Below are 72,089 nucleotides of genomic sequence, written 5' to 3'. Positions count from 1 at the left end.
AATCTACTATCAATAATACCAAACGTTGCGTGTGGGACTGTGGTTGCTTTTCTTAGTTTGCGTTAGTAAACAATATACTCCTGACATGTCCAGAACATTTATGTTGAGGTGTTATAGTCAACAAATACCCTCGTAAACATATCGAAATCATATCAAAGCGTTTATGACGATAAAGCTGAATATTGAATTTATAATTGTTACTCGTCCTCCGTGTGCTCGTAATCGGAAGGTGTCAGCTATATCTCGGTACATCATCGGATTTAAATAACAAATAGCGGGAAAAAACGTCAAAAAGAGCAAAAACTTGAATGAAACAGATGCAACTACAGAAGAACAAGTTAATGCAAATGCTACAGCAACGAAAGACCTACACGACATCTTTCATGACAAGATTAAGGCCCGATTAGAGAAATTAAAATTGTTCATAGATGATTTACAAAAGCTTTATTGACTTTCGTGCCAAGGGACATTGATAATTTCTGGGTTTTTATAATTATTTTACTTTTCACAGAACATTTTTAAAAATGAAACGTTGCATAAAACTAAGAGAAAAAAACAGCGGAGAGCTTAAGTCTAACTAATTTCCCACTCGTTTTATGCAACGAGTTATTTGCACAAAAAATAGCATCTTCCTATAGTTATGAGGTAGTCTTGGAGGCAAACACAGTTTTTGAGAGGAACGGTTTTGCTCGAAATTATTGACAAAAGAATAAAATGTTGTTTGGATGTGTCATGAAGTGAATATTATACACCACAATTTATTCAATAACAATGATCACGTGATATTTGGTTCATATGCATCGGTTTAAACTTTGCGACTAACAACACAGCATGCAGTTAGCCGACGGACTTTGTTTGATATACTTTAAATAAAGATACAAATATATATTAATATACAAATATAAACACGTTCTCAGCTTTCATGTCACATGAATCGAATGATTTATATGTTTTTATGACACGTTCTTTCATCATCAACACAACAACAGGCCAAAGTGCTTTGGCTTATAAATTAGTTATTGTCAACTTGTTTTTAATTATTAATTTCAAAACAGAAATCTTCACATTGATGTGTAGTTTAAGTAAACAAGATAAATAACTGAATTCGATTAATTTTTATTCTTCATTTTTGAAGTACATAGCTGGAAATATCAAATATCTGAGATATCCGAAAAAGGAAAGCTGCACTCAATAACGTTTCGTAAAAAATGCAAATTTCACAACGGATTATAAAAATATCTTAATGGGGAAGCAGGAAAAGTTTCATGGGAAAGTTTCAACTGTTCGACTTCTTGAATTGATTTTACCAATGCGAACATAACTATTAACTATTAGTTGTACATATAACTGTAATCATCACACAAACAATCATATTGTTGTTAAAATTTCGGCTAATTCAATGACCTCATACATGAATGAATATTCATAGATAAAAAAATTAGACACAAAACTTAAGAACATTTGTTTAATATGAGTACACGATGAATTAAAACTGGAATATAACGATACATGATGGTATTCATGTCTAAAATACTTATGCCTGTAGTTAATCAAATTGTTTTATATTGCTGTAGTTATTCATGTTAAATGGATAATATCAAAAGTAGACTCAAAAAGATAACGAAGCCTTACACAAAGAGACATATGTTTAAATAGATACATTAATGAACTTATCAGTGATAGCAGTCTCAACATGCAAATGTGGATCAACGTTTTTTTCCCATAGGAGGTCGTCGTCCTAGTGGCATTTCTTCTGTTTCACGTTTTTTTCTCACGCCACCATTTAAACTTCTTCCTGCAACCCCTCTTTGAAATAATAGACGTAAGGCATTTTCAGAAACTATCTGGAAGGAGATATCACGCTCATTCACTGCTTGTCCATGTTTGGGCATAAAGACACAAGTAATCAAAAGCAATACAACAATCAACAGGTTCTTCATCGTGTAAGAAGAGTCTCTATATTTATGTGAAGACAAAGACAGTTTTATTGAAAAAATTTGATGGTATAATATGAACGTGTAGAGAGATCTTATTTTAATCATAACACAGGATATAAATGCAATTTTCAGATTTAGTGTTGAATATTTATCAAGTAATTATGTCAAACCAAAAGCTGTGATTATAACAGTGATTTTTCTCAATGGATTTATGCCGTTTTTTATAGCTATAAAGTAAATGAATGTACTAATAATCTCAGCATCATGTCGAAAACTTCAAAGTGTTTAATGTACTACAACTATGTGATTTATGCATGCAGGTGAGGGTGTTAATGCTCTTTGTTTATCACAAACCCAAATCCCCAAAGTCTTGCATTGTACTGCAGCAAATGAACTTGTTGACTGCAAACGAAAATCATTATAAATTTCCAAAGGTTGACCTTTGTGATATAGACGCGTTTGTGTAAACAGCATTCTTAAATAAAGACATATTTTTAGCTCTCCAATACTTATATATTGCGGTGCCAATTGTATTCTTCAAACGTAATGATTCAATAACTCAATAAATACGCCGCATAACGTCACTATTTTCAGTACGTCCAGGCTTCCATTATTGACTTTATTGATACTTATACAACTTTCACTAGAGTACGATGCCATATTACATCGGTTGTATTTTTATTAGCTAACAAGTTTAAAACCAAGTTAGGCTTGAGTGCTTTTTAAACAATTGCAAAACATCTTAAGTTTTTCATATATAATGCTTGTTGGAATGAAGATAAGCATATTTCGATATTTTGAATATTAATTAAACAAACAAAGTGTAGTATGGTAAATAAGTCTGAGAAGAACATCTCTAAAATGCAAGTCATTTTATATTATATTTTATTACATGCATGATTTATTACGTTGTATATCTAATGAAAACACTGCCCGTACATCGATAAAGACGATGGAAATTTGAGACGACAAATCTCTACAGTATAAGTCAACTTGTATTGCTCCGAGCAGCGAAAGTGCTATATTGTTGAATAGTTTTAATGACTTAAATTATGTTAATTTTGATTTATTACATTTATTAAAAACTTATTATGCATTAAGAGCAAGTTAACTAGTGATATATACAAGCTTCATGCAACCCTTTTATAATTTGATTTATAAAGATTTGGTTTGTCAACTAAAAAAACAAGATCAGCATAAAGACATTTAATTAACGTAATTGTATTCTAAAGATGTAACACAACATTAGCTATTCGTAAGTACAATATCGATATCGTATTTAGTTTCATAATTGTGACTTGCTACTTTAAGGAGTTTGCTAACTGTGATAGGAGTTTGCTAGCTTTGATACACACAGTTATCCACATTATGTACTTAATATGACCGTTAAAACATACCTTTATGTTTCGTGTGATTCGATGTCTCACATGACAGCATTTAAGATGGTAAAGTATGTAAACATTTTTCAGGTTGAGACGAAAATACAAAGACAAGAAAGCTTGAAGCAAAACATAACATGGTTTTACATACCTTGTGGAATGGTGGCACTTCAACACCAGCAAATATACCAAAAATTGTCCTGTAATAGCTAAAAAAATTTAACACATTTTCTTCGAACAAAGCTTCTTTAATATGCAACATAAGGAATAAAGAGTACTGCGATTGCATTTAGCATTTTTGTACTACGTGTATCTATTATCATTGAAGTTATTTACATATTATAGCTTTAGGTCATCTACTTATAAGGGCACTGAACTGACTAGTAATAAATTTAATGTCATATAAGTAGTATTATCAATATTTACAGCAAAGTGAGAATGCAGTATTAGATCTATTGTCGTTTTTCAAAACATTTTACAATTTCTCAACACTCTAGTCTTCCATACTTTATACATTTTGTACAAAAGCAATCACGGAAATTTATATTAGCAAACATTCAGGTATGCCGTTTAAAAATGCATGATTGAGATATCTGTTAAAGTGCACATACATCCTTTCCAAATTCGTTTAACTTTTAAAGTCTAGACTGGGGAAAATATGATTTCGAAGAAAATTTCGTAAAAAAAAACAGTTTTTTTTGTGGTTTAAATTAGCTTGCTTTTGAGAAATTTCCGCGCCTCTGAGGGGACTTAAAGGACACATGCAATTTAAAATTCGGATTGTTATTTTTGTACTTTACATAAAGGTATAGCTCCAACTAATAGTTCGCCAAAGTTTGAGACTCAAAGGATAAATATTTTTGAAGATATGGAGGTTTAAAGTTGATGTTTTACTGATAACGTATTGAAAATGCCCGACGAGCTAACGACGGCTACCGATTGGAAAAAAATCGTTGTGACGTAATAGTTGACATTAGCTAAACGCAGTCAATTGCGCGTTCTTTCGAAATATATTGGTCACTTCTTAACAACACGAAAATTTAGCATTGAAAATTTGGTTTATAGTGCCGCAGTTAATTGTAAAAACCGTTCTTCTAAGAACCACCAAACGCAGCAAAAGGTTTTTTTTTTTCGTTTCCCGAAAACAAGCGCATGCGAGATATTTGGATTGAAAAAATCCGACGCAAAAATTGGAAGCAAACAATGAGCTCATAATTGTGCTCGCAACATTTCGAGAGTTCGTGTTTCGTGCAAAATTTTGAAGCGATGCAATCAGTAGGATGGACAGCAGGACGGCTTCGCCTTAAGAAGGATGCTGTACCCACGATTTTTGAATACTCTGTGGAACCCACAAGTGTAGCATCTAAAAGGAAGCAGCCAACAAATGTTAGAACTGCATTTGAGAAGAGATCAAGGCAAGAGGTGAATATTATAGTTATAGTTAGCAATATTTGTTTACTTTTATCAAAAACTAAGCTATATAGCATTACTAAATTGAAGACAACTTTATAATTTTAGATTATTGACGACGTTCTTGCAGAACATGACGACTTTCTTGTAGACGACGACCACGATGTGTCGACATCGGCTCGAAATGTTTGTGCGTTTTACCTCAAAGGAAGTTTGTCTAAGATAAAAGATGTCAAAATATATGTAGACAGCGAAAAACAAACATATACAGTGGTAGCTAATTCAGACTAATGTCGTTTGATCTTTTCTATGTTATTTTAACTCATAGAAAATTCTTTAACGTACCTTAGAAGCGCAATGTGAAATGCCAAGCTGCCATAACAATCAGCCCGCATAAACACGTAAGGTCAAGAACCACTCAAACATAAGTGCCAAATATGATAAGTAGAGGTATAGACTTTCCATTTCGGCCGTTTTGATTTTTGTGAAAAATCCAGCAATACGATAATTTTATGCTAAGGTACGGAGGTTGAGTTAATTTCAACCACAAATCACAGCACACAGACGACGTCATGTGAAATTGAACATTGTGAGGATTGCGCTGTATGGTCTGATACAGAAAGCACGTGATGAGCAATAGCTCCAATGGATCAGACTCTCAGTGTTGAAATGAGTTAAGTGGGATGAAGGTGAAGTCAATGACCACAGACAGACATGCTCAAATCAAATCCTACATGTCAAAACAAAGACCAAAACTCGAGCACTACATTGATGTATGGCATGTAGCAAAAGGTATAGATTGTCATAGCAAACCAACCTTTTACACATTTTATCGATAATCAAAACCCAACAGGAATCAAAAAGAAAATTTTGGCAGCATCAAAAAAAAGTGGTTGCAAATTATTGTCAGATTGGGCCCAATCAATTCCAGCCATGTATACTGGTGTGCTGCTTCCAGCAATGGTGATGAAGAACTTGTGAAGGCAAAGTAGTTGTTAGTTCTCAACCATATATGTGACATCCATGAGGGACATAGTGATGTATTCCCAAAATATGAACATGATATGTTAGAACCTAGAATGTGGATAAAAAAGGTATTGTAAGCGAATAAATTTCAAAGTAGCATCAACATTCTTTTTTTTTTTGTTAACTAACTTCTGATCTTAGGTTCAAAAGCTTATGTTGAGCTGTCTTCGATTGTTGAGTCCAAGCATCTCATGAAAGATATTGGTGGTGGCATTTTTCTGTTTCACGTTTTTTTCTCACGTCACTATTTAAACTTCTTTCTGCAATCCCTCTTTGAAATATTAGACGTAGGGTATTTTCAGAAACTTTCTTGAAGGAGATATCACGTTCATTCACTGCTTGTCCATGTTTGGGCATAAAGACACAAGTAATCAAAAGCAATACAACAATCAACAGGTTCTTCATCGTGTAAGAAGAGTCTCTATATTTATGTGAAGACAAAGACAGTTTTATTGAAAAAATTGATGATACAATATGAACGTGTAGTGAGATCTTATTTTAGTCATAACACAGGACATAAATGCAATTTTCAGATTTTGCGTTGAATATTTATCAGGTAATTATGTCAAACCAAAAACTGTGATTATAACAATGATTTTTCTCAATGGATTTATGCCGTATTTTTATAGCTATAAAGTAATTGAATGTACTGATAATCTCAGCATCATGTCTAAAACTTCAAAGTTGTTAGTGCACTACAACTTTGTGATTTATGCATGCATGTGAGGATATGAATGCTCTTTGTTTATCACAAACTCCAAATCTCCGAAGTCTTGCATTTTACTGCAGCAAATGAACTTGTTGACTGCAAAAGAAATTCATTATAAATTTCCATAGGTGGACCTATGTGATATAGACGCGTCTGTGTCAACAGCATTCTTCAATAAAGACAGATTTTTAGCTCTTCAATACTTATATCTTGTGGTGCCAATTGTAACCTTCAAACGTAATGATTCAATAACTCAATAAATACGTCGCATAACGTCACAATGCTCAGTACGTCCAGGCTTCCATTACTGACTTTATTGATACTTATACAACTTTAACTAGAATAGAATGCCATATAGATATCGGTTGTATTTTTATTAGCTAACAAGTTTAAAACCAATTTAGGCTTGAGTGCATTTTAAGCCATTGCAAAACATTTTCAGTTTTTTCATATATAATGCCTTCTGGAATGAAGATAAGCATATTTCGATCTTTTAAACAAACCAAGTGTAGTATGATAAATAAATTTGAGAAGAACATCTCTAAAAATGCAAGTCATTTTATATTATATTGTATTACATGCATGATTTATTGCGTTGTATATCTAATGGTAAACATGCCCGTATATCAATAAAGACGATGGAAATTTGAGACGGCAAATCTTTTAAGTATAAGTCAACTTGTATTGCTGCGAGCAGGGAAAGTGCTATATTGTTGAATAAATTTTAATAACTTAAATAATGTTAATTTTGATTTATTACATTTATTAAAAATTTATTATGCATTAAGAGCAAGTTAACTAGTGATATATAAGAGCTTCATGCAACACTTTTATAATTTGATTTACAAAGATTTGGTTCGTCAACTAAAAAAACAAGATCAGCATAAAGAAATTTAATTAACGTATCTATTTTCTAAAGATGTAACACAACATTAGGTATTCGTATGTACAAGATCGATATCGTATTAGTTTTATCATTGTGACTTTAAATGCTGTTTAAGGCGTTTTCAAACAGTTTGATACATACAGTTATCCACATTATGTACTTAGTATGACTGCTAGAACATATCTTTATGTTTCGTGTGATTAGCAAACATTCAGGTATGCCGTTTAAAAATACATGGTTGAAATATTTGTTAAGAAGAGCTGGATAATGTTTGACGTAAAGAAACACTATTTGCCAATGTTGACGTGGCATTTCTCAATGATGGAGGAGATAATCATGGATTTAATAAAACAATTTAGGTTCTAATGTATACGCAATTTTACAGAACAGTGGATAATTATAAGAAGAACATCGAACAATTAATTAGTAGCACAGATAAGAGGCAAACACAATTTTTATTTTAGCAGTTATAGAATTGAGAAAGTTTCAGATCATAATCCAACACGCCCAATTGAACTCAAAATTGCATAATATGTGTTTGGAATGTAACGATACATGATGGTATTCATGTCTAAATATTTATGCTTGTGGTTAACCAAATTGTTTTATATTGCTGTAGTTATTTATGTTAAATGGATAATATCAAAAGTAGAATAAAAAAGATAATGAAGCCTTACACAAAGAGACATATATTTAAATAGATACATTAATGAACTTATCAGTGAGAGCTGTCTCAACATGCAAATGTGATCAACGTTTTTTTCCAAAACCACCTCCTGGACGTCCTGGTGGAGATTCTTCTGTTTCACGTTTTTTTCTCACGCCACCATTTACACTTCTTCCTGTAATCCTTCTTTCATATATTAGACGTAGGGCATTTTCAACTTGCTTGAAGGAGATATCATGTTCATTCACTGCTTGTCCATGTTTTGGCATAAAGACACAAGTAATCAAAAGCAATACAACAATCAACAGGTTCTTCATCGTGTAAGAAGAGTCTCTATATTTAGGTGAAGACAAAGACAGTTTTATTGAAAATTTTGATGATATAATATGAACGTGTAGAGAGATGTTATTTTAATCATAACACAGGACATAAATGCAATTTTCAGATTTAGCTTGGAATATTTATCAAGTAATTATGTCAAACGAAAAACTGTGATTATAACAATGATTTTTCTCAATGGATTTATGCCGTTTTTTATAGCTATAAAGTAAATTAATGTACTAATAATCTCAGCATCATGTCGAAAACTTCAAAGTTTTTAGTGCACTACAACTTTGTGATTTATGCATGCAGGTGAGGGTGTTAATGCTCTTTGTTTATCACAAACCCAAATCCCCAAAGTCTTTCATTATACTGCAGCAAATGAACTTGTTAAACTGCAAACGAAAATCATTCTAAATTTCCAAAGGTTGATCTTTGTGATATAGACGCGTTTGTGTAAACAGCATTCTTAAATAAAGACAGATTTTTAGCTCTTCAATACTTATAGCTTGCGGTGCTAATCGTAACCTTCAAACGTAATGATTCAATAACTCAATAAATACGTCGCATAACGTCACTATTTTCAGTACGTCCAGGCTTCGATTATTGACTTTATTGATACTTATACAACTTTCACTAGAATACGATGCCATATTACATCGGTTGTATTTTTATTAGCTAACAAGTTTAAAACCAAGTTAGGCTTGAGTGCTTTTTAAACAATTGCAAAACATCTTAAGTTTTTCATATATAATGCTTGTTGGAATGAAGATAAGCATATTTCGATATTTTGAATATTAATTAAACAAACAAAGTGTAGTATGGTAAATAAGTCTGAGAAGAACATCTCTAAAAATGCAAGTCATTTTATATTATATTTTATTACATGCATGATTTATTACGTTGTATATCTAATGAAAACACTGCCCGTACATCGATGGAAATTTGAGACGACAAATCTCTACAGTATAAGTCAACTTGTATTGCTTCGAGCAGCGAAAGTGCTATATTGTTGAATAGTTTTTAATGACTTAAATTATGTTAATTTTGATTTATTACATTTATTAAAAACTAACTATGCATTAAGAGCAAGTTAACTAGTGATATATACAAGCTTCATGCAACCCTTTTATAATTTGATTTATAAAGATTTGGTTTGTCAACTAAAAAAACAAGATCAGCATAAAGACATTTAATTAACGTAATTTTATTCTAAAGATGTAACACTACATTAGCTATTCGCAAGTACAATATCGATATCGTATTTAGTTTCATAATTGAGACTTGCGAGTTTAAGCAGTTTGCTAACTGTGATAGGAGTTTGCTAACTTTGATACACACAGTTATCCACATTATGTACTTAATATGACCGTTAAAACATACCTTTATGTTTCGTGTGATTCGATGTCTCACATGACAGCATTTAAGATGGTAAAGTATGTAAACATTTTTCAGGTTGAGACGAAAATACAAAGACAAGAAAGCTTGAAGCAAAACATAACATGGTTTTACATACCTTGTGGAATGGTGGCACTTCAACACCAGCAAATATACCAAAAATTGTCCTGTAATAGCTAAAAAAATTTAACACACTTTCTTCGAACAAAGCTTCTTTAATATGCAACATAAGGAATAAAGAGTACTGCGATTGCATTTAGCATTTTTGTACTACGTGTATCTATTATCATTGAAGTTATTTACATATTATAGCCTTAGGTCATCTACTTATAAGGGCACTGAACTGACTAGTAATAAATTTAATGTCATATAAGTAGTATTATCAAATTTTACACCAAAGTGAGAATGCCGTATTAGATCTATTGTCGTTTTTCAAAACATTTTACAATTTCTCAACACTCTAGTCTTCCATACTTTATACATTTTGTACAAAAGCAATCACGGAAATTTATATTAGCAAACATTCAGGTATGCCGTTTAAAAATGCATGATTGAGATATCTGTTAAAGTGCACATACATCCTTTCCAAATTCGTTTAACTTTTAAAGTCTAGACTGTGGAAAATATGATTTCGAAGAAAATTTCGTAAAAAAAAACAGTTTTTTTTGTGGTTTAAATTAGCTTGCTTTTGAGAAATTTCCGCGCCTCTGAGGGGACTTAAAGGACACATGCAATTTAAAATTCGGATTGTTATTTTTGTACTTTACATATAGGTATAGCTCCAACTAATAGTTCGCCAAAGTTTGAGACTCAAAGGATAAATATTTTTGAAGATATGGAGGTTTAAAGTTGATGTTTTACTGATAACGTATTGAAAATGCCCGACGAGCTAACGACGGCTACCGATTGGAAAAAGATCGTTGTGACGTAATAGTTGACATTAGCTAAACGCGGTCAATTGCGCGTTCGTTCAAAATATATTGGTCACTTCTTAACAACACGAAAATTTAGCATTGAAAATTTGGTTTATAGTGCCGCAGTTAATTGTAAAAACGGTTCTTCTAAGAACCACCAAACGCAGCAAAAGGTTTCTTTTTTTTCGTTTCCCGAAAACAAGCGCATGCGAGATATTTGGATTGAAAAAATCCGACGCAAAAATTGGAAGCCAACAATGAGCTCATAATTGTGCTTGCAACATTTCGAGAGTTCGTGTTTCGTGCAAAATTTTGAAGCGATGCAATCAGTAGGATGGACAGCAGGACGGCTTCGCCTTAAGAAGGATGCTGTACCCACGATTTTTGAATACTCTGTGGAACCCACAAGTGTAGCATCTAAAAGGAAGCAGCCAAAAAATGTTAGAACTGCATTTGAGAAGAGATCAAGGCAAGAGGTGAATATTATAGTTATAGTTAGCAATATTTGTTTACTTTTATCAAAAACTAAGCTATATAGCATTACTAAATTGAAGACAACTTTATAATTTTAGATTATTGACGACGTTCTTGCAGAACATGACGACTTTCTTGTCGACGACGACCACGATGTGTCGACATCGGCTCGAAATGTTTGTGCGTTTTACCTCAAAGGAAGCTTGTCTAAGATAAAAGATGTCAAAATATATGTAGACAGCGACAACAAACATATACAGTGGTAGCTAATTCAGACTAATGTCGTTTGATCTTTTCTATGTTATTTTAACTCATAGAAAATTCTTTAACGTACCTTAGAAGCGCAATGTGAAATGCCAAGCTGCCATAACAATCCGCCCGCATAAACACGTAAGGCAAGAACCACTCAAACATAAGGGCCAAATATGATAAGTAGAGGTATAGACTTTCCATTTCGGCCCTTTTGATTTTTGTGAAAAATCCAGCAATACCATAATTTTATGCTAAGGTACGGAGGTTGAGTTAATTTCAACAAAAAATCACAGCACACAGACGACGTCATATGAAATTGAACATTGTGAGGATTGCGCTGTATGGTCTGATACAGAAAGCACGTGATGAGCAATAGCTACAATGGATCAGACTCTCAGTGTTGAAATGAGTTAAGTGGGATGAAGGTGAAGTCAATGACCACAGACAGACATGCTCAAATCAAATCCTACATGTCAAAGCAAAGACCAAAAATCGAGCACTACATTGATGTATGCATGTAGCAAAAGGTATAGATTGTCATAGCAAACCAACCTTTTACACATTTTATCGATAATCAAAATCTAACAGGAATCAAAAAGAAAATTTTGGCAGCATCAAAAAAAAGTGGTTGCAAATTATTGTCAGGTTGGGCCCAATCAATTCCAGCCATGTATACTGGTGTGCTGCTTCATGCAATGGTGATGAAGAACTTGTGAAGGCAAAGTAGTTGTTACTTCTCAACCATATATGTGACATCCATGAGGGACATAGTGATGTATTCCCAAAATATGAACATGATATGTTAGAGCCTAGAATGTGGATAAAAAAAGGTATTGTAAGCGAATAAATTTCAAAGTAACATCAACATTCTCTTTTTTTTGTTAACTAACTTGTGATCTTAGGTTCAAAAGCTTATGTTGAGCTGTCTTCGATTGTTGAGTCCAAGCATCTCATGAAAGATTTTGGTGGTGGAATTTCTTCTGTTTCACGTTTTTCTCACGTCACCTTTTACACTTCTTCCTGTACTCCTTCTTTGATGTATTAGACGTAGGGCATTTTCAGAAACTTGCTTGAAGACACAAAGACATAAGAGCATATAGGGAATAAGGGCACAAGCAATCAAAAGCAATCCAACAATCAACAGGTTCTTCATCGTGTAAGAAGAGTCTCTATATTTATGTGAAGACAAAGACAGTTTTATTGAAAAAATTGATGATACAATATGAACGTGTAGTGAGATCTTATTTTAGTCATAACACAGGACATAAATGCAATTTTCAGATTTTGCGTTGAATATTTATCAGGTAATTATGTCAAACCAAAAACTGTGATTATAACAATGATTTTTCTCAATGGATTTATGCCGTATTTTTATAGCTATAAAGTAATTGAATGTACTGATAATCTCAGCATCATGTCTAAAACTTCAAAGTTGTTAGTGCACTACAACTTGTGATTTATGCATGCATGTGAGGATATTAATGCTCTTTGTTTATCACAAACTCCAAATTTCCGAAGTCTTGCATTTTACTGCAGCAAATGAACTTGTTGACTGCAAAAGAAAATCATTATAAATTTCCATATGTGGACCTATGTGATATAGACGCGTTTGTGTAAACGGCATTCTTAAATAAAGACAGATTTTTAGCTCTTCAATACTTATATCTTGCGGTGCCAATTGTAACCTTCAAACGAAATGATTCAATAACTCAATAAATACCTCGCATAACGTCGCAATGTTCAGTACGTCCAGGCTTCCATTACTGACTTTATTGATACTTATACAACTTTCACTAGAAAAGAATGCCATATTGATATCGGTTGTATTTTTATTAGCTAACAAGTTTAAAACCAATTTAGGCTTGAGTGCATTTTAAGCCATTGCAAAACATTTTCAGTTTTTTCATATATAATGCCTTCTGGAATGAAGATAAGCATATTTCGATCTTTTAAACAAACCAAGTGTAGTATGATAAATAAGTCTGAGAAGAACATTTCTAAAAATGCAAGTCATTTTATATTATATTGCATTACATGCATGATTTATTGCGTTGTATATCTAATGGTAAACATGCCCGTATATCAATAAAGACGATGGAAATTTGAGACGACAAATCTTTTAAGTATAAGTCAACTTGTATTGCTGCGAGCAGGGAAAGTGCTATATTGTTGACTAGGTTTTAATGACTTAAAGAATGTTAATTTTGATTTATTACATTTATTAAAAATTTATTATGCATTAAGAGCAAGTTAACTAGTGATATATAAGAGCTTCATGCAACACTTTTATAATTTGATTTACAAAGATTTGGTTCGTCAACTAAAAAAACAAGATCAGCATAAAGAAATTTAATTAACGTATCTATCTTCTAAAGATGTAACACAACATTAGGTATTCGTATGTACAAGATCGATGTCGTATAAGTTTCATCATTGTGACTTTAAATGCTGTTTAAGGCGTTTTCAAACAGTTTGATACATACAGTTATCCACATTATGTACTTAGTATGACTGCTAGAACATATCTTTATGTTTCGTGTGATTAGCAAACATTCAGGTATGCCGTTTAAAAATACATGGTTGAAATATTTGTTAAGAAGAGCTGGATAATGTTTGACGTAAAGAAACACTATTTGCCAATCTTGACGTGGCATTTCTCAATGATGGAGGAGATAATCATGGATTTAATAAAACAATTTAGGTTCTAATGTATACGCAATTTTACAGAACAGTGGATAATTATAAGAAGAACATCGAACAATTAATTAGTAGCACAGATAAGAGGCAAACATTATTTTTATTTTAGCAGTTATAGAATTGAGAAAGTTTCATATCATAATCCAACACGCCTAATTGAACTCATAATTGCATATGTGTTTGGAATGTAAAGATACATGATGGTATTCATGTCTAAATATTTATGCTTGTGGTTAATCAAATTGTTTTATATTGCTGTAGTTATTTATGTTAAATGGATAATATCAAAAGTAGACTAAAAAGATAATGAAGCCTTACACAAAGAGACATATATTTAAATAGATACATTAATGAACTTATCAGTGAGAGCTGTCTCAACATGCAAATGTGATCAACGTTTTTCCAAAACCACCTCCTGGACGTCCTGGTGGAGATTCTTCTGTTTCACGTTTTTCTCACGCCACCATTTACACTTCTTCCTGTAATCCTTCTTTCATATATTAGACGTAGGGCATTTTCAACTTGCTTGAAGGAGATATCATGTTCATTCACTGCTTGTCCATGTTTTGGCATAAAGACACAAGTAATCAAAAGCAATACAACAATCAACAGGTTCTTCATCGTGTAAGAAGAGTCTCTATATTTAGGTGAAGACAAAGACAGTTTTATTGAAAATTTTGATGATATAATATGAACGTGTAGAGAGATGTTATTTTAATCATAACACAGGACATAAATGCAATTTTCAGATTTAGCTTGGAATATTTATCAAGTAATTATGTCAAACGAAAAACTGTGATTATAACAATGATTTTCTCAATGGATTTATGCCGTTTTTATAGCTATAAAGTAAATGAATGTACTAATAATCTCAGCATCATGTCGAAAACTTCAAAGTTTTTAGTGCACTACAACTTTGTGATTTATGCATGCAGGTGAGGGTGTTAATGCTCTTTGTTTATCACAAACCCAAATCCCCAAAGTCTTTCATTATACTGCAGCAAATGAACTTGTTAAACTGCAAACGAAAATCATTCTAAATTTCCAAAGGTTGATCTTTGTGATATAGACGCGTTTGTGTAAACAGCATTCTTAAATAAAGACAGATTTTTAGCTCTTCAATACTTATAGCTTGCGGTGCTAATCGTAACCTTCAAACGTAATGATTCAATAACTCAATAAATACGTCGCATAACATCACTATTTTCAGTACGTCCAGGCTTCCATTACTGACTTTATTGATACTTATACAACTTTCACTAGAATAGAATGCCATATTGATATCGGTTGTATTTATATTAGCTAAAAGTTCAAAACCAAGTTAGGCTTGAGTGCATTTTAAGCCATTGCAAAACATTTTAAGTTTTTCATATATAATGCCTGCTGGAATGAAGATAAGCATATTTCGATCTTTCGCAAATTAATTAAACAAACCAAGTGTAGTATGATAAATAAGTCCGAAAAGAACATCTCTAAAAATGCAAGTCATTTTATATTATATTGTATTACATGCATGAGGTGTTCAAGGCGTTTGCGAACAGTTTGATACATACAGCTATCCACATTAGCTACTACATATGAATGTTAAAACATATCTTTATGTTTCGTGTGATTCGATGTGAATATCTATTGTTTCAAGTAAGATTTGTAAAGAATATACGTCTATGTATTTACATATGCTTTTCTCACATGCCAGCATTTAATATGGTAAAGTATGTAAACATTCTTCAGGTTCAGACGAAAATATAAAGACAAGAAAGCTTGAAACAAAACATAACATGATTTTACATACCTTGTGAAAAGGTGGCACTTCAACACTAGCAAATATACCGAAAATTGTCCTGTAATAGCTAAAAAAATTTAACACACTGTCTTTGAACAAAGCTTCTTTAATATGCACAATAAGGAATAAAGAGTATTGTGATTGCATTTAGCATTTTTTTTCTACGTATATATATTATCATTCAAGCCATTTACATATTATAGCCTTAGGTCATCTGCTTATAACGGGCGCTGAACTTACTAGCCATAAATTTAATGTAATATAACTAGTATTATCAAATTTCACAGCAGTGACAATGCAGTATTAGATCTAAACTCGTTTTTCTCAACATTTTACAATTTCTCAACACTCTAGTCTTCCATACTTTATACATTTTGTACAAAAGCAATCACGGAAATTTATGTTAGCAAACATTCAGGTATGCCGTTACAAAATGCATGGTTGAAATATTTGTTAAGAAGAGCTGGATAAAGTTTGACGTAAAGAAACATTTGCGCATTATTTTTCTACACTTAATGATATTTAGGATAGTGGTATATGACAATGGATAGATTAATAAAACAATTTAGTGTATCACGGCAATTTATACATTAGGTACATGTGGATAAGAATTAATTGACGTAAAGAACATCTTGAACAATCAATTAGATATATTCAGATTTAATACAAAGGTTCTAAATATTATACATAACAGTGGATAATTATTGTAGAACATCGAACAATCAATTAGTAGAGATGTTTGAGATCATAATCAAACATGCCCAATTGAACTCAAAATTGCATAATATGTGTTTATATTTTCTTCAATGATCATTATAACAAAATATTTTCTAATGTATAACACGTTTATATACTAAATGTTCTGAATTGACATCGGTTTAATGTTCAAAGATAAATTCTTTGAAGTTTATAAAATGTTAGGAGTAAGTGGATTATTGAAATGTAAGCGAACATTTTCGAAAATCTAATATTTCTTGATTAATCACTACAAGAATAAAACATTTCTAACAAAAGGAATGATATTTTTTAACATTGACATAGCAGCAAAAACGTACACTGTATTATACGCGTAAAGAAATCATTATGCAGATAACGTTAAGTAGGTTTTCTGGTTTTCAAAGTTTGAACAAAACAAAAGTAGTCTGGCAATAGCTACAATTAAGCTAATTTTATAGTAATTTATTTAATGTTGCAATTGATTTGTCTTAATGTTCCATTCGATGAGTTGTATCATCGAAAGTTACTTTATTTCGGGACATTTTTGTAAATCATGATTCACCATTATAAACGTGTTCATTTGATGAAAGAACTGTAAGACGTTTGTTGATTGATGTTGGAAGTTGTTAACAGTGTAAGGACTGGTGGTTGTATTGGGAATAGACATAAACAAGCTTTGTTAGGTTTACAAAATGGTTGATAAATATCTTGACGGAGGTCGAAACGGACGCTCTTCCGAAATTTTCTACTTTTTTGTGAATTTACGCTCGCACTCATTCCTTAACCCCCCGCCGGAACTATCTAATTCTAAGCTCATTTTCTTTACGTTGAGATCTAGTTGAAATCTACTATCAATAATACCAAACGTTGCGTGTGGGACTGTGGTTGCTATTCTTAGTTTGCGTTAGTAAACAATATACTCCTGATATGTCCAGAACATTTATGCTGAGGTGTTATAAGCAACAAATACCCTCGTAAACATATCGAAATCATATCAAAGCGTTTATGACGATAAAGCTCAATCTTGAATTTATAATTGTTACTCGTGCTCCGTGTGCTCGTAATCGGAAGGTGTCGGCTATATCTCGGTACATCATCGGATTTAAATAACAAATAGCGGGAAAAACGTCAAAAGAGCAAAACCTGAATGAAACAGATGCAACTACAGTAGAACAAGTTAATGCAAATGCTACACAACGAAAGACCTACACGACATCTTTCATGACAAGATTAAGGCCCGATTAGAGAAATTAAACTTGTTCATAGATGATTTACAAAACTTTATTGACTTTCGTGCCAATGGACATTGATAATTTCTGGGTTTTATAATTATTTTACTTTTCACAGAACATTTTAAAAATGAAACGTTGCATAAAACTAAGAGAAAAAAACAGCGGAGAACTTAAGTCTAACTAATTTCCCACTCGTTTTATGCAACGAGTTATTAGCACAAAAATAGCATCTTCCTATCGTTATGAGGTAGTCTTGAAGGCAAACAGAGTTACTGTGAGGAAGGGTTTTGCTCGAAAATATTGAAAAGAAGAAAATGTTGTTTGGATGTGTCATGCAGTGAATATTATACACCACAATTTATTCAATAACAATGATCACGTGATATTTGGTTCATATGCATTGGTTTAAACTATGCGATTAACAACACAGCATGCAGTTAGCCGACGGACTTTGTTTGATATACTTTAAATAAAGATATAAATATATAGTAATATTTAAATATCAACACGTTCTAAACTTTCATGTCACATGAATTGAATGATTTCTATGTTTTTATGACACGTTCTTTCATCATCAACACAACAGCAGGCCAAAGTGCTTTGGCTTATAAATTAGTTATTGTCAACTTGTTTTTAATTATTAATTTCAAAACAGAAATCTTCACATTGATGTAGTTTAAGTAAACAAAGATAAATAACTGAATTCGATAAATTTTATTCTTAATTTTTGAAGTACATAGCTGGAAATATCAAGTATCTGAGATATCCGAAAGAGGAAAGCTGCACTCAATAACGTTTCGTAAAAGATGCAAATTTCACAAAGGAATATAAAAATATCTTAATGGGGAAGCAGGAAAAGTTTCATGGGAAAGTTTCAACTGTTCGACTTCTTGAATTGATTTTACCAATGCTAACATAACTATTAACTATTAGTTGTACATATAACTGTAATCATCATACAAACAACCATATTGTTGTTAAAATTTCGGCTAATTCAATGACCTCGTACATGAATGAATATTCATAGATAAAAAAATTAGACACAAAACTTAAGAACATTTGTTTAATATGAGTACACGATGAATTAAAACTGGAATATAACGATACATGATGGTATTCATGTCTAAAATACTTATGCCTGTAGTTAATCAAATTGTTTTATATTGCTGTAGTTATTCATGTTAAATGGATAATATCAAAAGTAGACTCAAAAGATAACGAAGCCTTACACAAAGAGACATATGTTTAAATAGATACATTAATGAACTTATCAGTGATAGCAGTCTCAACATGCAAATGTGGATCAACGTTTTTTTCCCATAGGAGGTCGTCGTCCTAGTGGCATTTCTTCTGTTTCACGTTTTTTTCTCACGCCACCATTTAAACTTCTTCCTGCAATCCCTCTTTGAAATATTAGACGTAGGGTATTTTCAGAAACTTTCTTGAAGGAGATATCACGTTCATTCACTGCTTGTCCATGTTTGGGCATAAAGACACAAGTAATCAAAAGCAATACAACAATCAACAGGTTCTTCATCGTGTAAGAAGAGTCTCTATATTTAGGTGAAGACAAAGACAGTTTTTATTGAAAAATTTGATGATATAATATGAACGTGTAGAGATCTTATTTTAATCATAACACAGGACGTAAATGCAATTTTCAGATTTAGCGTTGAATATTTTTCAAGTAATTATGTCAAACCAAAACTGTGATTATAACAGTGATTTTCTCAATGGATTTATGCCGTTTTTATAGCTATAAAGTAAATGAATGTACTAATAATCTCAGCATCATGTCGAAAACTTCAAAGTTTTAGTGTACTACAACTATGTGATTTATGCATGCATGTGAGGATGTTAATGCTCTTTGTTTATCACAAACCCAAATCCCCAAAGTCTTTCATTGTACTGCAGCAAATGAACTTGTTGACTGCAAACGAAAATCATTATAAATTTCCAAAGGTTGACCTATGTGATATAGACGCGTTTGTGTAAACAGCATTCTTAAATAAAGACATATTTTTAGCTCTCCAATACTTATATATTGCGGTGCCAATTGTAACCTTCAAACGTAATGATTCAATAACTCAATAAATACGCCGCATAACATCACTATTTTCAGTACGTCCAGGCTTCCATTACTGACTTTATTGATACTTATACAACTTTCAATAGAATAGAATGCCATATAGATACCGGTTGTATTTTTATTAGCTAAAAGTTTAAAACCAAGTTAGGCTTGAGTGCATTTTAAGCAATTGCAAAACATCTTAAGTTTTTCATATATACTGCTTTTTGGAATGAAGATAAGCATATTTCGATCTTTTTTAAATTTATTAAACAAACCAAGTGTAGTATGATAAATATGTCTTAGAAGAACATCTCTAAAAATGCAAGTCATTTTATTTTATATTGTATTACATGCATGGTTTATTGCGTTGTATCTCTAATGGTAAACACTGCCCGTATATCAATAAAACGATGGAAATTTGAGACGACAAATCTCTACAGTATAAGTCAATTTGTATTGCTGCAAGCAGCGAAAGTGCTATATTGTTGAATACATTTTAATAACTTAAATAATGTTAATTTTGATTTATTACAATTATTAAAACTATTATGCATGAAGAGCAAGTTAACTAGTGATATATACAAGCTTCATGCAACACTTTTATAGTTTGATTTATAAAGATTTGGTTTGTCAACTAAAAACAAGATCAGCATAAAGACATTTAATTAACGTAATTTTATTCTAAAGATGTAACACAACATTAGTATTCGTAAGTACAATATCGATATCGTATTTAGTTTCATCATTGTGACTTGCGACTTTAAGGAGTTTGCTAACAGTTTGATACACACAGTTGTCCACATTATGTACTTATTATGACTGTTAAAACATATCTTTATGTTTCGTGTGATTCGATGTCTCACATGCCAGCATTTATTATGGTAAAGTATGAAAACATTCTTCAGGTTCGTACGAAAATACAAAGACAAGAAAGCTTGAAGCAAAACATAACATGGTTTTACATACCTTGTGGAATTGTGGCACTTCAACACCAGCAAATATACCAAAAATTGTCCTGTAATAGCTAAAAAATTTTAGCACACTTTCTTCGAACAAAGCTTCTTTAATATGCAACGCAAAGAATAAAGAGGACTGCGATAGCATTAAGCATTTTGTACTACGTGTATCTATTATCATTGAAATTATTTACATATTATAGCCTTAGGTCATCGAATTATAAGGGCACTGAACTGACTAGCCATAAATTCAATTTAAGATAAGTAGTAGTATCAAATTTCACATCAAAGTGACAATGCAGTATTAGATCTATTGTCGTTTTTCTCAACATTTTACAATTTCTCAACACTCTAGTCTTCTATACTTTATACATTTTGTACAAAAGCAATCACGGCAATTTATTTTAGCAAACATTCAGGTATGCCGTTTAAAAATGCATGGTTGAAATATTTGTTAAGAGGAGCTGGATAATGTTTGACGTAAAGAAACATTTGCTACTCTTGACGTGACAATTCTCAATGATGGAGGATATATTCATGGATTTAATAACACAATTTAGGTTCTAATGTATACGCAATTATACATAACAGTTGATAATTATTGAAAGAACATCGAACAATCAATTAGTAGCACAGATAAAAGCAAACTTTATTTTTATTTGAGTAGTTATAAGTTTGAGTTCATGATCCAACACGCCCAATTGAACTCAAAATTGCATAATATGTGTTTTGATTTTCTTCAATGATCATTACAACAAAATATTTTCTAATGTATAACACGTTTATATACTAAATGTTCTAAAGTGACATCGGTTTAATGTCCAAAGATAAATTCTTTGAAGTTTATAAAAATGTTAGGAGTAAGTGGATTATTGAAATGTAAGCGAACATTTTTCGAAAATCTAATATTTCTTGATTAATCACTACAAGAATAAAACATTTCTAACAAAAAGGAATGATATTTTTTTAACATTGACATAGCAGCAAAAAACGTACACTGTATTATACGCGTAAAGAAATCATTATGCAGATAACGTTAAGTAGGTTTTTCTGGTGTTCAAAGTTTGAACAACACAAAAAAGTGGTCTGGCAATAGCTACAATTAAGCTATTTTTTATAGTAATTTATTTAATGTTGCAATTGATTTGTCTTAATGTTCCATTCGATGAGTTGTATCATCGAAAGTTACTTTATTTCGGGACATTTTGTAAATCATGATTCACCATTATAAACGTGCTCATTTGATGAAAGAACTGTAAGACGTTTGTTGGTTGATGTTGGAAGTTGTTAAAAGTGTAAGGACTGGTGGTTGTATTGGGAATCGACATAAACAAGCTTTGTTAGGTTTACAAAATGGTTGATAAATATCTTGACGGAGGTCGAAACGGACGCTCTTCCGAAATTTTCTACTTTTTTGTGAATTTACGCTCGCACTCATTCCTTAACCCCGCCGGAACTATCTAATTCTAAGCTCATTTTCTTTACGTTGAGATCTAGTTGAAATCTACTATCAATAATACCAAACGTTGCGTGTGGGACTGTGGTTGCTATTCTTAGTTTGCGTTAGTAAACGATATACTCCTGATATGTCCAGAACATTTATGTTGAGGTGTTATAGTCAACAAATACCCTCGTAAACATATCGAAATCATATCAAAGCGTTTATGACGATAAAGCTCAATCTTGAATTTATAATTGTTACTCGTCCTCCGTGTGCTCGTAATCGGAAGGTGTCGGCTATATCTCGGTACATCATCGGATTTAAATAACAAATAGCGGGAAAAAACGTCAAAAAGAGCAAAAACTTGAATGAAACAGATGCAACTACAGAAGAACAAGTTAATGCAAATGCTACAGCAACGAAAGACCTACACGACATCTTTCATGACAAGATTAAGGCCCGATTAGAGAAATTAAAATTGTTCATAGATGATTTACAAAAACTTTATTGACTTTCGTGCCAAGGGACATTGATAATTTCTGGGTTTTTATAGTTATTTTACTTTTCACAGAACATTTTTAAAAATGAAACGTTGCATAAAACTAAGAGAAAAAAACAGCGGAGAACTTAAGTCTAACTAATTTCCCACTCGTTTTATGCAACGAGTTATTAGCACAAAAAATAGCATCTTCCTATCGTTATGAGGTAGTCTTGAAGGCAAACAGAGTTTTTGAGAGGAAGGGTTTTGCTCGAAATTATTGACAAAAGAAGAAAATGTTGTTTGGATGTGTCATGCAGTGAATATTATACACCACAATTTATTCAATAACAATGATCACGTGATATTTGGTTCATATGCATCGGTTTAAACTATGCGATTAACAACACATCATGCAGTTAGCCGACGGACTTTGTTTGATATACTTTAAATAAAGCTACAAATATATATTAATATAGAAATATAAACATGTTCTCAGCTTTCATGTCACATGAATCGAATGATTTCTATGTTTTTATGACACGTTCTTTCATCATCAACACAACAACAGGCCAAAGTGCTTTGGCTTATAAATTAGTTATTGTCAACTTGTTTTTAATTATTAATTTCAAAACAGAAATCTTCACATTGATGTAGTTTAAGTAAACAAAGATAAATAACTGAATTCGATTAATTTTATTCTTCATTTTTGAAGTACATAGCTGGAAATATCAAATATCTGAGATATCCGAAAAAGGAAAGCTGCACTCAATAACGTTTCGTAAAAATGCAAATTTCACAACGGAATATAAAATATCTTAATGGGGAAGCAGGAAAAGTTTCATGGGAAAGTTTCAACTGTTCGACTTCTTGAATTGATTTTACCAATGCGAACATAACTATTGAATATGAGTTGTACATATAACTGTAATCATTGCACAAATAACCATATTGTTGTTAAAATTTCGGCTAATTCAATGACCTCATACATAAATGAATATTCATAGATAAAAAAATTAGACACAAAACTTAAGAACATTTGTTTAATATGAGTACACGATGAATTAAAACTGGAATATAACGATACATGATGGTATTCATGTCTAAAATACTTATGCCTGTAGTTAATCAAATTGTTTTATATTGCTGTAGTTATTCATGTTAAATGGATAATATCAAAAGTAGACTCAAAAGATAACGAAGCCTTACACAAAGAGACATATATTTAAATAGATACATTAATGAACTTATCAGTGATAGCAGTCTCAACATGCAAATGTGGATCAACGTTTTTTCCTAGGAGGTCGTCGTCCTGGTGGCATTTCTTCTGTTTCACGTTTTTTCTCACGCCACCATTTAAACTTCTTCCTGCAATCCCTCTTTGAAATAATAGACGTAAGGCATTTTCAGAAACTATCTTGAAGGAGATATCACGCTCATTCACTGCTTGTCCATGTTTGGGCATAAAGACACAAGTAATCAAAAGCAATACAACAATCAACAGGTTCTTCATCGTGTAAGAAGAGTCTCTATATTTAGGTGAAGACAAAGACAGTTTTATTGAAAAATTTGATGGTATAATATGAACGTGTAGAGAGATGTTATTTTAATCATAACACAGGACATAAATGCAATTTTCAGATTTAGTGTTGAATATTTATCAAATAAATATGTCAAACCAAAAGCTGTGATTATAACAGTGATTTTTCTCAAGAGATTTATGCCGTTTTTTATAGCTATAAAGTAAATGAATGTACTAATAATCTCAGCATCATGTCTAAAACTTCAAAGTTTTTAGTGTACTACAACTATGTGATTTATGCATGCAGGTGAGGGTGTTAATGCTCTTTGTTTATCACAAACCCAAATCCCCAAAGTCTTGCATTTTACTGCAGCAAATGAACTTGATGACAGAAAAGAAAATCATTATAAATTTCCAAAGGTTGACCTGTGTGATATAGACGCGTTTGTGTAAACAGCATTCTTAAATAAAGACATATTTTTAGCTCTTCAATACTTATATATTGCGGTGCCAATTGTAACCTTCAAACGTAATGATTCAATAACTCAATAAATACGCCGCATAACGTCACTATTTTCAGTACGTCCAGGCTTCCATTACTGACTTTATTGATACTTATACAACTTTCACTAGAATACGATGCCATATTACATCGGTTGTATTTTTATTAGCTAACAAGTTTAAAACCAAGTTAGGCTTGAGTGCTTTTAAACAATTGCAAAACATCTTAAGTTTTTCATATATAATGCTTGTTGGAATGAAGATAAGCATATTTCGATATTTTGAATATTAATTAAACAAACAAAGTGTAGTATGGTAAATAAGTCTGAGAAGAACATCTCTAAAAATGCAAGTCATTTTATATTATATTTTATTACATGCATGATTTATTACGTTGTATATCTAATGAAAACACTGCCCGTACATCGATAAAGACGATGGAAATTTGAGACGACAAATCTCTACAGTATAAGTCAACTTGTATTGCTCCGAGCAGCGAAAGTGCTATATTGTTGAATAGTTTTAATGACTTAAATTATGTTAATTTTGATTTATTACATTTATTAAAAACTTATTATGCATTAAGAGCAAGTTAACTAGTGATATATACAAGCTTCATGCAACCCTTTTATAATTTGATTTATAAAGATTTGGTTTGTCAACTAAAAAAACAAGATCAGCATAAAGACATTTAATTAACGTAATTGTATTCTAAAGATGTAACACAACATTAGCTATTCGCAAGTACAATATCGATATCGTATTTAGTTTCATAATTGAGACTTGCAACTTTAAGCAGTTTGCTAACTGTGATAGGAGTTTGCTAACTTTGATACACACAGTTATCCACATTATGTACTTAATATGACCGTTAAAACATACCTTTATGTTTCGTGTGATTCGATGTCTCACATGACAGCATTTAAGATGGTAAAGTATGTAAACATTTTTCAGGTTGAGACGAAAATACAAAGACAAGAAAGCTTGAAGCAAAACATAACATGGTTTTACATACCTTGTGGAATGGTGGCACTTCAACACCAGCAAATATACCAAAAATTGTCCTGTAATAGCTAAAAAAATTTAACACACTTTCTTCGAACAAAGCTTCTTTAATATGCAACATAAGGAATAAAGAGTACTGCGATTGCATTTAGCATTTTTGTACTACGTGTATCTATTATCATTGAAGTTATTTACATATTATAGCCTTAGGTCATCTACTTATAAGGGCACTGAACTGACTAGTAATAAATTTAATGTCATATAAGTAGTATTATCAAATTTACAGCAAAGTGAGAATGCAGTATTAGATCTATTGTCGTTTTTCAAAACATTTTACAATTTCTCAACACTCTAGTCTTCCATACTTTATACATTTTGTACAAAAGCAATCACGGAAATTTATATTAGCAAACATTCAGGTATGCCGTTTAAAATGCATGATTGAGATATCTGTTAAAGTGCACATACATCCTTTCCAAATTCGTTTAACTTTTAAAGTCTAGACTGTGGAAAATATGATTTCGAAGAAAATTTCGTAAAAAAAAACAGTTTTTTTTGTGGTTTAAATTAGCTTGCTTTTGAGAAATTTCCGCGCCTCTGAGGGGACTTAAAGGACACATGCAATTTAAAATTCGGATTGTTATTTTGTACTTTACATATAGGTATAGCTCCAACTAATAGTTCGCCAAAGTTTGAGACTCAAAGGATAAATATTTTTGAAGATATGGAGGTTTAAAGTTGATGTTTTACTGATAACGTATTGAAAATGCCCGACGAGCTAACGACGGCTACCGATTGGAAAAAGATCGTTGTGACGTAATAGTTGACATTAGCTAAACGCGGTCAATTGCGCGTTCGTTCAAAATATATTGGTCACTTCTTAACAACACGAAAATTTAGCATTGAAAATTTGGTTTATAGTGCCGCAGTTAATTGTAAAAAACGGTTCTTCTAAGAACCACCAAACGCAGCAAAAGGTTTCTTTTTTTTCGTTTCCCGAAAACAAGCGCATGCGAGATATTTGGATTGAAAAAATCCGACGCAAAAATTGGAAGCCAACAATGAGCTCATAATTGTGCTCGCAACATTTCGAGAGTTCGTGTTTCGTGCAAAATTTTGAAGCGATGCAATCAGTAGGATGGACAGCAGGACGGCTTCGCCTTAAGAAGGATGCTGTACCCACGATTTTTGAATACTCTGTGGAACCCACAAGTGTAGCATCTAAAAGGAAGCAGCCAAAAAATGTTAGAACTGCATTTGAGAAGAGATCAAGGCAAGAGGTGAATATTATAGTTATAGTTAGCAATATTTGTTTACTTTTATCAAAAAACTAAGCTATATAGCATTACTAAATTGAAGACAACTTTATAATTTTAGATTATTGACGACGTTCTTGCAGAACATGACGACTTTCTTGTAGACGACGACCACGATGTGTCGACATCGGCTCGAAATGTTTGTGCGTTTTACCTCAAAGGAAGTTTGTCTAAGATAAAAGATGTCAAAATATATGTAGACAGCGACAACAAACATATACAGTGGTAGCTAATTCAGACTAATGTCGTTTGATCTTTTCTATGTTATTTTAACTCATAGAAAATTCTTTAACGTACCTTAGAAGCGCAATGTGAAATGCCAAGCTGCCATAACAATCCGCCCGCATAAACACGTAAGGCAAGAACCACTCAAACATAAGGGCCAAATATGATAAGTAGAGGTATAGACTTTCCATTTCGGCCGTTTTGATTTTTGTGAAAAATCCAGCAATACCATAATTTTATGCTAAGGTACGGAGGTTGAGTTAATTTCAACAAAAAATCACAGCACACAGACGACGTCATATGAAATTGAACATTGTAAGGATTGCGCTGTATGGTCTGATACAGAAAGCACGTGATGAGCAATAGCTACAATGGATCAGACTCTCAGTGTTGAAATGAGTTAAGTGGGATGAAGGTGAAGTCAATGACCACAGACAGACATGCTCAAATCAAATCCTACATGTCAAAGCAAAGACCAAAAATCGAGCACTACATTGATGTATGCATGTAGCAAAAGGTATAGATTGTCATAGCAAACCAACCTTTTACACATTTTATCGATAATCAAAATCTAACAGGAATCAAAAGAAAATTTTGGCAGCATCAAAAAAAAGTGGTTGCAAATTATTGTCAGATTGGGCCCAATCAATTCCAGCCATGTATACTGGTGTGCTGCTTCCAGCAATGGTGATGAAGAACTTGTGAAGGCAAAGTAGTTGTTACTTCTCAACCATATATGTGACATCCATGAGGGACATAGTGATGTATTCCCAAAATATGAACATGATATGTTAGAACCTAGAATGTGGATAAAAAAGGTATTGTAAGCGAATAAATTTCAAAGTAGCATCAACATTCTTTTTTTGTTAACTAACTTGTGATCTTAGGTTCAAAAGCTTATGTTGAGCTGTCTTCGATTGTTGAGTCCAAGCATCTCATGAAAGATTTTGGTGGTGGAATTTCTTCTGTTTCACGTTTTTTTCTCACGTCACCTTTTACACTTCTTCCTGTACTCCTTCTTTGATGTATTAGACGTAGGGCATTTTCAGAAACTTGCTTGAAGACACAAAGACATAAGAGCATATAGGGAATAAGGGCACAAGCAATCAAAAGCAATCCAACAATCAACAGGTTCTTCATCGTGTAAGAAGAGTCTCTATATTTATGTGAAGACAAAGACAGTTTTATTGAAAAAAATGATGATACAATATGAACGTGTAGTGAGATCTTATTTTAGTCATAACACAGGACATAAATGCAATTTTCAGATTTTGCATTGAATATTTATCAGGTAATTATGTCAAACCAAAAACTGTGATTATAACAATGATTTTTCTCAATGGATTTATGCCGTATTTTTATAGCTATAAAGTAATTGAATGTACTGATAATCTCAGCATCATGTCTAAAACTTCAAAGTTGTTAGTGCACTACAACTTTGTGATTTATGCATGCATGTGAGGATATTAATGCTCTTTGTTTATCACAAACTCCAAATTTCCGAAGTCTTGCATTTTACTGCAGCAAATGAACTTGTTGACTGCAAAAGAAAATCATTATAAATTTCCATAGGTGGACCTATGTGATATAGACGCGTTTGTGTAAACGGCATTCTTAAATAAAGACATATTTTTAGCTCTCAATACTTATATCTTGCGGTGCCAATTGTAACCTTCAAACGAAATGATTCAATAACTCAATAAATACCTCGCATAACGTCGCAATGTTCAGTACGTCCAGGCTTCCATTACTGACTTTATTAAAACTTATACAACTTTCACTAGAAAAGAATGCCATATTGATATCGGTTGTATTTTTATTAGCTAACAAGTTTATAACCAATTTAGGCTTGAGTGCATTTTAAGCCATTGCAAAACATTTTCAGTTTTTTTCATATATAATGCCTTCTGGAATGAAGATAAGCATATTTCGATCTTTTAAACAAACCAAGTGTAGTATGATAAATAAGTCTGAGAAGAACATTTCTAAAAATGCAAGTCATTTTATATTATATTGCATTACATGCATGATTTATTGCGTTGTATATCTAATGGTAAACATGTCCATATATCAATAAAGACGATGGAAATTTGAGACGGCAAATCTTTTAAGTATAAGTCAACTTGTATTGCTGCGAGCAGGGAAAGTGCTATATTGTTGACTAGGTTTTAATGACTTAAAGAATGTTAATTTTGATTTATTACATTTATTAAAAATTTATTATGCATTAAGAGCAAGTTAACTAGTGATATATAAGAGCTTCATGCAACACTTTTATAATTTGATTTACAAAGATTTGGTTCGTCAACTAAAAAAACAAGATCAGCATAAAGAAATTTAGTTAACGTATCTATCTTCTAAAGATGTAACACAACATTAGGTATTCGTATGTACAAGATCGATATCGTATTAGTTTTATCATTGTGACTTTAAATGCTGTTTAAGGCGTTTTCAAACAGTTTGATACATACAGTTATCCACATTATGTACTTAGTATGACTGCTAGAACATATCTTTATGTTTCGTGTGATTAGCAAACATTCAGGTATGCCGTTTAAAAATACATGGTTGAAATATTTGTTAAGAAGAGCTGGATAATGTTTGACGTAAAGAAACACTATTTGCCAATCTTGACGTGGCATTTCTCAATGATGGAGGAGATAATCATGGATTTAATAAAACAATTTAGGTTCTAATGTATACGCAATTTTACAGAACAGTGGATAATTATAAGAAGAACATCGAACAATTAATTAGTAGCACAGATAAGAGGCAAACATTATTTTTATTTTAGCAGTTATAGAATTGAGAAAGTTTCATATCATAATCCAACACGCCTAATTGAACTCATAATTGCATATGTGTTTGGAATGTAAAGATACATGATGGTATTCATGTCTAAATATTTATGCTTGTGGTTAATCAAATTGTTTTATATTGCTGTAGTTATTTATGTTAAATGGATAATATCAAAAGTAGACTAAAAAGATAATGAAGCCTTACACAAAGAGACATATATTTAAATAGATACATTAATGAACTTATCAGTGAGAGCTGTCTCAACATGCAAATGTGATCAACGTTTTTTTCCAAAACCACCTCCTGGACGTCCTGGTGGAGATTCTTCTGTTTCACGTTTTTTTCTCACGCCACCATTTACACTTCTTCCTGTAATCCTTCTTTCATATATTAGACGTAGGGCATTTTCAACTTGCTTGAAGGAGATATCATGTTCATTCACTGCTTGTCCATGTTTTGGCATAAAGACACAAGTAATCAAAAGCAATACAACAATCAACAGGTTCTTCATCGTGTAAGAAGAGTCTCTATATTTAGGTGAAGACAAAGACAGTTTTATTGAAAATTTTGATGATATAATATGAACGTGTAGAGAGATGTTATTTTAATCATAACACAGGACATAAATGCAATTTTCAGATTTAGCTTGGAATATTTATCAAGTAATTATGTCAAACGAAAAACTGTGATTATAACAATGATTTTTCTCAATGGATTTATGCCGTTTTTTATAGCTATAAAGTAAATGAATGTACTAATAATCTCAGCATCATGTCGAAAACTTCAAAGTTTTTAGTGCACTACAACTATGTGATTTATGCATGCAGGCAAGGGTGTTAATGCTCTTTGTTTATCACAAACCCAAATCCCCAAAGTCTTTCATTATACTGCAGCAAATGAACTTGTTAAACTGCAAACGAAAATCATTCTAAATTTCCAAAGGTTGATCTTTGTGATATAGACGCGTTTGTGTAAACAGCATTCTTAAATAAAGACAGATTTTTAGCTCTTCAATACTTATAGCTTGCGGTGCTAATCGTAACCTTCAAACGTAATGATTCAATAACTCAATAAATACGTCGCATAACATAACTATTTTCAGTACGTCCAGGCTTCCATTACTGACTTTATTGATACTTATACAACTTTCACTAGAATAGAATGCCATATTGATATCGGTTGTATTTATATTAGCTAAAAAGTTCAAAACCAAGTTAGGCTTGAGTGCATTTTAAGCCATTGCAAAACATTTTAAGTTTTTCATATATAATGCCTGCTGGAATGAAGATAAGCATATTTCGATCTTTCGCAAATTAATTAAACAAACCAAGTGTAGTATGATAAATAAGTCCGAAAAGAACATCTCTAAAAATGCAAGTCATTTTATATTATATTGTATTACATGCATGAGGTGTTCAAGGCGTTTGCGAACAGTTTGATACATACAGCTATCCACATTAGCTACTACATATGAATGTTAAAACATATCTTTATGTTTCGTGTGATTCGATGTGAATATCTATTGTTTCAAGTAAGATTTGTAAAGAATATACGTCTATGTATTTACATATGCTTTTCTCACATGCCAGCATTTAATATGGTAAAGTATGTAAACATTCTTCAGGTTCAGACGAAAATATAAAGACAAGAAAGCTTGAAACAAAACATAACATGATTTTACATACCTTGTGAAAAGGTGGCACTTCAACACCAGCAAATATACCGAAAATTGTCCTGTAATAGCTAAAAAAATTTAACACACTGTCTTTGAACAAAGCTTCTTTAATATGCACAATAAGGAATAAAGAGTATTGTGATTGCATTTAGCATTTTTTTTCTACGTATATATATTATCATTCAAGTCATTTACATATTATAGCCTTAGGTCATCTGCTTATAACGGGCGCTGAACTTACTAGCCATAAATTTAATGTAATATAACTAGTATTATCAAATTTCACAGCAGTGACAATGCAGTATTAGATCTAAACTCGTTTTTCTCAACATTTTACAATTTCTCAACACTCTAGTCTTCCATACTTTATACATTTTGTACAAAAGCAGTCACGGAAATTTATGTTAGCAAACATTCAGGTATGCGGTTACAAAATGCATGGTTGAAATATTTGTTAAGAAGAGCTGGATAAAGTTTGACGTAAAGAAACATTATTTTCTACTCTTGAGGTGACATTTCTCGATGATGGAAGATATATACAAGGATTTAATAAAACAATTTAGGTTCTAATGTATACGCAATTATACATAACAGTGGATAATTATTGGAAGAACATCGAACAATCAATTAGTAGCACAGATAAAAGCAAATATTTCTATTTTAGTAGTTATAAAATTGAGAATGTTTGAGATCATAATCAAACATGCCCAATTGAACTCAAAATTGCATAATATGTGTTTATATTTTGTTCAATGATCATTATAACAAAATATTTTCTAATGTATAACACGTTTATATACTAAATGTTCTGAATTGGCATCGGCTTAATGTTCAAAGATAAATTCTTTGAAGCTTATAAAAATGTTAGGAGTAAGTGGATTATTGAAATGTAAGCGAACATTTTTCGAAAATCTAATATTTCTTGATTAATCACTACAAGAATAAAACATTTCTAACAAAAAGGAATGATATTTTTTTAACATTGACATAGCAGCAAAAAACGTACACTGTATTATACGCGTAAAGAAATCATTATGCAGATAACTTTAAGTAGGTTTTTCTGGTTTTCAAAGTTTGAACAAAACAAAAAAGTAGTCTGGCAATAGCTACAATTAAGCTAATTTTTATAGTAATTTATTTAATGTTGCAATTGATTTGTCTTAATGTTCCATTCGATGAGTTGTATCATCGAAAGTTACTTTATTTCGGGACATTTTTGTAAATAATGATTCACCATTATAAACGTGTTCATTTGATGAAAGAACTGTAAGACGTTTGTTGATTGATGTTGGAAGTTGTTAACAGTGTAAGGACTGGTGGTTGTATTGGGAATCGACATAAACAGGCTCTGTTAGTTTTACAACATGGTTGATAAAATCTTGACGGAGGTCAAAACGGACGCTCTTACGAAATTTTCTACTTTTTGTAAATGTACGCTCGCACTCATTCCTTAACCCCCACCGGAACTATCTAATTCTAAGCAAATTTTCTTTACGTTGAGATCTAGTTGAAATCTACTATCAATAATACCAAACGTTGCGTGTGGGACTGTGGTTGCTATTCTTAGTTTGCGTTAGTAAACGATATACTCCTGATATGTCCAGAACATTTATGCTGAGGTGTTATAAGCAACAAATACCCTCGTAAACATATCGAAATCATATCAAAGCGTTTATGACGATAAAGCTCAATCTTGAATTTATAATTGTTACTCGTGCTCCGTGTGCTCGTAATCGGAAGGTGTCGGCTATATCTCGGTACATCATCGGATTTAAATAACAAATAGCGGGAAAAACGTCAAAAGAGCAAAAACCTGAATGAAACAGATGCAACTACAGTAGAACAAGTTAATGCAAATGCTACCACAACGAAAGACCTACACGACATCTTTCATGACAAGATTAAGGCCCAATTAGAGAAATTAAACTTCTTCGTAGATGATTTACAAAAACTTTATTGACTTTCGTGCCAATGGACATTGATAATTTCTGAGGGTTTTTACAATTATTTTACTTTTCACAGAACATTTCTAAAAATGAAACGTTGCATAAAACTAACAGAAACAAACAGCGGAGAACTTAAGTCTAACTAATTTCCCACTCGTTTTATGCAACGAGTTATTAGCGCAAAAAATAGCATCTTCCTGTCGTTATGAGGTAGTCTTGAAGGCAAACAGAGTTACTGTGAGGAAGGGTTTTGCTCGAAAATATTGAAAAGGGAAGAAAATGTTGCTTGGATGTGTCATTCAGTGAATATTATACACCACAATTTATTCAATAACAATGATCACGTGATATTTGGTTCATATGCATTGGTTTAAACTATGCTATTAACAACACAGCATGCAGTTAGCCGACGGACTTTGTTTGATATACTTTAAATAAAGATATAAATATATAGTAATATTTAAATATCAACACGTTCTAAACTTTCATGTCACATGAATTGAATGATTTCTATGTTTTTATGACACGTTCTTTCATCATCAACCCAACAGCAGGCCAAAGTGCTTTGGCTTATAAAATAGTTATTGTCAACTTGTTTTTAATTATTAATTTCAAAACAGAAATCTTCACATTGATGTAGTTTAAGTAAACAAAGATAAATAACTGAATTCGATAAATTTTTATTGTTAATTTTTGAAGTACATAGCTGGAAATTTAAAATATCTGAAATATCGGAAAGAGGAGAGCTGCACTCAATAACGTTTCGTAAAGATGCAAATTTCACAAAGGAATATAAAATATCTTAATGGGGAAGCAGGAAAAGTTTCATGGGAAAGTTTCAACTGTTCGACTTCTTGAATTGATTTTACCAATGCGAACATAACTATTAACTATTAGTTGCACATATAACTGTAATCATCATACAAACAACCATATTGTTGTTAAAATTTCGGCTAATTCAATGACCTCATACATGAATGAATATTCATAGAATAAAAAAATTAGACACAAAACTTAAGAACATTTGTTCAATATGAGTGCACGATGAATTACAACTGGAATATAACGATACATGATGGTATTCATGTCTAAAATACTTATGCCTGTAGTTAATCAAATTGTTTTATATTGCTGTAGTTATTCATATTAAATGGATAATATCATCACTTAGACATCAAACTAGTTTTTTCATCTTTCAAAATCAAAAATCACTTTAGTTTCAAAGATCCTATACCCATTATTTTAAAATCCAAAATGGTTTATGAATTTTTTTGTGCTGGATGTAATTCCAGTTACATTGGGGATACCACCCGCCACCTTTCCACACGGATTAAAGAACACACAACCACGGACAAAAACTCACACATATTCAGACACTTACTCTTGTCACCACACTGCAAAAACAATCACACAATCCTGTTTCCGTATCTTAGACACCGCTCACACTCCTTTCGCCCTTAAACTCAAAGAAGCCCTTTATATCAAGAAGCGTAAACCTAACCTCAACATATAACTGTAATCATCATACAAACAACCATATTGTTGTTAAAATTTCGGCTAATTCAATGACCTCATACATGAATGAATATTCATAGATAAAAAAATTAGACACAAAACTTAAGAACATTTGTTTAATATGAGTACACGAGGAATTAAAACTGGAATATAACGATACATGATGGTATTCATGTCTAAAATACTTATGCCTGTAGTTAATCAAATTGTTTTATATTGCTGTAGTTATTCATGTTAAATGGATAATATCAAAAGTAGACTCAAAAAGATAACGAAGCCTTACACAAAGAGACATATGTTTAAATAGATACATTAATGAACTTATCAGTGATAGCAGTCTCAACATGCAAATGTGGATCAACGTTTTTTTCCCATAGGAGGTCGTCGTCCTAGTGGCATTTCTTCTGTTTCACGTTTTTTTCTCACGCCACCATTTAAACTTCTTCCTGCAATCCCTCTTTGAAATATTAGACGTAGGGTATTTTCAGAAACTTTCTTGAAGGAGATATCACGTTCATTCACTGCTTGTCCATGTTTGGGCATAAAGACACAAGTAATCAAAAGCAATACAACAATCAACAGGTTCTTCATCGTGTAAGAAGAGTCTCTATATTTAGGTGAAGACAAAGACAGTTTTATTGAAAATTTTGATGATATAATATGAACGTGTAGAGAGATCTTATTTTAATCATAACACAGGACGTAAATGCAATTTTCAGATTTAGCGTTGAATATTTTTCAAGTAATTATGTCAAACCAAAAACTGTGATTATAACAGGGATTTTTCTCAATGGATTTATGCCGTTTTTATAGCTATAAAGTAAATGAATGTACTAATAATCTCAGCATCATGTCGAAAACTTCAAAGTTTTTAGTGTACTACAACTATGTGATTTATGCATGCATGTGAGGATGTTAATGCTCTTTGTTTATCACAAACCCAAATCCCCAAAGTCTTTCATTGTACTGCAGCAAATGAACTTGTTGACTGCAAACGAAAATCATTATAAATTTCCAAAGGTTGACCTATGTGATATAGACGCGTTTGTGTAAACAGCATTCTTAAATAAAGACATTTTTAGCTCTCAATACTTATATATTGCGGTGCCAATTGTATTCTTCAAACGTAATGATTCAATAACTCAATAAATACGCCGCATAACATCACTATTTTCAGTACGTCCAGGCTTCCATTACTGACTTTATTGATACTTATACAACTTTCAATAGAATAGAATGCCATATAGATACTGGTTGTGTTTTTATTAGCTAACAAGTTTAAAGCCAAGTTAGGCTTGAGTGCATTTTAAGCAATTGCAAAACATCTTAAGTTTTTCATATATACTGCTTTTTGGAATGAAGATAAGCATATTTCGATCTTTTTTAAATTTATTAAACAAACCAAGTGTAGTATGATAAATATGTCTTAGAAGAACATCTCTAAAAATGCAAGTCATTTTATTTTATATTGTATTACATGCATGGTTTATTGCGTTGTATCTCTAATGGTAAACACTGCCCGTATATCAATAAAAACGATGGAAATTTGAGACGACAAATCTCTACAGTATAAGTCAATTTGTATTGCTGCAAGCAGCGAAAGTGCTATATTGTTGAATACATTTTAATAACTTAAATAATGTTAATTTTGATTTATTACAATTATTAAAAACTATTATGCATGAAGAGCAAGTTAACTAGTGATATATACAAGCTTCATGCAACACTTTTATAGTTTGATTTATAAAGATTTGGTTTTCAACTAAAAACAGGATCAGCATAAAGACATTTAATTAACGTAATTTTATTCTAAAGATGTAACACAACATTACGTATTCGTAAGTACAATATCGATATCGTATTTAGTTTTATCATTGTGACTTGCGACTTTAAGGAGTTTGCTAACAGTTTGATACACACAGTTGTCCACATTATGTACTTATTATGACTGTTAAAACATATCTTTGTGTTTCGTGTGATTCGATGTCTCACATGCCAGCATTTATTATGGTAAAGTATGAAAACATTTTTCAGGTTCGTACGAAAATACAAAGACAAGAAAGCTTGAAGCAAAACATAACATGGTTTTACATACCTTGTGGAATTGTGGCACTTCAACACCAGCAAATATACCAAAATTGTCCTGTAATAGCTAAAAATTTTAGCACACTTTCTTCGAACAAAGCTTCTTTAATATGCAACGCAAAGAATAAAGAGGACTGCGATAGCATTAAGCATTTTTGTACTACGTGTATCTATTATCATTGAAATTATTTACATATTATAGCCTTAGGTCATCGAATTATAAGGGCACTGAACTGACTAGCCATAAATTCAATTTAAGATAAGTAGTAGTATCAAATTTCACATCAAAGTGACAATGCAGTATTAGATCTATTGTCGTTTTTCTCAACATTTTACAATTTCTCAACACTCTAGTCTTCTATACTTTATACATTTTGTACAAAAGCAATCACGGCAATTTATTTTAGCAAACATTCAGGTATGCCGTTTAAAATGCATGGTTGAAATATTTGTTAAGAGGAGCTGGATAATGTTTGACGTAAAGAAACATTTGCTCTCTTGACGTGACAATTCTCAATGATGGAGGATATATTCATGGATTTAATAACACAATTTAGGTTCTAATGTATACGCAATTATACATAACAGTTGATAATTATTGAAAGAACATCGAACAATCAATTAGTAGCACAGATAAAAGCAAACTTTATTTTTATTTGAGTAGTTATAAGTTTGAGTTCATGATCCAACACGCCCAATTGAACTCAAAATTGCATAATATGTGTTTTGATTTTCTTCAATGATCATTATAACAAAATATTTTCTAATGTATAACACGTTTATATACTAAATGTTCTAAAGTGACATCGGTTTAATGTCAAAAGATAAATTCTTTGAAGTTTATAAAAATGTTAGGAATAAGTGGATTATTGAAAATGTAAGCGAACATTTTCGAAAATCTAATATTTCTTGATTAATCACTACAAGAATAAAACATTCTAACAAAAGGAATGATATTTTTTAACATTGACATAGCAGCAAAAACGTACACTGTATTATACGCGTAAAGAAATCATTATGCAGATAACGTTAAGTAGGTTTTTCTGGTGTTCAAAGTTTGAACAACACAAAAAAGTGGTCTGGCAATAGCTACAATTAAGCTATTTTTTATAGTAATTTATTTAATGTTGCAATTGATTTGTCTTAATGTTCCATTCGATGAGTTGTATCATCGAAAGTTACTTTATTTCGGGACATTTTTGTAAATAATGATTCACCATTATAAACGTGCTCATTTGATGAAAGAACTGTAAGACGTTTGTTGGTTGATGTTGGAAGTTGTTAAAAGTGTAAGGACTGGTGGTTGTATTGGGAATCGACATAAACAAGCTTTGTTAGGTTTACAAAATGGTTGATAAATATCTTGACGGAGGTCGAAACGGACGCTCTTCCGAAATTTTCTACTTTTTTGTGAATTTACGCTCGCACTCATTCCTTAACCCCCCGCCGGAACTATCTAATTCTAAGCTCATTTTCTTTACGTTGAGATCTAGTTGAAATCTACTATCAATAATACCAAACGTTGCGTGTGGGACTGTGGTTGCTATTCTTAGTTTGCGTTAGTAAACGATATACTCCTGATATGTCCAGAACATTTATGTTGAGGTGTTATAGTCAACAAATACCCTCGTAAACATATCGAAATCATATCAAAGCGTTTATGACGATAAAGCTCAATCTTGAATTTATAATTGTTACTCGTCCTCCGTGTGCTCGTAATCGGAAGGTGTCGGCTATATCTCGGTACATCATCGGATTTAAATAACAAATAGCGGGAAAAACGTCAAAAGAGCAAAACTTGAATGAAACAGATGCAACTACAGAAGAACAAGTTAATGCAAATGCTACAGCAACGAAAGACCTACACGACATCTTTCATGACAAGATTAAGGCCCGATTAGAGAAATTAAAATTGTTCATAGATGATTTACAAAACTTTATTGACTTTCGTGCCAAGGGACATTGATAATTTCTGGGTTTTATAGTTATTTTACTTTTCACAGAACATTTTAAAAATGAAACGTTGCATAAAACTAAGAGAAAAAAACAGCGGAGAACTTAAGTCTAACTAATTTCCCACTCGTTTTATGCAACGAGTTATTAGCACAAAAATAGCATCTTCCTATCGTTATGAGGTAGTCTTGAAGGCAAACAGAGTTTTTGAGAGGAAGGGTTTGCTCGAAATTATTGACAAAAGAAGAAAATGTTGTTTGGATGTGTCATGCAGTGAATATTATACACCACAATTTATTCAATAACAATGATCACGTGATATTTGGTTCATATGCATCGGTTTAAACTATGCGATTAACAACACATCATGCAGTTAGCCGACGGACTTTGTTTGATATACTTTAAATAAAGATATAAATATATAGTAATATTTTAATATCAACACGTTCTAAACTTTCATGTCACATGAATTGAATGATTTCTATGTTTTATGACACGTTCTTTCATCATCAACACAACAACAGGCCAAAGTGCTTTGGCTTATAAATTAGTTATTGTCAACTTGTTTTAATTATTAATTTCAAAACAGAAATCTTCACATTGATGTGTAGTTTAAGTAAACAAGATAAATAACTGAATTCGATTAATTTTTATTCTTCATTTTTGAAGTACATAGCTGGAAATGTCAAATATCTGAGATATCCGAAAGAGGAAAGCTGCACTCAATAACGTTTCGTAAAAAATGCAAATTTCACAACGGATTATAAAAATATCTTAATGGGGAAGCAGGAAAAGTTTCATGGGAAAGTTTCAACTGTTCGACTTCTTGAATTGATTTTACCAATGCGAACATAACTATTAACTATTAGTTGTACATATAACTGTAATCATCATACAAACAACCATATTGTTGTTAAAATTTCGGCTAATTCAATGACCTCATACATGAATGAATATTCATAGATAAAAAAATTAGACACAAACTTAAGAACATTTGTTTAATATGAGTACACGATGAATTAAAACTGGAATATAACGATACATGATGGTATTCATGTCTAAAATACTTATGCCTGTAGTTAATCAAATTGTTTTATATTGCTGTAGTTATTCATGTTAAATGGATAATATCAAAAGTAGACTCAAAAGATAACGAAGCCTTACACAAAGAGACATATATTTAAATAGATACATTAATGAACTTGTCAGTGAGAGCTGTCTCAACATGCAAATGTGGATCAACGTTTTTTCCTGTAGGAAGTCGTCGTCCTGGTGGCATTTCTTCTGCTTCACGTTTTTCTCACGCCACCATTTAAACTTCTTCCTGCAATCCCTCTTTGAAATATTAGACGTAGGGTATTTTCAGAAACTTTCTTGAAGGTGATATCACGTTCATTCACTGCTTGTCCATGTTTGGGCATAAAGACACAAGTAATCAAAAGCAATACAACAATCAACAGGTTCTTCATCGTGTAAGAAGAGTCTCTATATTTAGGTGAAGACAAAGACAGTTTTATTGAAAAATTTGATGGTATAATATGAACGTGTAGAGAGATGTTATTTTAATCATAACACAGGACATAAATGCAATTTTCAGATTTAGCGTTGAATATTTTTCAAGTAATTATGTCAAACCAAAACCTGTGATTATAACAATGATTTTTCTCAATGGATTTATGCCGTTTTTATAGCTATAAAGTAAATGAATGTACTAATAATCTCAGCATCATGTCGAAAACTTCAAAGTTTTAGTGCACTACAACTATGTTATTTATGCATGCATGTGAGGATATTAATGCTCTTTGTTTATCACAAACCCAAATCTCCAAAGTCTTGCATTTTACTGCAGCAAATAAACTTGTTGACTGCAAAAGAAAATCATTATAAATTTCCAAAGGTGGACCTATGTGATATAGACGCGTTTGTGTAAACAGCATTCTTAAATAAAGACAGATTTTTAGCTCTTCAATACTCATAGCATGCGGTGCCAATTGTAACCTTCAAACGTAATGATTCAATAACTCAATAAATACGTCGCTGAACGTCACTATTTTCAGTACGTCCAGGCTTCCATTACTGACTTTATTGATACTTATACAACTTTCAATAGAATAGAATGCCATATTGATACCTGTTGTATTTTTATTAGCTAAAAGTTCAAAACCAAGTTAGGCTTGAGTGCATTTTAAGCCATTGTAAAACATGTTAGGTTTTTCATATATGGTGCCTGCTGGAATGAAGATTAGCATATTTCCATCTTTTTAAAATTAATTAAACAAACCAAGTTTAGTATGATAAATATGTCTGAGAAGAACATCTCTAAAAATGCAAGTCATTTTATCTTATATTGTATTACATGCATGATTTATTGCGTTGTATATCTAATGGTAAACACTGCCCGTATATCAATAGAGACGATGGAAATTTGAGACGACAAATCTCTACAGTATAAGTCACCTTGTATTGCTGCAAGCAGCGAAAGTGCTATATTGTTGAATACATTTTAATAACTTAAGTAATGTTAATTTTGATTTATTACAATTATTAAAAACTATTATGCATGAAGAGCAAGTTAACTAGTGATATATACAAGCTTCATGCAACATTTTTTATAATTTGATTTATAAAGATTTGGTTTGTCAACTAAAAAAAAACAAGATCAGCATAAAGACATTTAATTGACGTAATTTTATTCTAAAGATGTAACACAACATTAGCTATTCGTAAGTACAATATCGATATCGTATTTAGTTTCATAATTGAGACTTGCGAGTTTAAGCAGTTTGCTAACTGTGATAGGAGTTTGCTAACTTTGATACACACAGTTATCCACATTATGTACTTAATATGACCGTTAAAACATACCTTTATGTTTCGTGTGATTCGATGTCTCACATGACAACATTTAAGATGGTAAAGTATGTAAACATTCTTCAGGTTGAGACGAGAATACAAAGACAAGAAAGCTTGAAGCAAAACATAACATGGTTTTACATACCTTGTGGAATTGTGGCACTTCAACACTAACAAATATACCAAAATTGTCCTGCAATAGCTAAAAATATTAACACACTTTCTTCGAACAAAGCTTCTTTAATATGCAACGCAAGGAATAAACAGGACTGCGATTGCATTTAGCATTTTTGTACTACGTGTATCTATTATCATTGATATTATTTACATATTATAGCCTTAGGTCATCTAATTATAAGGGCACTGAACTGACTAGCCATAAATTCAATTTAATATAAGTAGTAGTATCAAATTTCACATCAAAGTGACAATGCAGTATTAGATCTATTGTCGTTTTTCTCAACATTTTACAATTTCTCAACACCTAGTCTTCCATACTTTATACATTTTGTACAAAAGCAATCACGGCAATTTATATTAGCAAACATTCAGGTATGCCGTTTAAAAATGCATGGTTGAAATATTTGTTAAGAGGAGCTGGATAATGTTTGACGTAAAGAAACATTTGCTACTCTTGACGTGACAATTCTCAATGATGGAGGATATATTCATGGATTTAATAACACAATTTAGGTTCTAATGTATACGCAATTATACATAACAGTGGATAATTATTGAAAGAACATCGAACAATCAATTAGTAGCACAGATAAAAGCAAACTTTATTTTTATTTGAGTAGTTATAAGTTTGAGTTCATGATCCAACACGCCCAATTGAACTCAAAATTGCATAATATGTGTTTTGATTTTCTTCAATGATCATTATAACAAAATATTTTCTAATGTATAACACGTGCATATACTAAATGTTCTGAAGTGACATCGGTTTAATGTCCAAAGATAAATTCTTTGAAGTTTATAAAAATGTTAGGAGTAAGTGGATTATTGAAAATGTAAGCGAACATTTTTCGAAAATCTAATATTTCTTGATTAATCACTACAAGAATAAAACATTTCTAACAAAAAGGAATGATATTTTTTTAACATTGACATAGCAGCAAAAAACGTACACTGTATTATACGCGTAAAGAAATCATTATGCAGATAACGTTAAGTAGGTTTTTGTGGTGTTTAAAGTTTGAACAACATAGAAAACTAAAAAAAGTAGTCTGGTAATAGCTACCATTAAGCAAATTTTTATAGTAATTTATTTAACGTTGCAATTGATTTGTCTCAATGTTCCATTTGATGAGTTATATCATAGTACAGCATGAAAGTTACTTTATTTCACGGCATTTTTGTAAATTATGATTCACCATTATAAACGTGTTCTTTTAAAGAAAGAACTGTAAGACGTTTGTTGATTGATGTTGGAAGTTGTTAACAGTGTAAGGACTGGTGGTTGGATTGGGAATCGACATAAACAGGCTCTGTTAGTTTTACAACATGGTTGATAAATATCTTGACGGAGGTCGAAACGGACGCTCTTACTAAATTTTCTACTTTATTGTAAATGTACGCTCGCACTTATTCCTTAACCCCCTGAATTATCTAATTATAACCACATTTTCTGTACGTTGAGATCTGGTTGACATCTACTATCAATAATACCAAACGTTGCGTGCGGGACTGTGGTTGCTATTGTTAGTTTGTGTTAGTAAACGATACTCCTGATATTTCCAGAACATTTATATGCTGACGAGTTATAGTGAACAAAATTATTGGCAAGCATTAGTCTCCGTGATTGTTCACTCAAAGAAAGGAATTCCTGTTCATTGTCTTTAATTTAAATATAAGGATGATTGAGCGATATGCTATCACTTTTCTTAGAAATATTGAGAAAAACATGGAAAACGATTAGGCAGCAAATTTTTCGATATGTACATACAATCAATTTTTATAAAAAATATATATAAAATACTTATCCAAAAAATAAACTTCTAAAAGTTTCATAAAATACTAAGATTCGCGATTTCTACAAACTCAAACTCCACATAATCTTAAATTTAGGGTTTTTATAGTCAAGTGTTATAAGATGACAAAATGTTCTTTGGTAACGTAGACAAAAATCATACCACATCGAATAACAATGATTGCGTTATTTTTTGGTTCTTATGATAGTGATCTTTAGTTTAAGGCAATTATACTTGGTATGTAGATTATACAATTAACAAAATAGCAGAATAAGCCATCGGTCTTCGTTCGATTAGAGAAATTAAACTTGTTCTTAGATGATTTACAAAAACTTATTGACTTTTGTGCCAATGGATATTGATAATTTCTGGGTTTTTTACAATTATTTTACTTTTCATAGAACATTTTTAAAAATGAAACGTTGCATAAATTTAACAGAAACAAACAGCGGAGAACTTAAGTCTAACTAATTTCCTAATCGTTTTATGCAACAAGCTATTAGCGCAAAAAATAGCATCTTCCTATAGTTATGAGGTAGTCTTGAAGGCAAACAGAGTTACTGTGAGGAAGGGTTTTGCTCGAAAATATTGACAAAAGAAGAAAATGTTGTTTGGATGTGTCATGCAGTGAATATTATACACCACAATTTATTCAATAACAATGATCACGTGATATTTCGTTCATATGCATTGGTTTAAACTATGTGATTAACAACACAGCATGCAGTTAGCCGACGGACTTTGTTTGATATACTTCAAATAAAGATATAAATATGTAAATACAAACACGTTCTCAAACTTTTATGTCGCATGAATTGAATGATTTCTATGTTTTTATGACACGTTCTTTCATCATCAACACAACAGCAGGCCAAAGTGCTTTGGCTTATAAATTAGTTATTGTCAACTTGCTTTTAATTATTTATTTCAAAAGAGAAATCTACACATTAATGTAGTTTAAGTAAACAAAGATAAATAGCTGAATTCGATCAATTTTTATTCGTAATTTTTGAAGTACATAGCTGGAAATGTCAAATAACTGAAATATCCGAAAGAGAAAAGCTACAATCAATAACGTTTCGTAAAAAATGCAAATTTCACAAAGGAATATAAAAAAATCTTAATGTGGAAGCAGGGAAAGTTTCATAGGAAAGTTTTAACTGTTCGACTTTTTGAATTGATTTTAACATAACTACTGACTATCAGTTGTACATATAACTGTAATCATCGCACAAACAACCATATTGCTGTTAAAATTTCGGCTAATTCAATGACCTCATACATGAATGAATATTCATAGAATAAAAAAATTAGACACAAAACTTAAGAACATTTGTTCAATATGAGTGCACGATGAATTACAACTGGAATATAACGATACATGATGGTATTCATGTCTAAAATACTTATGCCTGTAGTTAATCAAATTGTTTTATATTGCTGTAGTTATTCATATTAAATGGATAATATCATCACTTAGACATCAAACTAGTTTTTTCATCTTTCAAAATCAAAAATCACTTTAGTTTCAAAGATCCTATACCCATTATTTTAAAATCCAAAATGGTTTATGAATTTTTTTGTGCTGGATGTAATTCCAGTTACATTGGGGATACCACCCGCCACCTTTCCACACGGATTAAAGAACACACAACCACGGACAAAAACTCACACATATTCAGACACTTACTCTTGTCACCACACTGCAAAAACAATCACACAATCCTGTTTCCGTATCTTAGACACCGCTCACACTCCTTTCGCCCTTAAACTCAAAGAAGCCCTTTATATCAAGAAGCGTAAACCTAACCTCATCAAACAAATACAGCATCTTAACACTATCTTTGATCTGTAAATAGCAATTGCTACTTTATCAGATATTATTCATTTTCTTTGTAGTTTTTTCTTTGATAAAAATAACACAAACATTTTATAACACCCTATTCAATTGTAGATAATTATTCATAAGTTATGAATCATAACTATTCGATACTTCCGCTTTATTACTATAACATATTATCATGTAAACTTCTTATATTTATTCACTTCACTGAAGATGGCATAAAGTATGCCGAAACATGTTTGCTATAGAGAAATTTGTCGTCTATTTTATAGGGGTTTGCTATTACAAGGGCGATGATCTGGGACGCGCCTATTAACTTTCTGTTCAGCGGCAGAAGCCTTTACATAATAATCGCTAATAAGTACAGTATGTTTCTTGTGTAAAATTTCATAATACAAATCAGTGCCCACATTGTATTATATGTTCATTTGGCTTGTACAAAATATACTTTATTTGTATTAATTGTCGTTATTTAACTGATTCATTATTAAACATTTAAATAGACTAAATTATAGTGAAAGAATGGTGTTGAAGAAAGTTCCTTCCCATCCAAATGTCCTTTTGTTGTCTCATACTGTACTTAGTGATTTTGCAACCGCTGCGTTCACGGTGAATAAAATCAGCGAAATGCATTGAACATGGCACAGAGTACTGCTGAGGAACGAATTTTGGCCTATGTCTCCTAACAAATTTTGTCCATTTGCTCAGCCTCTCCTTGTCATTCATGGGGAAACGATGTACTGAGACACCCTCTGTGTATTGACTGTTTGTACAACTTTTTCTGTTTGGCCAACCAGCAGCAAAATATTGCCCTCATCGACGTATTTTTGCAGAATTCTGACTACTCGCCATATTTTTACTTGCAGTGTATCGTTATGTTACTAACGTTGGAAAAGATTCTTTTAATATTATGTGCATTATGATAATATTGCATGGGTTTTAAAACCACGGACTACTGGAAGGAAGGCATACATTTCTTCGAGAATTACAAGTGTAATCGAGAAGTTTATAAAACTCTAATAGATTGGAACTAAACGAGTTCCTGATAACATTGCTTGTGTATTAAACCACACACTGCACAAGGATGCGGCACCCAGTTCATCGAGAATTATAAGTTATTTAGAAGTTTATAAAACTATAACAGATTGTATATGTTGTAAACTTATTTGTATTACTCTTTTTTCAGCAGCTATACTCGACTTTTGCAAAAAAAGTCATAAAAATGTTAAACTCGTGTTGGAAATATTTTGATTCGCTTATATTTTTATTAACTGATAGCTTTAATATTGAACCTCCGTCCGTTAAATGACGTCACGCGCTCAAAGTGAAATTCGCATCAAAACAAGCGGAAGTGCCAAGTTTGAAAGCAAATTTCAATGCGTTCCCGTCGATCAAATTAAGTGTGCAATAGCTTAAAATGATCTGTAAAGATAAAATGTTAGTGTCAAAAAACGAAATATGAAAATTTCACTTCTGTATCACTTTAAGAAACATATCCCGAGAGGAAATATTACATTGTTTAAGATTTTCAAAAAGTTAGTGTATTCTGAAGATAGCAAATTATTCTTATAAGCGTAGGTGTACTGTGACAGTTGTAGTAATAGACGAAACTTTAGTTGATAAAACAATAAACACGTGGCTAACTACTGTACAACAAAAAATTATGTTACAACAAACATCACAGTTCATTTTTCTGAGAATTTTCCTCCTCATTTTCATTATGTGTAGGATAGTTATGATGCTCGAGTTTTTGGAAAGAATGATATTCGACATTACGACCATCATTTAGTTTTTCGTTGTCCTTATATCCCAGATTGTCGTCGTCTGATTCTTGGTAACCACTTAATTGAGTGAATCTTCCCCTTTTATCATCTTGACCTTGGTGAGAATTATGTACATCATCATCACCTTTTATCACGGGATGTTTATGGTGGTCTATCGATATCCATTCATTATCGGTAGAATGCTTCCTGTCGTCATTGACCTCACTATCGTCCTCGTCATAATCATCATCAACAGCATCATAATGAGATCTCAGGTCAAATGCAGTTTTATTTCTGTAGTAAATGTATGGTTCAAGAACTGTGTTTATATTCTTCATCACTTCTTCAGTGGACGCCATGCTCTTGTTTGACGATTGGAAACCTTCAAACAACTGGAAAATTTTTGACAATATATAGACATACTATGTTATATTTTTAGTAATTAATGAACGATGGATAATTTGCGTTAGCTTTGAGAAAGCACAAAATAATTAAAATCTGGTTTAGCACACCTGAGAAGCAAAAGCTCTTGTTCCACCAAGATCCTAAAAATAGAAATAATTTATAAATCGAACATTTTTCAGTTGAAGAGAATAAAATAGTTGAACAAGTGTTGTGGTAAGAAGATTGACGATAAACCTATACTGCTCTAAAAGCAAATAAGTCAATTACACGCAAGAACAGGAAAGGCTAAAATAACTAGTTAAAAATAGGATACAAAATGCATGACAGTTTTATTACGATGGTTGAAAAATTGTTCTAAAACCTCACCTCTTGATATAATTTTTCCCATTTTTCACGATAAACTCCGCCATCTAATCGGATTAACTTATTAAGCAATGACCTACAAAAAGTTGTTAACAACTACTAAGTTCTTCTTACCAACAGCATAAATTCGAAATTCTTATTTAGTTCTAATTACATGATGGGATGTTTGACAGGATGGGTTTTTTAAAATTTGTTTTAATTTACTTTTCATTTTGAGTTTTGCTTTTTGCCATCTTTCAAGATGGCGTCCTTGCCTCACCTTGACACGGTCAGTAGACATCTGGAAGACTGTGTTTTAAATCATTGGTTTAAACTTTGTGGGTGACAAGCGTGTCTGGAGGTCATATTATTTGTATTACACACGCGTGACTACGCGTTAGGCGAGACTCGTTTGTAAATCACGTTTGTAACAAGTTTTTTTCGCTTATGTCTACTGGCCGTGTATTTACATTGCCGGGAAACACTGGGTTCTACTGGCATCAAAATTTCGACTGACGTAGCCTTCCACCAATTTTAGTTCAATAGTTTGAACAGAGAACTTCTTAAACTAACCTGCATATGACTTTTCACGCTATGCGCCTACACGTAACTTTAATGACTAAAATTTATGCGCGATAAGCATTACGTGACGATATGCATGGGGTATGTGACGTAAAATGACAGCAATGGATAAAACTATAAAGATCATATAGCTTTATTTTACTGTCTTGGCAGAAGATCTTTTACTTCTTTAAAAACTTTTAAATACTCTGAGCAGAAAATTGAATGATATATTTATCAAGGAGGTTGCATAACTAAACTATTAGTTTATAATTCAATGAATCAATTCTTGAATTCGATTTGTAAAATATATGTTCTAGAAATTGCTTTTCACTATGTCTTATGTAAGACACGCCCATTTTGTCATAAAAAGGTAACTTGGCATACTCAACTAATTACTCGTCTAGACTAAAAAAAACCGATTCTATGGCAATACAAATGCTCCCTTAATTTCCTTAAAGATTTATCAAAACCAAATGTTTAATCTTCGAAAAACACGCAATAATGTTAATCAGAAGTAACACACCTGATGTCCTTTTCTTTAATATAGGAGTACTCATAGGTGTAATGATTTGACGGCTCGTAGGGTTCAAAGGCTACAAAAATGTCACGAAGATCATTTTTTGATAGTGAGTCAAGGTCTTCTTCTGTGATATGATTATCCTCAGGCTTGTTAAGTTTGGCATTAACCTAAGATAAACAATCCATTTTTTTTTACTTTGAGTCAGTTCAACGAGTAAAAAATTTGAAAGGAAACAAATGGCGTACATGTGATATTTTCGAGCTAACTGGTCGTATTATTTTGTTATTCCTTTTTCGTAGTAAAAATTTTAAAATGCAGTGTTTCGCATGATTCTCTGCTGATTGCATTAATAACTGCCGTATGAACAGGATGACAACAACAAGAAATATCATACAAGTGTATGTTAAGAACGTGTTGTTTTGCAGTTACAGAATTTTAACAATGAATAAAGTTAGGTCTGTAGCAGCACTATTGAAATGAGTCATTTATTATAATAGACACTTGATAGCCAAATTAAATTATACAACTTCAACTAAAACGAGATTAAAGGAGTATGTAAAAAGGAGTTGTTTTCGAAGTGCCATACTTTATTGATGATATATACAAATTTATAAGTTGCAAAATACAAAAGTAATTCTGAATTCGGAATTCAGAAATCAAAAGTGCTTTGTTCAAACAAAAAGTAGCCCTTACATACAAATAGGATTAATAGATTAGTAGCTCATCAAACTTATAGATATGCGCGGAAAGAACAACAAAAATATTTAAACGTTAAAATGTTAACGTTCGTTAATTCAACTTCAATTAAGCAATTAAAACAACTATTCAGAAATAGAAGAAAATGTGCTTGCACAATCACTGCATTGCTTTTATCAGCATTGTTGCTTACATTCATTCTATCTATTCCTCGGAGTTGAAAACCATATCATTATCGTTTGTCAGTATTCAGGGTGTTTGTCTAATGATTTACTTCGGTGTGTAAGTTTTGATAATGCTCAAATATACTAATTGGCTTCACAATGAGGATACGCATTTGTTGAGCCAAGGAGTTGGATTCAAGCTCCTACCCAAACAGTGAAACTCGTAATTGTAGTTTGTTTTGCTAATTGGTAGTATGCCACCTACTAAGGTGGTATGATACCAAACCTCATTTTGACCTTGATTTTCGGCTTAATTCGAAGCTTTATTTTTGGCTGAGTTGGAAGCTTGAATCCTTGGATTAAGAATAGTTTGTATCTTTGGCCATAACAAGAAATAAATCTTTTTGTTGGCGATTATCTTTTGAAATAGCTAAACTTGTGTGTTTGTAGTCGTAGTCATATTAGAATATAAACAAACCTATCTTAGAAGCAATTATTTTCCACCACATAGCACGGACTATGCTGAAACAAACACTTTCTTTACCATGAAAGAATCTATTAATGTCTCCATACAACAAGATATTGTTTTATGGGGGGTATTTTTTGTTTGCCCCTTGCTTTTGATGACCCCAAGCAATATGACAATATTCAATTTAGTAAGTCATGGAAATGTTTTTCTTTTTCTATTTGACATTGCAGCTTATCACTCTTTTATACGGCGTGTCTTAACAAACGGAAACCGCAAAAAAATTATGTATGCACTAAGTAAAATCTGCATAAGATAATTTAGCCTGCATTAGATACGTATTTGTTCCGCCAAGTTACTTTAGTTACACCCTTGTTCCTAGCACATTATGTAAAATATGACTATTTTTTGTATAGGCGTTAGGAAATCATTGTGTTCAGTACTTTTAAACTGTTTTGTTTTAAATACTTTAAAAACATTATGAAATCCCAGCAACACATAATTGTCTTCTAATTTGCTTTGAACACAAGCGATGTCATTTTGTATAATTATTTCTGTGAATTCATATAATTAATTCATGCTGGTGCCGTTTTTATGGACATCTGGACATTTCCGTCTTTTATTACATTATGGCAATGATTTTCATAAAAAACGACACAAGCACGAAAACTAGTTCTACGCAGCAATATAGTTCATGAATAGTTGTATCAAGTTCGCACAAAGTGTATATGAAATAGTTGTTATGTGTAAAGGCATTCACTTTAATAAATTATAGATGGGTTACTTGCAGTTAAACACAATCGTCCGGATTATATCATATGAAGTAACCTAAATGCCAAACATAATGGTCATGCAGGTCCTTACTTTAACCTAACCACAATTTCAATTAAATGAACAGAAAATTCAAACATGTATTGACCAACCTCTTTAAACAAGGCCTTTCCATCTCCCTTCAGTAAAAGCAGTTCCTAAAAGAGTGCTAAGAGTGTATAGCATATGTATCACAGTTGGATTAAAAGGAAAATACCATAAACCAAATAGAATACATTCAGTATACGTTGTATCGAACTTGTGGATTGGTAATGAGATGTTTTAAAAACTTTCACATTAGAAAAATTGTTTTCAAAATAGATTGGTATTTCAATTACATACCTCAAGCATCGTTAGAGACGATTGCGAGTGTGGGTATTTTTCTTTATTCAATGTGATTTTCAAGTTGTTCCTAAATTTCATGAAGATAGAAATGAACATAAAAAGTTGGGAAAGCAATTACTAATCGACACTAAGCATTTCAGCACGTTAGGAACTATTATATTTGACGTATTTATTGTAGATAAATAATATTCTTTATAAACTATGTGACAAATATACTTCTAAAGTAAATGGTTTGAACTCGGGAATATCGTTTACATGTTTGTAGATGCAGATCGTCCAGGTTAGTATAGTCCTGAGAAGGACTGTTTTTGTTGTTGTTCAATGACGTTTCGACAACCTTAGCGGTAGTCATCTTTAGAGTGGTAGAATATATTTCCTATAGTAGTTTGAACTAATTACCGATCTTAACCACAATTCTGTAAAATTTCAAAATACTGTTAAAAAACAACGGCAAACAGAAAATCATCGTCTATATGTTGGTATAATCGGATGGTTGTAAGAATTGACGTTTTAATCTCCTTAATTGTTGTCATCGAATAAATCAAAAGCAATAGCGTAGCTATAGAGGTCGTGCACAACCAAATGTTTTCAACCTATATAATGTTAATAATGTTAACAGATATTAGCTAAAACAAAATCCATTTCTAATAATTCATGTTACTTACACTATATTACGTTTCTGCCCGAAATCTGGGCTAATCATTGCCTAAAAGCACATGGTACGCCATTCACCTAATTTTGGTCGTGCTATACTCAGGCCACCATGAACAATTTATGTATTCCTAAGAGCTGATTGGCTAGAAAACCTCACAGCCTGTTAAAATGGGTATACTCAGCCTTGGTTTGGTCAAATGCTCTGATCAGGCGAGAATGATCAAAACAAAAATCACTAATAATATATAAGCCTGCATTGCGTCTTACGCATGCTCAATCGCCTAATTTTCCCCTTGGGTCATGCCAAGTTTATTGGCACGAGTATTTCAAATATTGTCGAATTATTCATCGTTTTACTGTGTTATTTGATTTATTTTTGTTTGTGAACATGGAAATCAATCAAGGACAATCAAACGTCGCGTCTGAAGATCAAAGAGTCAGAGAAATCGTTTCTGAGCTTAGGAGGATTTGCAGTTTACGCAACGCTATAGAGTAGAAATATTTTGTTTGTTTACCACGACCAACCCTACGTTCAAAGTGAAAACGAAATATAAGGATTTACAACAGTCTTGGTGGAAAGAGTGAAGGAAAGGAAAGACTAGTTGTGCGCTAGTGTGAAGAAACAGTAGTTATTTTGTTGCATTTATTGACTGTTTCGCCCAAAGTCCACTACATTGACTCAAATTGATTATGTCAACATGCATTATTTACTGGGCGATCGCCAAAAGCATGAGAAATCAAAGTCGCACATTTAAAGCGTACACAACCAGCGGCACAGACAACTTATGTTGCAACCAACTGTACTTCTGTTTGTTTTCGTTATATCACGACCAATTGTTTTTGTCTAGTTACGCTACTGATCAAAAGAACGACTCTTTCCCATAAACTTTTAAAAATTTAGATAAATCTACGTTGCAGTTGAATATCTTAAGAAAAAGTTTCATTGTTATTTCATTATAAAACAAAGAACACATCTGTTTGGCCACAACTAGCTCGTAAAATAGTCATACAAGACAGAAATAATTGGATGCAACCCAACATACATTACGATAAACCAGTTGATTTATCTGTGTATGATTCCATATACGTTAAAAAATCATTTAAACTAAGTTGTGGGTGATGTTAAGTTTATTGCAAAAGAACGATTTCAGGAAAAACGATAATGCATTTGTAACTAAAACTTTTAGGTAATTTTAAAGGTTGCTTTAGTAAGACTGCTTTGCTACAGTAAGTACTCTTATACGGTCAGTGAACGCTAATACTTTAATGAAAAGCATTACAAATTGTGCTTTGTTTTTATTTTCCGTTATGCCCAACGATTATCGGCAATGCAATCAGAAAAAAAGTGTTTACGATGATACTTTCTGATTTCTTTGAGCGTTTTATTGTCATATCGATTTATCAATATTGTTGCCAATGAGGTGCCAGGCGGGAAACGGATTCTCAATGTAAATATTAGAGCCCAACAAATAATTTTAAACATAGTCATTGTCACTTGTGCAGATTGCACGCGTATTCTGGAGTGTTTGTCGTTTATTTCTTCGAGGAGTAGTTTGCTTTGACATTGTCGATAGGCGCTAAAACAACGCAGACGGCGATTTGCAACCTTAAACCACATGAAACGTGGTATTGCTGAGCGCCTTTTACATGTTGTAAGGAATTTTAAGTCCAATTTAACTTTACCAAGTTTGAGCTCGAGCTGTTTACGATGACTACACACTATTGGTGATAAGCGTTGGCGATGCTTTGTGATGGTTTGGCGATGTAATAAAACTAGGACTAAGTTGATTTTTCTATGCCATTAATAAGTTACGTGACCTGCAATCTAAACGAGAACGTTCGGCAAATACAGAAAAAGTTATAAAAGTTAAAAAAAATTTGACAGGCTACGCATTGTACACCTTATGTACCTTTTTTACACTTGATGATAATTTTTTTAAATTTTGGATGTAAAGCGCAAAACGAAATTTCAATTGCACTGTCTAAGTGTAGAACAGATTATATAAATGTTAAAAAGAACACATTACATGCCATATCGATAACTACGGGCACTGAGGCGAACAATTCGTTGATGTATGATTAAAAACACATAAATACACTTTGGCATACGATCGTTATTTTACCTCATGGTCTCGAGAGAGGGATTTCCCATGGATAATTTTCCGTAACCAGGGTATTTCCAGTCAACGTCCATATCAGATAGAGGGGATGAAGTCTGGTTGCCACATCCAGTGTTGTTAAACTCTTTGAGATCATCGAGACGAGAAAAGAGGATTGCCACGGCAACATTGGTATTGCCAAATGAATTTACTTGGTGATAATAACCTAAGATTTAGATTTATTATTGAGTAAAAGTTTTTCTTAGTTACAGCTTTGTTAAATACGCAGAGTCCGTAGAAAAACTATAAAATTAGCTTCCTCAATGATGCCTTTGTTCAACAATGACTAAAAATCTTTAGCAACAAGTCAGCTTTAGCACCAAAATGACGTGTTCCTACTAGTAGATTTTTATAATCCCACTCTTTGTTAAAGCAAACTACCACTGCATTGTATACAGTAAATAATGTGCATGCAAAGTTCTTAGTTACGGTTATTTTCAAAACCCACAAAAATTGCATTGATTTTGGTTCATTAATTTCTATGCATTTCTGTAATGTTAAGCCATACTATTAAGGGTTAACTTACTCTTGGGTAAAAACAGGCAGTCACCAGGGTGAATGATAACGTGTGACCAAGGAACGTCCTTCAACAAAGGATACTTAACTAGATCCACAGAATGTACATCTATCAATGAGAAACCCCGATTTCATACTCAGACTCCTCAGCTTTATAAATCATGGCCTCATATTTATAATCGATGAGTTTCCATTCTTTCGTTCCGTTGTACAGACAGTTGATGGCGTTAAACGCGTCCTTTAATAATAACAAAAAAAGTAGGAATTTTATACAATAATGCGAAAACGGGAGTAACAAACTTTGACATTGTCATTTTGCTTTGTGTTTTTAAGGCCTGTATATTTTAGACACCAAAATGAATGTTTCTCTGACGGTATGCTGAATGGGATTACGGCTTACTTAAGTATTATTTATATGATTTTGATTTGTTTGTATACAACCAAGACGCTTTTTGTCCGTCCAGCTTAGTCGAGATTCCTTCTGTCAACGGGAAGATTTGTAATCATATAAATGCTATACTCTTCACAAGCCAGTACAACAGCAAAAACACCTTTTCATTTGTTTGTAAATGACAACTATACGAACAGATTGGATGGCACAGGCTATTGCAAACTCAACTTTAGAGTATAGACAAATAAATCTGCATTAAGAACAATCACAAATAAATTCCAACAAACCTTATGTAGAAGACTATGGCTTCCTTTTGAACTCATCCATAGATCAATCTCTACGAAACTGTGTAAAAATGAGCCACATGTTAAACATGATGGTACCAATATATCTTTCCACATTGGCGTAGGTAGCTCCGAAATAATATAAGCATCGTTGTCTTGGTATTTCGAAACAAAATTTCCTAACAAAATTTAAAATATTTTTTTGTTCTAAATCATCAAAATGTGAATGAAAAAACATAGGCAAAATTATTTATAAGCATGGTAATATTTTTAACAAGTTAATCGACTGAAAAAACCGAGGATAAAACCTGTAAAAGTATCACTTTCAAATGATTATAAACATGATTTAAATCTACGGGAAAGATCAAAAAATCATTACCATACAACCATTCTTACGTATTACCATAATCATCTTTTTAAATAGTGAAGTACTCAGCAGATAATTTATTTATACAATGCATAACTTTCAGCAAAACTATCAAATACATTCTCTAGAAAATAATTTCTGTTCATTGTTCTTTTCAGTAAATGAATACAAAAATAATTGCAATGTATCTAGAAATAACAAACTTTGTTAATAATTTTTGTATTAATTTTTAATGTTTTTGTAATACTCAGACGACAGATTTTACTAGATATATACCAATTGTAACCGTAATAAACGTAGGAAATTCATTGTACAGTTAAGTCTCATAGCAAAAATGTCAGTGGATGACTCTGACTGATACTGACTATTTTAAATTGGAGGGGGTGTTGCTTGACTGGGGCTTGACAAACGAATGTTTAATGGTTAGATGTCATGTACAATACATACATACAAACAATAACTAGTCACTTAAATAATTTCATAACTATACGAATATGTTTAGATGTTTAAAGATAAAAAAATTCTGTAATATACGTACAGTATTTTGTGAAACAAATATTTAAAGCGATCTGGTCTACAAAATATGTATGGCTTTCCTATGACACATAAAAGAATAAGGGCTATAGAACCAATTCTCTCAGTGTCTGGTACATTTAATTATTCTAACAAAATGTTTGACGAGAAACTGAAACCATTAATAATAAAAAAATACAATTAATGAGGGACGAACCTTCTCAAATAATTTACGGAACAAGAAGCTTAAAAACTCAAACAATATTCCAACTACATGTAAACTTTACAAGCAAATTGATGGTGTTGCAATGGGGTAAAACACATGGTCCTTTGATGGTAAAGGCTTTCATGCGTTTCGTACAATTTAGAAGCAGCTTGTTGAGTTAAATCAGTGTTCACGTTTTGCAAATATTACTATTCTGCGTACGTAGATACCTTCAGCCGAAGTTTTTCTAAATGTCTTAAACAACTGCCATCATTCGTTCAGCCAACATTTTTTTTTCATTACTGTTGAAAGGAAAAATCATTGCTATGAAAACATGTGGCTCTAAAAAATATACGTACCAAAGAGCAAGAGGATCATCCGAACGTGCGCATGGCTATAAATATAAAGTCAATTCATGCAAGTATATGAATAAATATAGCGAAAAGATATAGTAATTAAATCGACGATTTTTGGATCATGGGAGAACCTTGGTTAATATATCAGCAGATCCTACTTTCCTTCAAAAATGAATTTCAAGAGACGAACAAATGTGCGGCCACAAGGTGTTATCAATTCTAATATCGACAAATGTTTGGGGCTTTTGGTTCATATACTCATTTTATAATAAATGGCTAATCATTATACAATACACTGTTCTACGTAGGTTTGAAAAGACTAAGATTGATTATTTAAGAAGGAGTTGATTATTACGAATGATTATGAATTTGTGATAAATGAAGCTATTTCTTTATATATTTTGCACGGCACGGTAAATCTGAGCTATTTCACATTCATGAAATCATTGATTCCCATATGTTCCCTTTATTAAACTTAACTCTCAATGTGTGAGTCTCCATTTGCTAAACCAGATTGCTTAACAGAAATTCATAAGAGCTGTCCATGTTGAAAAACATTTTCTGATGAGTAAAAATGTGTTCCTAAGCATGTTGATAATCCCAGGCATTGGACGAAACACCAAGGTATTGTTAATGTTCATTTAATAATTTTTCTGCTGATTATGAAGAAATACATTGTTTGGAATTCAAGATAAACAGTTTTGCCTATGCGAGAAGATCTTTGTTATGAAAATCTGAGACCTCTTACTACATGTCATCATCTATGTATATTTCATGTTAATACGAGTACCTAAGGTATGTTAAATGGATTCTGTTTATATTGTCAGATTCAATGCAACTAGTATATTTACATTTATAGCATGCCTTCCCTGGCATCAACAAAAGAATGGTCTAGTAAAAAAATAGAACTACAAGCATTACATTAAGATACAAAATACTTTTATTAAGAAATATAACTTCCATTACGCTGTTCTTATATGAAAGCTTTTACTATGATCATCATTATTTCCTCTCTAGTCAAAAAAAATGTTGGATTTTTCTCAAAAGAAAAAGTATTTATTCTGAAATGTACAGTAGTTAAAAAAGTGATATTTGATCATAAGGAAAGGGTAACAAATTAGGATGATGGGGAACTTGAGGAATATCACATCCATGAAATGCTATGGAGATGGTCAGCATTTCTAACTGAACATCATACAGGTAAAAACTGTGAGAAAGCATACCTGTAGAGCCTAGATTCAACTGCTTAGCAAGAATTTCTAAAAGCTTTCTGTGTCAGAACAACAATTAAGTTAGTGTTTCTAGGAATGATAAAGAGCTCTGATGTTTGGAAAACTGTTGAGGGGTGTTCACTTTAGAGGTTTTCCAAATAATATCAATGTGTTGTTTTTAGGCATAAGGAGTGTTTAAAAATTAGGATTTGTATTGCTCTTAAACAATAAATATTTAATTTTCCTTTGAAGTTTTGGTATTGACATTGGAAAAATCCTAGATCCATATGTGGTAGTGATAATGAAACAATGGTTAAATGTTCTTTCGGAATTCTTAGCCAATAGCATTCCTATAAAGCTATTTAGAATTTAAAAGTAACTACTAATTTATTTTGCTTTGCCCTGGCCTCGTAACTGAAGAATTAATTCAAAGATTTCATCAAATCCCAATTTCATACAGGTACAAATTGGGATTTATATAGGTCTATATATATAGGTCTATATATTCTAGTATAGTATGTAAACAAGGAAAGTGCAGGTCATACTGGCATGATCATCATGGTTATGTGATGAAAGGAATTTAATGCACAATTTAAGTATAAAGTACTCAGCATTATGTGAACTTATCAGGATGCACTTATATCACATATGCACACTAATCTTTCAATATTGATAACTTTCAATGTCAGATTGCTGATGACAGCAATGATTTTTTAGCTTAGGTACGGATGAGTTGTCAAAATACTAACCAATAGTGTCTCTTCCAAGTCCTTTGGCCCCAATAGGGACTTTTCCTGACGTTTCTACTTTACTTTCTAATCTTACTTCCAAGTTGCCATAAGTATCATCCAAATATTTGCTCGTCCACAGTTTGAATGCGTTGGACTCCTTAACGGCACCCTCAGTACAACAGGTTTTGAAATCTTAACATAATCATTCCAAAATCCGAAGCTGATGGAGTGTCGTACAGTTCGTCGATGAAATTTGCTTCCTTATGTGATCCAAGAGGCTTTAAATGCCCTCTCGGCAGACTGGGTTTATCGAAATTTGTTTCTTCATCGTCCAAGTCCATGCACGTAGCATGGTTAGGAAGAAAAAAGCAATTCCATAGTAAAAATAGACAAATGTCACCGCAAAGAATCATGTTTGTAGAAATCACAGTAACTGTTGCGTTTAATTGTCATCATTTCCTTCAGTTCAGACTTGAAACGTTGCAGTACAATTACAATGCCAGTTCCAGTGTTGCTAGATGGGTAGCCTGCAAACCCGCCCGAGCTACCTTTAAAAGTAGCCCAAACTTAGCCCAATTATATTTTGCAAGAAATAGCCAAAATTTGCATCAAAACAAGTAAAAACTTCTTAAAAGAAAAGCACTCCACATTAACAAAACTAACCCTGACCTCAATGTTCAAGTTTTAAATTCAATACAATATTTAGTTTATAATACGCTCGGACGCTCCTCATTATATTATCTTATTTCCTTTTATTGTTCTAATTTACGTATCATATTACTTTTATAAACCCTGTATCACCTATTATTTCATTCATACTGAAGATGGCATCATGAGATGTCGAAACATGTCTATTTTTAAAAAAGTTGTCGTGTATATTAAATGTGTATAGGATTATATAATTATACGAGCATAGAAACGATTTTCAAAAAGTACAGTGCTTATGCAATATCCAGTTCTAATAGAGAGGTCGATTAACTTACTTCACTTCTACTACTAAAGTCAAAAACTAACATGTTCAGCATCTACCAAACTATTTGGTATGTGCTCCCCTGATTTGGAAAGGCTTATTTCAATCGGTCATTAGACTGAAGATAGAGTTCATAACACATTTTTGCAATCTGGAATATTTCAAAGTCAAATGTTCATTGTATTTGCCGTCTATTTTGTGGCTAACCACATGTGCGCTTTGCGTAGCTATTTTTAAATATAATTCTGTATATAAATCTCAACATGATAATGCCAGTGTTATACTGAGCGAGCCAAAGTCAAATGACTCCCTTTGATAGGTAAAAGTACAGAGTAATACAATGTGTACTACAGGCTATCGCCAAAGTGCAGAGATAATGACTTTAGCTTTTGAAACACAAGATGTACACCTGCTTATATGCAACAATAATAAATTGTAATATAATATATTATAAAATATGTCGACTTACTAAATTATTTGAAGTTCTAATTGCTTTAATCTCTGTATGTATGTACAGTAATTTTAAGGTCAGAATATTCAAGTAAAGACCATACATGATGTGCGCATAGGCAAACCAATGTCTTGCTGTGCAATTTTCCGTAACACTAAGCACACATTGCAGTAATGGAATTATTACATTAAAGTGCCACATGTAATATTACAATATAGAATATAATGCAATATGCTGAATTATTAAAATAATGAGGCATGATTGTTCGCTCATATTTTTTTTCCTGTACTTACATATAAAAATACAGAAACGGAGATTTCTCTGCAAAGATTTTTATCCGATGACATCATATCCAAAATTTAACTCATAATAGATATTTGTAAAAAATGTTTTGCATGATGTACGATGACCGATGTTAAATGCAAATGTTGCCCTCGTTTGACCAAAGCTTAAAGGAAGAAAATGCACATCTGGCATATAGCCTTTACAGATGAGAAAATTATTTATACTAAGTAATTTATCAGGCATGTTTGATCTCAATGTTGGTGAAGGTTAAAATTGATATGTAAGAGTTTGGCATGTGAAGTATCATTTGGGATGAAGAATTATCGCATGAATTCAATAGGAAAATGGAGAAATTTATAAAGTCAAACTCCCACTATCTCCTTACTCCTACTGATGTTATAGGCAACCCACAGCCAATTACATTCTTCGATGCATCCCGTATGTCATTCGGAACTTGTTCCCACATTAGGTGACATTTTACCAAGCAATCTTTATTCCGACAGCAGAGTAACTTAAGCCTGGATCGAAGGAATGTCCCTTGCATACAACGCCATTTGTCAAATGCCGAGCAAGAGAAATTCAGTGAAATTTAAATGCTTATCATTGGCATCATTGTCACACTGATAAAAATGTTGCAGATGATCTTACGAAAAGCACCACACCCAGAGCGCTTAATGGTAGACGAATCAATGGATTATGATTCTTAAGATAAACTGAAAAATATTGGCCTATAGTAACAGGTGTAACTTATTCTAAAGAAGTCAACAAAGAGAGAAGTAAAGTAACGATAACCTGTCTTGTTATGATTGCACAACCTATATTCGACTGTGAACGATATGCAAAATGGAAAAGAATCTTAACAAAATTACAGCTTATTTTTTAACTTACGAAGAGCTTCACGAAGCAGAAATATATTGGATCAAGCAAGCACAGTCAAACCTCTTTGGCAGATTAAAGAAATGAAAATTTAAAACACTTTCTCCTTATGTCGAAAAAATATATAATTCGAGTTGAAAATCGTGTTGATCCATCCATAGTCTCGATGATCATTATGTCTCAAAGATCATAATGATTAAGCTCATGAAGTTGGCCACAACTGTGTTGCAGCAAATGTAGCTAAAAGCATAATAAAATACTGGATTATCAAAGCTCACAGAATTTTAAAAGTAATCAAAAGCAGGTAATGAGTTTGCCGAAAATCGAAGCAAAAGTAGGAATTCAGTTGATGGCAAATTTACCAACGACTTGCTACAAATGTCTGTGGCAAATTTACCATCGACTGTACCATTAAATTTACCATCGAGAAATTTACCGATTATTCTGGTCCTATCAACGTAAAAGTTGGTCGTAATAAAACATGCAAGCACCACGACGTTATTTTTATATGTCTTAACACCCGTGCTAAACATTGTAAACTGGCTGTAAATGCTGGTGTTTTGGAACCTATGCAAGTACTTTCCTTTCCTTCACAGGATGTCCAAAGCTACTTTTATACTCGTAGTTCTCAAATGGTTGGAGCAGACACGAGTTACGGGCTATGATTAAACAATGGGTTGTAAAACAGCTCTAAGAATTTTGTGCAGACCGCTGTATGAAATGGCCTTTCATAACACCTCTTGCACATAACCAGAATGAATGTACAGAGTCCATGGTCAAAATTGTGAAGATATTCATCAAAAAGGCTCTTGGTGATACAATTCTGAAATTGCAAATTTAGTCAACCAGAAACCCATCGGTCGAATTCCAACAGATCACGGTGATGGAAGATATTGATATCCGAATGGTATTTATAGCATAATACCTCAAGATCCATTTAGATAAACTAAGAACCCATGCCACAGATTTGAGTTTTGTCAACGAATTGATGAAGCATTTTGAAGAATATGGTCGAGAGATGTTTTACCTAAACTTGTCTTAAAAAAGAAGTGGAGTACACAATCACGGGTGAAAGAAATTCAAAACAACAGTAATTATTCGTTAAACGCTTCTTAATTCCATCCGAAGATACTGCATAAACCGTCCCAGACTTCACACGAGATCTTTATTCTGAAGTATCCTATCCAGTTATCACTGAACAGGAACGTCACAACAAAAGATTCAATTTATTCCACGTGGTGGTTTCCGCTATTCATATCTCTGTTATTACAAATACGGTTTGTGAAAATGGCACTAAGCACACAGGGATCGAAATTTTTTGTTGGAATGGGTTGTACAGTTTTGTTTTTGACCGCAGCAACTTTGATATGTGGATTTATACGAAATGAAGATGCGAGTGGATATTTTGGACTTGGAGCAGTAACGTGTTCTCTTTACGTATGTTTGGCAAATTATTAACGTGTCAACGTGTTCAATTTATGTGTGTTGCTAAGCAAAATAATGTTCAAATTTAACATAGAAATACAAGATGCCATTTTTTAGATTACTTATCCCAGTTCATTTCAACAGGAAACAAAAATATCAAAATTTAGCAATTAAGTTATGTATCATGCAAGCGTTGTTATAGTGTGAATTAATAATTTACATTATACGTGTCTCGACTGAAGTAACTAGAATATGAAAAGTATAGTGTACAAATCCATTGATGACTGAGACTTTCTAAATCTTGTCAAAATATCCATGCTGTTTCATATGAAACACAATATTTGTCTGAGACAATTCATTTACTGGCGTCGTCACACAAGCGAAGCCATTGTACTGTAAGACAAGTGTCGTCAAAGTGTCTTTATATATGTTTTTCAGTAAACAGGGAACAAGCTACTTCATAAATCTTAAATAAGGAGAATTTGACGTGATAAATCTATACATTATAAGTACACATCATTTGATTGAACTTTGTTTATGATCGAACGAGAAATAAACAAAAGTTCTGTTTGCTTTGTAAAGGCATGTTTGGTTCGTGCGTAATTAATATGCGGGCAGCAGCTAATCACCAACTCATTGATTCTGATCGAGTTTAAAACATAGAAAACTGAAGCATTTTATGTATAGATGTTATTGTTATATATTCGCATAGATGAATACTAAGGAATGCATAATGAAATTGTGCGTGTAACCTGTATTTATCAGAGCAGTTTGTGTCTAATGACAACGTCATAAAGATCTTTTCTATGGGCCTGTTCACACTTAGCTCGCTTTAAGATCGATCCGAGAAGATCGATCTCAGATCGATCTTGTGAATGACCAAGCTCAATTTTGTGAGCGTTCAAATAAGCCGAGCTAGTTTCCTTGACAACAAAGTGTAATATTTATATTATTGCAATCCAAATATGGCGGACGAAGTGATCGCAACCATTTTCAATATTACATCTGAATACCACAAAAAGATGCGAATGCGTCGTGAAAGAAGAAAGAAATATTTTTTGAAACTGAGAAAGCAGCGAAGTAAAAAGGGACGGCCACTTTTATTTTTGGTTTATTGGCGCTCTAGGAAATAAATTAATGAGTGAAAGACGTTTCTGGGTGGATGCAAGCATCTGCACCGGTTTGTTCTGGGAAAAAACTATCGATTTGTGGAAAGATGATGGGTTGTGACCACAAAATTTTCGTATGTCTAAGGGAACATTCGATTTCATTTGCGACAAGATCTATGACACTCTTTTGCGAGAAGATACAAATTTCAGAAAGGCTATCCCTGTGCCAAAAAGAGTAGGAATTTATCTTTGGCATTTGGCTACCAATGAAGATTTGCGTTCTTTAGCTTGGCGTTTTGGTATAAGAAAAAGTACAGCCTGTGAAATCGTGAACGAGGTTTGCCAAGCTATTGTTGATGTTTTAATGCGTCTTGTTTTGGCCAACGGGCGATAGACTGCAGAGTATCGTTGATGCCTTTCTAACGACATGGGGCTTCCCTCAATGCGCTGGAGCCATTGATGGCACTCATATTCAAATTGTAGCACCTTCAAATTCTGCACAAGATTACTACAATCGAAAAGGATTCTACTCTGTTGTTCTCCAAGCTGTTGTTGATCATCAATACAGGTACCAAAACGTACTGCTTTTGTCAAGGTTGACTTAATAAGTTTTTGCCTCCCTGTTATGCAACTGACATTTTTCACCTTCTAACAATTTTTAGATCCCATGGGGGAGTTTAACAGTGACTGATGTAAAATTGGTTTCTTATTAATTTAGACATGTGTTTTAACTAGTTGAGTAAGTAAGTTACACAAAGTGAATTAAATTACACACACTCAAAAAGTAAAAAATGTTTATTTAAAAAATTTTGAAGATTCACTGACATTTGCATAAAGTGGTCAGGTCGAGTCCATGATGCAAGAGTTTTGTCAAACTCGAGTGTTTTCAAAAGCTGAAGCAGGAAAACTTTTCCCAAATGTAAGTTTCTGTTCTTATAATAAAAAGCTTATCTTAGGGCAGAGGCAAATTTTACTGCATATTTAATAATAGCCACTTGAAAATTCATGGTCTTCATATACTCTAGGGAAGAAAAGAGATATGTGGTTGCAATGTACCATTCATGCTTATTGGTGATCAAGCATATCCACTGTTACCATGGTTGATGAAGAGGCATCCTAACGATGGCAATCTCAGTCCTGCTCAAAAGAAATTTAATTACTACATAAGTCGAGCAAGGCAAGTTGTGGAGTGTGCATTTGGCCGTTTAAAAAACAGATTCAGATCATTTGCCTATGAGAATTGCAGCATGTTGTGTTGTACACAATATTTGTGAGAGTAGAGCTGACAAACTTTTTGCAGATTATGTTCAACTTATTCCTCATGATGAAATTTCAGAATTTGTTTTACAGAATACAGACACAAGTGCAGAGCAAATTAGAAATTCTTTAACTGAGTTTTTGTTAACACAATAAGCTGATGATAGCTAAATTACTCATGTTCTTAAATTAGATCAAAGTTTGCAATATGTTTGTTGACTTCAGCATTGTGGTGAATATTGTAGAATGGTTGTTGCACAGGCTGAGACCTCATTGCTATTGCATTTGCAAGAAGTGACATTGACTCCTTATAAACATTAAGCTCTTCCTTTCGCAACTCTCGCTCTTTATCTGCTTCTTTTGTCATTTCTGACAAAAACATTTCATCAGACTCCTTGAGATATTTGTTGTGCTCTTTCATTGCATTATTGAATGTTACTTGCATGCTGGAGGGCTTTGCTTTTCCCCTTGGTATTCTTTTCCTTGGCATTGATTTGTTTTCATATTGAGATGGTAGGGATTCCTCATTTGCTTCACTAGGTAACTTCTCATCTGCGTTACTGACATCTACATATCTCATAAATGTTACGACGTAATAAAACAAAATATAGTACACACATGCAATGCTCTACTATTTACCTGCTTCAATGTAATCGCAATATGGGCAAACGAGTCTGTCATCATCAGCGTATACTGCAGTGCTGTTTCCAATATGGGCTCCTGCTGTCCTAAGCTCCACAAACTCATCGCACTGAGGACATTTTTTCAATGATTCTCCCATGTCCGTTTTTCTTGTAAGCTCGTCTGCTATTAAACGCAAAACCAATATTTTCTTTTGCAAAAAAAAACACTCGATATCAACTCATCCACGATAACTTACCATTATTATCATGCACGTTAATGCTTTCCATTTCAGCTTCAGCTGATGAACACGTTGATTCATCAGATGTATCGATGACGTTTTTAGACTTCTTGCTTCTGGTCTTTCACCCAAGAAACTGTCCATAACGTTAAAGAATTTAGGTTCCTTGCCTCTCCCAGCTCCTGATCGTGATAATGTGTCTTTGAACTTTTTGTATTCAGATTTTATATGCTTAAATTTAGTTCTACATGCGTCCAATCACAATCTATCCTTTTTTTTTCATGCTGATTTTTTTATAAACATCAGCGTTTTTGTGGGTACCTTTCAACTTTTGTTGAATTTCTTCTGTACCGTACGCTGAGAGGAGGGCTAAACAGTCTTTTTCTGACCAAACCTCTCGTTTTTGCGCCATTTTCCAAGCTTTTTTCTCTGTTTTGATTTTAAATTTTGAGAAAAATTTGCGTCTCCGTTTTGCGGAAACGGCATGGGAGCGAAACTGTTCTATCGAAATAAGCTCACTTACGTTCACATATAAACCGATCTCAGATCGATCTCAGACCACCTTTCGAAGCGATCTGACTAAGATCGATCTGAAGATCGATCGCAAATTTTAGCGAAGGTTCACACTTAGCTCGCTTTACGTTAGATCGATCTCAGATCGATCTAAACGACCAGTGTGAACAGGCCCTATGAGTACTAGAGTAAAAATATTTGATGATTTTGAGAAATTGACAATAAGTTAAATGACGTCGAAGCGATAGTTTAAAAAAATATGTTTTGATAAAAATTCGTTGTAATCCACTCTTGAATACAATTTGCTATGGTCTTGCACGAGAAAATTTGCTAATGTATTTGAAGGTAACAACAATACTACGAATTTATAAATGTTATGGCTATTTACTTCTTTGTTAAACGAGTCATTGCTTGATTTGAACAACTATTGACTTGAAAAATTAAATAGTAAAGTTTAATTGGAAAACAGGATTAACAAGGAGTAGAAATAAGAAAACCGTCAAATCATTGTATATTATATATGAGTTACGTTCCCTTACAAAAGTCCTATTTTTGTTGATGTTTATTCCACAGATTAGTGGGGTCTTGGGATGGGGTGTTGTTATTAGTCTTGACCTCTGAGTTCATTGGCGTATTCATATTTCATCTTCATAAATAACAGTTCTTTTTAGAACTTAACAATAGGATAATCAATAGACGGTTAGCTTTTCAACGATACACTTGGCTTTAAAGTGAAAATTTTTTTTAAAGCTCTCAGAAACGTTTTAAAAGACCAGTAATAAAGTAAGTAGTGTGAGAATAAAAGTTTCAGATGTCATAGCGAAACTTGAGAGAAACTATTTGTGTTTACATTACCCAGCGGATTTGGACACCCAGTCAATAACTGCTTGCGTATGTGGACCCTTGGTGCACATCTTCTAGCTGTTAAGTACCCCCTTCACGAATACACAGGGAAATGTTTTCTCATTTTAAGAAATAATGGACTTGTTATAAGAAAATTTCCTTACTAGTTTTCTTAAGAAATATTAAGATTTCTTTTCTTGCGAATTTTTTTTAAAATTTTTTTCTTAAGAAATATGAAAATTTTTTCTTACCAATTTTCTTTAAAAAATTTTAAGATTTTCTTCAAAATATAAGAAAAGATTTTCCTATGCATGTTTCTTATTTTAAAGCAATTTTCTTAAAATATGTCAAATCTTTCATATAGAAATAAATAAAAGGATTTATAGCAATCTCATAAAAAGCAAAACATCTTGTTATTTAACAACAGAATATTTTTCTCGTGGAAGTTTCTAGAAACACATGTAAAGACAACAAATTCGGCAAGAGGAGTTTTAGAGCATGTTATACTCATTGAAGTTCAAAATACAGAAAAATGTACGTTTGTGCAGTAATCTTTTATGAGGATTTCACATTAAGATTTCATATATTAAATGATATGTGAAATCCTTATGTGAAATTAAAATACTTCATTTGTGAAGTGTTTCACATGTGAAATGTGTTCATAAGTGAAATGAGTTCATATATGATTTTTTTTCACATAAGAATATATTTCACATATGAAAGCATTTCACACGTGAAACATTTCACAAATAAAATGTCGATCAGTGAAATTCTATATATACTAATAGTTCGTGTGGAATTTTAGCCCCCAAGATATTTAGGCATTAAATACATGAAAATTGAAAATTGAAGGTCATACAATTAATGCCAGTGTTACAAAAAGATATATAATACAAGCTGTAAAAATAAGTACTTACACAAATACTTGTAAGGGCATGCATAATAAGCATACATTTATAAGAACAAAACTACACTAACAAAACTGCTTCTAGAGTCTATACCTCGTATTTAAAACAAAATTTAATGAAATCATGATTACTAAACTAAGGCAGGTTGTATCAAAGATGTAAAGTCAAAATTTTAAAAATTTTATTCAAAATTAAAACGTTCGGTGTGTAGCACATAAAATATCTTTAAAAGACAGGAAAAAGACTTGAATTTTGACTTAAATGGCTTTCATACAACAGGTCCAGCTAATTTAAAAAAACTTACTATTAAGTATTTAAAGTTCACTTATCAAGTTCAGTTTTCAGAAAACTCGCTATGCGGGTTAAAATCCGCAATGTGTTCAAATCATCTGGGATACTGAGCTGAGTGTCAGTGATATACTATTAGTGAACCGATGCAAATATGCATATATTAACAAACAAAATATTTTAAATTTGCTTTTGTTCATAAATCTCTTAAAGATTAGTTACACTTTGTATCTTTAAAATTAACACAATAGCGTATACGTTAGTAGCCGAAAAATGCAACTAACGATTGCAAATAATGGATACTAATATTGATAACACTTGAAAGCATTAACGTCCCAAGGGCAAATGGAAGTTCACTAATTGATTGTTGCTCACAGCTCAGTTTTACAATCCCTATAAAAGAGTAGATTTCAAAGAATTCAAAACGGGAAATAGCTTAGGTTATGCACATACGTTTCTTCTTATATAAAGTAAAAACAATAAATGAAAATCATTGTCTAAATAGATTTATGAATTGTAGTCATAAATTACACGGCATATGCTTGTGTAGTAGTAATGGCAAGATTTAACCTCTTAGCAGAGGGACTACAGTATTTTTTGATTTTCATATATTATTTTTTAGATGATTGCACCTGGAGTATTATGCATCATAACTGGTATTAAGAAAGCGTCAGCCTTGGTAAGTTGTGGCTATGTATGTTTATATGCGAGGATGATGTATCTTATATTTTGGAAAAAGGCTTATTGTATGAAGACGTATTTTCGTGTTAGGCTGATTCTCTTTTCCTTTGTTAAGTCTTGGTGTTATTTTATTTGCCTCAAACCCATTTCTCCAACTTTTCATTAGCACAGTTTTTCATTTTCAAAATTCCCTTATAAACTTGAAAAATTGCCATGTCAGATTCAAATATTCGTTTCAGTTGGGAGCTACTCTTTCTTTGAACGTTATTGGCACAATCGGATGTTTTGCATGTTTGTATTTTTCCGCTGGGGAATGGAAATCAATGGACAATTGCCATAATTACTATTCGTATTATTACGGTAAGATTGAAATGTCACTATGGTGTGAATATTTTTACTTTTTATTTTTCTCAAATTTAATATGAAGGGATTTTGGTCTAATGGTCGGGAAAAATGGTGTACATTTAAAAATATCTTAACGATGATGTGTGTGGAAATATTTAGATCAGTGTCCTGAATAATTACTTTATGTTAAACACTTCATGTTCAACACAAATTTAGTATGAAGTGATTGTGGTCTAATGGTCGGGAAAGATGGTGCACATTTAAATGTCTTAACAAGGATGTGTGGGAAATATTTAGATCAGTGTACTAATTAATTACTTTATGTTAAACACTCTCAAATGCATCTAGTATGACTAAACATTAAGTTATGTAAACAAGCACGAGAAAATGCTTATTTTGTATAACATGCAACTGGGCGTTATTTAAAAAATGGAAAGAAATAGTACGTGCAATAAATTCACTCCAAAATTTTCATTAGTATTTTAAAGTTTCCTTTTCCTTACGTAAATTCTTGTTTTGACTGAACGCTGAAGATTTTGCCATGTAAATTTCTTGTATGACTGCAATGTAGACAGGTGTGATAATGGCACGGGTCAATATGCAGTGGTCGGTATCATCACATTTTCCTCTGCTTCGATGGGGATTATCAGTCTTATTGGATCGATTTTGGGATGCATCAGCTCTTGTCCATGCTGTACTACAAATCAAGTATGTTCAGATATATAGAAAGCTCTGAGCTTTTGATAGTATATGTTTTTGCAGGGGGAAGTAGTATGTAAACAATATGTAAAGCAAAATACATAAGAACTTCTAATCATCATACAATATAGTTATAATGAAAGAATAACCGAGGAAAAGTCCGATTGCAGTAGTTGATCTCGAAGTTTCAGTATCAATTTAAATCAAGTATAAAACCTTTTCATAAACAAATGCAGCCAAAATGTTTTGAAATAAAAGCTGTGGACATATACACCGGTTAAGAGTTCTCAATAATCGAATTTTTAATGTCTTTAAAACGGAACAAAGCTTTAAAAACCACCATGATTTTGAATATGTGTTTTTATATTAAGCATTGCCGTTTCTCTTAAATGGTCTTTTGAAACTTTTTATTTTACTGAACATCGTTCGTGGTAATATAATAAGAAAAATTAAGTTAAACCTACTTGTTTTATGTGTTGACTATTTTAGCAAAGTTGGTAATAACTTTTCATAACAAAACTTGTAATTTTAAATATTTGAAATTTTTTCTTATTAAATTATAAAACTACCTTCACGTAAGCAATGACTATTCAGAAGCTCTGTCAGCCGTTCAAGTTGAAACAGCTCATTCACTTCCTGTACTCCCTCCCCACGTTGAACTAACTAAATCATGTATAAATTTGGAAATAACGCAAATGAAATACTTTGTGCATCAACTTCATGTACGAGCTTTAGCATAATCTCATTTGTTTCCTATATTTATGCATGCTGTTGCAGCTTTAAAAAGTCATCAGTTGATTTGATAACGACACTTTTCTCTATGAAAAAGTGATGCAATTGACAAAATTCGAAAATTTGAATTGTAAGATTCGTGAACTTGTCGTGCATTTCAAAAATTTGAGTGTGTTTAAGCAGTATTATAAACTTTTTCTTAATCAATTGTGATTATTGTTTTCATTTAGATTATATAGACATTTAGTTGTGACATATCAATTAGAATACAAAAAATATCCTGTTGAACATGTTTAAATGCAGAAACAGCTACTTTGTATTAGTAATGTGCTTATTGACCACGATTAATAATGATACAAGGACCCTAAAGTCATTTAATCACAATAAAAGACAGAGGTCCAATACTTCTCAGTAAAGACCGAGA

At 32.2% G+C, this 72,089-nt stretch overlaps 2 protein-coding genes and 5 long non-coding RNA genes across 7 annotated transcripts; 1 reads left to right on the top strand and 6 right to left on the bottom strand.

Annotated features, from left to right (window-relative positions):
• Window positions 1-1,451: 1,451 nt before the first annotated feature.
• Window positions 1,452-3,538, bottom strand: LOC124458209. The gene is made up of 2 exons (XR_006953076.1): window positions 3,468-3,538; window positions 1,452-1,956 (listed from the first exon to the last, which is right to left on the bottom strand). It is a non-coding gene; the product is annotated as an uncharacterized LOC124458209 (long non-coding RNA).
• A 15,313-nt stretch (window positions 3,539-18,851) lies between these two features.
• LOC124457715 lies at window positions 18,852-20,954 on the bottom strand. The gene is made up of 2 exons (XR_006952747.1): window positions 20,840-20,954; window positions 18,852-19,355 (listed from the first exon to the last, which is right to left on the bottom strand). It is a non-coding gene; the product is annotated as an uncharacterized LOC124457715 (long non-coding RNA).
• A 2,823-nt stretch (window positions 20,955-23,777) lies between these two features.
• Window positions 23,778-25,935, bottom strand: LOC124457753. The gene is made up of 2 exons (XR_006952767.1): window positions 25,787-25,935; window positions 23,778-24,277 (listed from the first exon to the last, which is right to left on the bottom strand). It is a non-coding gene; the product is annotated as an uncharacterized LOC124457753 (long non-coding RNA).
• Window positions 25,936-35,354: 9,419 nt separating this feature from the next.
• LOC124458325 lies at window positions 35,355-37,427 on the bottom strand. The gene is made up of 2 exons (XR_006953131.1): window positions 37,348-37,427; window positions 35,355-35,859 (listed from the first exon to the last, which is right to left on the bottom strand). It is a non-coding gene; the product is annotated as an uncharacterized LOC124458325 (long non-coding RNA).
• A 2,847-nt stretch (window positions 37,428-40,274) lies between these two features.
• Window positions 40,275-42,447, bottom strand: LOC124458324. Its single transcript, XR_006953130.1, has 2 exons — window positions 42,289-42,447; window positions 40,275-40,775 (listed from the first exon to the last, which is right to left on the bottom strand). It is a non-coding gene; the product is annotated as an uncharacterized LOC124458324 (long non-coding RNA).
• Window positions 42,448-47,477: 5,030 nt separating this feature from the next.
• On the bottom strand, window positions 47,478-59,934 carry LOC124457597. The gene is given in 13 exon segments (XM_047007819.1): window positions 47,478-48,114; window positions 48,235-48,267; window positions 48,494-48,566; window positions 49,557-49,720; window positions 51,803-51,847; window positions 52,032-52,101; window positions 54,812-55,013; window positions 55,374-55,490; window positions 55,493-55,601; window positions 56,042-56,217; window positions 59,440-59,592; window positions 59,595-59,636; window positions 59,639-59,934. Coding segments are annotated over 13 exon segments (1,857 nt in total). The 5' UTR covers window positions 59,835-59,934; the 3' UTR covers window positions 47,478-47,637.
• Window positions 59,935-59,939: 5 nt separating this feature from the next.
• On the top strand, window positions 59,940-71,872 carry LOC124457598. The gene is made up of 6 exons (XM_047007820.1): window positions 59,940-59,944; window positions 63,254-63,440; window positions 69,831-69,887; window positions 70,129-70,249; window positions 70,806-70,942; window positions 71,497-71,872. The coding sequence occupies exons 1-6, from the start codon at window positions 59,940-59,942 to the stop codon at window positions 71,671-71,673; spliced, it is 684 nt and encodes a 227-aa protein (XP_046863776.1). The 3' UTR covers window positions 71,674-71,872.
• The last annotated feature ends 217 nt before the right edge of the window (window positions 71,873-72,089 follow it).

This window comes from Xenia sp. Carnegie-2017, unplaced genomic scaffold, assembly GCF_021976095.1.
Source record: "Xenia sp. Carnegie-2017 unplaced genomic scaffold, XeniaSp_v1 HiC_scaffold_6, whole genome shotgun sequence".
Lineage (NCBI taxonomy): Eukaryota > Metazoa > Cnidaria > Anthozoa > Malacalcyonacea > Xeniidae > Xenia > Xenia sp. Carnegie-2017.
Note: the sequence above shows the minus strand (reverse complement) of the source record. Positions and strands in the feature narration are given on the sequence as shown.

What these genes read in the sequence shown, in the direction of transcription:
- LOC124457598 (XM_047007820.1), top strand. An exon ending in TTAAGAAAGCGTCAGCCTTG is followed by an intron (nt 69,888 to 70,128) that starts GTAAGTTGTGGC and finishes TATTCGTTTCAG; the next exon opens with TTGGGAGCTACTCTTTCTTT. An exon ending in TTACTATTCGTATTATTACG is followed by an intron (nt 70,250 to 70,805) that starts GTAAGATTGAAA and finishes ACTGCAATGTAG; the next exon opens with ACAGGTGTGATAATGGCACG.